A 72,089-nucleotide genomic window follows, 5' to 3' on the forward strand; every position below is an offset into this window, starting at 1 on the left:
GTTTTTTTAGGACGTATGAGTTGGAATATTGCAATGATAATCTGTATTCCCTTATCGGTGAAGCTTTTGCAGAGTGGACTGCAATTTTAATTTTTTGTCAAAACTGTGATTTTTTTTTTTACAGTAATCCCCAGTGGGTGCCAGTATTGCACTTGCATCATGTAACCAAGACAGTAGCAGCAGCTATTACAGCCCCAATTTGTTTCAGCCGCTGCACCGGCCTGATGCCCATCAGAAAGCACAGTAGCATCATATGAAAATCCAGGTTCAGTTGCATTTGCACTGTTAAAATTCTCCAGCAGATACCCTAAACCCCAATACCATGGACTTCTAGCTCAGCAGATTGGAACAGTGGCAAGAAGTGGCCCAGTTTGCTATGGATGTGCTGTCATGTTCAGCCTCCTGTGTACGGTAAGAAAAGGGGGTATTCAGTGCAGCTGGTGTCTGTGTCACACCAAAATGGACCAGATTATCCTCTTCAAGAGTGGAAAATTGTATTTTTGTCAAAATTGATCCAGCATGGATCCCTGCCGACTAGAGATGAGCATACCTGAGGTTTGATGTCCGGAGTTCAGGTTTGGAAACCGACTGCCAAAAAAACAAAGTTCGGGTTTGAAGTTCGGGTGAGTAATGAGTGCAGACCACTCAAGTGAATCCATGAATAAGGTGTCTTTTCGCCGAAATGCATAGGATTATCCTCCCCTGTCTGTATCATGGTGGTTTACATCTTGTTCCATACCTGTTTTTAATAATTCTTCAATAAAGACTTTTTTTAATTAACTCACCTGTACCTTCCGTGGATGTTGCAGTCAAATATTCTGGGGTCAGGTACCAGGAGATCACATCAAGATTAAGGGGATAGGCAGAGGTGCAATCAGGTTATGGTCTGGACTTATAAATTATCATAGTAACTGGGGGGTAGTGGATGAGAGCAAAGGGACAAGACAAAAGAATGGTCAAACAAAGTCAATGGTCAGGCAGCAAAAGATTAATTTTCACAACACAGATACATGAGGCCAACTGGCACAACTGAGAAGAAGACTTAAGGCCCCGTTACACGCAACGACGTATCTAACGATATATTGCCGGAGTCACGGATTCTGTGACGCACATCCGGCATCGTTAGCGACGTCGTTGCGTATGACGCCAACGAACGGCCGTTAACGATCAAAAATACTCACCTTATCGTTGATCGTTGACACGTCGTTTATTTTAAAAAAATCATTGATTGTTGAGGACGCAGGTTGTTTGTCGTTCCCGAGGCAGCACACATCGCTACGTGTGACACCTCAGGAACAACGAACTACAGCTTACCTGTGGCCGCCGGCAATGAGGAAGGAAGGAGGTGGGCGGGATGTTATGGCCGCTCATCTCCGCCCCTCCGCTTCTATTGGGTGGCCGCTTAGTGACGCCGCACGAACCGCCCCCTTAGAAAGGAGGCGGTTCGCCGGCAACAGCGACGTTGCTAGGCAGGTAAGTCCGTGTGACGGCTCCTAATGATTTTGTGCACCACGGGCAGCGATTTGCCCGTGACGCACAAACGATGGGGGCGGGTGCTTTCACCAGCGATATCGCTGTGTGTAAATCCCCCTTAAGACTGGGACTGACTGCTCAGCTAAATAGCTAGGCAATCAAACTGAACGAGGCCCACCTGGAAAACCCAGAACCTCCCAGTCTCAGACTAGATGCCTAAGCTGTCACTGGACATCAATATCTCAGCATACCCTACACTAGATTGGGCAACCGAGCTGTCAATCAGCATACCAACAGCTGCGCACAGCAGGAATCTATAGTGCAGCAGTCACCTACTACATCCAAAACGCACAGGAGGAATCGTTACAATAACACTTTCCATTGGATACATGGCTTTGCTTCCACTTTCTTACTGCTAAGAATGAAAAGTTTCTACCCCACCTTTTAAACAATGCACTTTTTTAGACTTGCTTTATTTATTAAACTTTCGCACGATTGTGTTTTCGTACTTTGTATTTTTATCTAACTATAGTTAGAGTCAGCTCTGCCGCTAATTATCATGTTGTCGTTTAGTTTAGTCAAAAGCGTTCCAAGACTCTCATTTATTTTTTCAAACATGTATCGGTGACCTTATTAACGAGAACAATATTTATTCCTAAACACAGTTCTGTTTGCAACAAAATAATGAGTTTTCTAAAACACAACACTGTTTTTTGTTCAGATAATGAATGTAAGTGAATTGTTTGAAGGCATTAAATAAAGCAGCACTGGAGCAATTAAATAATAAAGGAAGTGTAATGTCACAGTACCTACAGGTGCGGTGCAGCAGGGTATTACCCTTAGGGACTCCACGGGATGGGACGGTCTGGTCACAGGTAGGGAACCTTCGTTTTGGGATTCGTCGTGACGCCACTCTCAGAATTGCGGTCAGTGAGGACCGCCACTGCAGGTTAAGGGATGCCTGGGGCTGATGGTGGGTGCAGTCGGTTGTAATAGCCTCCTGAGAGTAAGGCAAGCCCCAGGTCCCTGTGTATGTGTGTGGGACCACAGGTCGCAGAATGACTCAAACACAGTCCAAGAAGTCTTTTAACGTGTTTACTCACTGTTTGGAGGTCACGGTGAGATGCCCGGGCGGCACTGTTATAACCAGGTGGAACCAGGAATTCCAGGAGGCCGTTCTGAGGGTAGCTGTCCACTCGCCCTCCTTGCACTCTTTCTTTGTTTGGGAGGATCCCTTGCTTGAAGCGTGGTAGGACTCCTCCAGGGAAGCTGTTACTACCCTGCTCCCCTCTCTCTGGCCCGTCTGCCGGCAGCGTGGCCTTGGTGGGATGGCTTCTGGCCCTGTCCCCTTATGGGCCTGGTGATTGTTGCTTGGCTCGAGCTCTGTGTAGTAGTGGTGAGGGCATGAAGTACCCCCACCTGTAGGTTAAGCAGCTCTGGATGATTTGCTGCCTGTACTGGGGATCTGTTTCCCCTTGCGTGCTCGGATACCAGGATCTCCGTACTCAGCCACCCCTCTCTCTGGATGTCTTTCAGGCCGACCCACGGTACCCTTTCTCCCCCGCTTCCAGCTACTGCACTCCTCAGGACCTGGCCGACACCAGAGCCCCCTCTCTGCTTCCTTCCACACCCTTCAACCTCCAGACTCCTTCTCTCCTTCCTCTCTCCTGCTTCCTAGCAACCAGCCTCTGAACACACCCCTAGCTGGGAATTGAAAGTTAACCCCCTACTGGCTACCCAAGGGTCCCTTCTTGTGGTGTGGGAGACCTGGTCACTATGTGTTTGTGTGTGCACCTCATCCTGGCCTTTGGAAATTACCTGGAAGCATTGTCCCCGCATGGGTGCAATACTCTGTGGTGCCTGACCAGGTCAGGGGCGCCACATTCCCCCTTAGTTATCATCAGCACGTCCTCGGGCTGCAAAGACAAGAGAAAAAGGTAAATACAAACTTTTCCCACACAGGGGCAATCATTTACATTTAAACATACCAGGTACCATTTCACCACCAACCACCCACATGTCCGAAACCCACCCAAAAACCTCCAGGAGGTAGGTCGCCGGTCCTTTTGGTGACCAGGTCTGGGCCATCACATTCCCCAGACCTTTCCTCCAATCTTCCTCTCCTGAGGAGAGTGGTGTAAGGTAGGCCCCATAAACAGGCGTACCCGCTTCCGAGTGTTGGAGGGCAGGCCCCATAAACAGGCGTGCCCCTGGTTGGTGCAGAGCCATGCCCCTCAACAGGCAGACCCTGTGGTTGGTACCAAGGAGGTAACTTTTTACAATGCAAGAGTTTGTGGTTAAAGCCAGTTCATAACCGATGGTCCATTTTTTAAAGTGCACGTAAACTAGTGCAAAGAAAACATTTTAAAGAGGTCTCACAATAGTCCTTGTGGGCACATTTCACTTAAACGTTACTTAACTGTAAACAGGTGAAACATTACACTTCATACCGTCACTTTGAACTAAACTGTACTTTCCCTATAGCGTAATGGGAGCTGACCAAAGTTGCTGCGGGTTGATCTACGCAGTACTATACTGTCATCTGTCTGAGGTTGTGTCCTCCCACCCGATGTATGTGTCTCAATGTGAATAATGGGTGTACTGGGTATTGATACCAATGCATGGTCTTCTGCTTCAGCTACATTTGGCTCTTCCAGGTTCTGAACAGGTTCTTCTGGTTCTCTTACTTCTCTAGATTGAGGGAATGTAATGACTGGAATAACTACTGCTCCATTGTATTGAGGCCAACTTGCTGGGAAATCTCCAAGTACAGTATGGATCATCTTTTCTTTTGGTTCTTGAACTGGCAAAGGGTTGGGAATTTCTTCAGGGGTTCTTAGTTGTTCAGGACATTTCTTTAGGCGATCTCTAGAAACGACAGCTGTTGTTTTTCCTCCATCTTTGCTGATAAGGCATGTCTTTTCACTGCTAAGCGTCGATGGTAACACAGTATAGGGTTCTTCTTCCCAGTGATTGTCAAGTTTATGATGTCTTCTCTTTCTCTTGAGAACTATATCTCCTGGCATCAAAGGAACAGCAGGTGCTTTTCGATTGTAGGCTTTTTCTTGTTTCTCACGCTGCTGAGTCAGGCTTCGCTCCACACACTCTTGTACTTTCTTGTATTGGGCTTGGCGGTTGGAATCCCAATCAGCACCTTGTAGATGGTCTTCAGGGGTCTCAACTCCCATTTCCAGATCTACTGGCAATCTCCCGGGTCTGGCCCTCATCAGGTATGCCGGTGTGCAGTTCGTGGAACTCACAGGGATGTTGTTATACATGTCCACTAGATCGGGCAGTTTTTCTGGCCACTGACTTCGTTCTTCTAGTGGGAGAGTCTTCAGAAGGTCGAGAATGATGTGGTTCATCTTCTCACACATGCCATTGGTCTGAGGATGGTAAGGCGTGGTACGGATCTTCCTGCAGCCGTAAAGGTTGCAAAACTCCTTAAACACTTCAGCTTCAAAGGCTGGTCCTTGGTCAGTGAGCACTTGATCTGGGTAGCCATGTGGTCGACAGAAATGTGTCTGGAAAGCTTTGGCTGCAGTCTGACCGGTCAAGTCCTTGACTGGTACTACCACCAGGAATCTGGAGTAGTGGTCAACCATAGTGAGAGCGTAGTTGTAGCCTTGTCTGCTGGGTGCCAACTTTACATGGTCCAGGGCCACGATCTCCAGGGGCCGTTTAGTTTGGATTGGCTGGAGTGGTGCTCTCTGGCTGTGCTGGTCTTTTCTTCTAAGATTGCAGGGCCCGCAGTTTCGACACCACTTCTCTAGGGCAGATCTCATGCCCACCCAGTAGAATCTTACTTTAAGTAGGGCCTCCAGTTTCTTCCAACCAAAGTGGCCTGCACCATTGTGATAGGCTTCTAGCACCATCTTCGTATCCTTCTGTGGTACAATCACTTGCCACACCTTCTCATGCGTCCTCGGGTCAATGATGCTCCTGTAAAGTTTGTCTTGATAGATGAATAATCGACCCCTCTCCTTCCATAGGTACTGTGCCTCAGATGGGGCTCCTTTGTCAAGGCTGGCGCCAGGCTGGTTGATCAGTTTCTTTACCAAGCCTACCGCTGGATCATTTTCCTGGGTCTCCTTCCAGTTGTAGTGAGGTAGTGGGTTCAGGGTCACCTCTTGGCGGTTGGCACGCAACTGCCGGCACTGTTTTGCTCCATGGCGATGGAACGCTGGCAGCTCAATCTCTTCAAGATCATCTACATCTTCACCCTCGTCTGCTAGGTGAGGCATCCTGGACAGAGCATCTGCGTTGCCGTTCTTGCGGCCAGCTCGATACTTGACAGTAAAGTCATAATTCGCCAGCCGGGCTACCCAACGCTGCTCCATGGCACCCAATTTAGCAGTATCTAAGTGGGTCAGGGGGTTGTTGTCCGTGAAGACAGTGAATTTGGTGGCTGCCAGGTAGTGCTTGAACCGCTCTGTGATAGCCCATACCATGGCCAGGAACTCTAGCTTAAATGAGCTATAATTTTCTGGGTTTCTTTCAGTAGGCCTGAGCTTCCTGCTGGCGTAAGCAATCACACGCTCTTTGCCTTCCTGCACCTGTGAAAGCACTGCTCCCAGTCCCACATTACTGGCATCTGTATACAGTACAAATGGTAGACTGTAGTCAGGGTAGGCTAGGATCTCTTCACCCGTCAAGGCCCCTTTCATTTGTCTGAAGGAGTGTTCTTCTGCTTCTCCCCAGTGAAATGGCGGGCCGGAGGTCTTTCCTTTCTTCTTTGGGTGGCCTACCAGGAGCTCTTGCAAAGGCGCTGCCATTTTCGTGTAGCCCTTGATGAACCTTCTGTAGTAGCCTACCAAGCCAAGGAACTGGCGTACCTCCCGGACGGTAGTAGGTGTGGGCCACTCCTGGATGACTGTGACCTTCTCTGGGTCCGGTGCTACTCCTTCTGCACTGACCACGTGACCTAGGTACTGGACCTTTGGCTTCAGTAAATGGCACTTGGATGGTTTCAGCTTCATTCCATATCGGGATAGCGCTTCAAAGACTTCAGCCAGGTGTTTCAGGTGGTCCTCGTAGGTCTTGGAGTACACGATGACATCATCCAGGTAGAGCAGGACGGTTTCAAAGTTGAGGTGCCCTAGGCAGCATTCCATAAGCCTCTGGAAGGTCCCGGGGGCATTGCAGAGTCCAAATGGCATGCTGTTGAACTCACAGAGGCCCATTGGGGTGGTGAAGGCCGTCTTCTCCCGATCTTCTTCTGCTACAGATACTTGCCAGTAGCCACTAGTAAGATCTAGGGTAGAAAAGTAGTTAGAGGTTTTCAAGGCAGCGAGGGATTCCTCTATCCTTGGCAAAGGGTAGGCATCCTTGTGTGTTATCTGATTTATCCGTCTGTAATCCACACACATCCTCATCGTGCCATCCTTCTTCCTCACCAGGACCAGGGGAGCTGCCCAGGGGCTGCAACTGTCCCTTATGACTCCTGCCTCCTTCATGTCCTTCAGCATGTCCTTTGTGCGCTGGTAATGGGCTGGTGGAATAGGCCTATGTCTTTCCTTAATGGGAGGATGACTGCCTGTGGGTATGTGATGTTGCACCCCTTTGATCCTACCAAAGTCTAGTGGGTTCTTACTAAAGACCTGCTCGTATTCCTGCACGACCCTGTAAACCCCATGTTTCTGGTAGACGGGTGTAGAGTCGGTCCCCACGTGGAGTTTCTGGCACCAGCCCTCTAACTGTTTTTGGGAGGTCTCGCCCTCTTTTGAGTCAGCTTGTGTCAGGGGACCTACAGGTGTTATAGCGTCATTTGAGCATGTAAACAGTTTGGCTATGGTAGCGTACCTTGGCAGTCTGGCTTCCTCCTCCCCACAGTTCAACACTCGTACAGGCACTCGTCCCTTGTGTACATCAACTACCCCCCTGGCTGTCAGAATCGTGGGCCAGTGGTCTGAATGAGTGGGCTCTAGTACAGCCTGGTAATCCTGTCCTCTGAGACCTACCGCTGCTCTACACCACATCATCATTTCACTCCGTGGGGGTATCACAATGGGGTTAGCATCCATCACCCGCACACTACCAATCTCACCGCCAGTCTGTTTTACCTGTTGCTTCCTCAGAATGATTCGGATCTCCTTTTGCAAGGCTCTTTGCGACCCGCCCTCAGCACCTTCAACAATCTGGTGAAGCAACAACAACACTTCCCCTAGGCAATTTTCTATGACATTAGTACCTAAAATCATTTGCGGGTTCCTTTCTCTAATATCAGTGTCCACAACAATCAGTCCTTGTCCCTTCATTTCCTACCTTCCCACCTTTATGGTTACCTCCTTGACCCCAATCTGGTCTATAGGTTGTCCGTTGGCAGCATAGATGGTGAGGGAGGGGTCCGGTGGTCGGAGATCGTCGTCCGACCAAAACCTACGATACAGGACATACGGGATCGTGGTTACCTGAGAGCCGGTGTCCAATAATGCCGGGGTAGGGATCCCATCCAGGACGATGGACAGGACAGGACGTCCACCCACGTACTGATCACGGCAGCGACCTGGGCCTGATCTTCTTAATCCTGAGGACTGGCCCTCGGCCCCAGGTTTGGCTCGTTTAAAGGGCAAGCCCTTGCATAGTGACCTGCCTCCTGGCAACGACGACAGATGGGTTGTCCAGATGAGTCATAGCGATCACTGCTCCTGCCTCGGGTTGTAGGACCTCTTCTCCTCCGCATCCACGGGACGTCCTCTGGGCTGTCAGCTAGCAGGATCCGATGAGGGACTTTGGTTTCTGAGGGCAACTGCATTGCTTTCAGGATTTGTGCGACATCCTTAGTGAGCTGTTGCACCTGGGAGGATAGTGTATTTATAGTCTCTGCTGACGCGTTGAGTCCTTTTGCAGTTACCAGGGACTGCGAGGAGGATTCCGCTCCTGCAGCCGTGGAACTGGCAGGCCATGCGGGTGCGACGGGGTCTGTGTCCACAGGAGGTTGGAGTGCTTTCACTGCCCTGTCTTTCAGAATGGCAAAGTCCACGTCAGGGTGTTCCAGGGACCACAGCTTCATCTGCTTCCCATCCTCAGGAGAGCGCAGGCCCCGCAAGAATTGTTCCTTCATCATCCGGTTTCCTTCCTGATCACTGACAGGGTCCACCAGCTTGAGAGCCCGTAGTGCAGCCTGCAGCCTGAGGGCATAGTCTCTTATGCTATCTTGGGGCTTCTGACGGCAGTTATAGAAGTCCGTCCTCAGCTCTCCCTCTGTGCGGTGTTCAAAAGCAGCTGCTAGTTTGGCAAAGATGGTCTCAACAGAGCCCCGGTCATCATTGGTCCAGGACTCAGCCTCCAACTCTGCTGCTTCAGTCAATTGTCCCAGCACCACAGCGGCCCTCTGCTTACCAGTCATCGCGTGCATGTCTAGCAGGGTGTTGATCTTCTTCTTAAATCCGGTCAGCGTGTCTATTTTACCGGCGTATTGGGGCAGCCATTGCGCTCCTGGGACATACAGTAAGGAAACTGGCATTATGGGGGAGACTTCGGCCGGCGCAGCTGCGACCGCGGCACCGGCACCAGGCGCTGCTGCGTCCAGCGCGACGGGGGCGGGCATCGCTTGGGCTGCGTCGCCCTGACCAGGGGCATTACCTCCTGCAGCGTCCATTTTTCTTCAAAAAAAAAACAAAAATCTGCGCGCTCCCTTTCCACTTCCTGGGTCAGAACGCTCTCCGAATTGTGGGGATTCTGGGGCGGCCACACCTCTTCGTGGGCGGTGCTCTTTTCCCTCGCGCGGGCTGCAGCGCGCGCTTTTGAAGATGGCAATATGGCGGCGGTTCAATTTTTGCGGTCGGACCTCTGAGGCGCACGGTCACCTGTCTGAACAGGTCTAGTCCAAATCCTGTTCGTGACGCCAGATATGTGAAGCCCTACAGGTGCGGTGCAGCAGGGTATTACCCTTAGGGACTCCACGGGATGGGACGGTCTGGTCACAGGTAGGGAACCTTCGTTTTGGGATTCGTCGTGACGCCACTCTCAGAATTGCGGTCAGTGAGGACCGCCACTGCAGGTTAAGGGATGCCTGGGGCTGATGGTGGGTGCAGTCGGTTGTAATAGCCTCCTGAGAGTAAGGCAAGCCCCAGGTCCCTGTGTATGTGTGTGGGACCACAGGTCGCAGAATGACTCAAACACAGTCCAAGAAGTCTTTTAACGTGTTTACTCACTGTTTGGAGGTCACGGTGAGATGCCCGGGCGGCACTGTGATAACCAGGTGGAACCAGGAATTCCAGGAGGCCGTTCTGAGGGTAGCTGTCCACTCGCCCTCCTTGCACTCTTTCTTTGTTTGGGAGGATCCCTTGCTTGAAGCGTGGTAGGACTCCTCCAGGGAAGCTGTTACTACCCTGCTCCCCTCTCTCTGGCCCGTCTGCCGGCAGCGTGGCCTTGGTGGGATGGCTTCTGGCCCTGTCCCCTTATGGGCCTGGTGATTGCTGCTTGGCTCGAGCTCTGTGTAGTAGTGGTGAGGGCATGAAGTACCCCCACCTGTAGGTTAAGCAGCTCTGGATGATTTGCTGCCTGTACTGGGGATCTGTTTCCCCTTGCGTGCTCGGATACCAGGATCTCCGTACTCAGCCACCCCTCTCTCTGGATGTCTTTCAGGCCGACCCACTGTACCCTTTCTCCCCCGCTTCCAGCTACTGCACTCCTCAGGACCTGGCCGACACCAGAGCCCCCTCTCTGCTTCCTTCCACACCCTTCAACCTCCAGACTCCTTCTCTCCTTCCTCTCTCCTGCTTCCTAGAAACCAGCCTCTGAACACACCCCTAGCTGGGAATTGAAAGTTAACCCCCTACTGGCTACCCAAGGGTCCCTTCTTGTGGTGTGGGAGACCTGGTCACTATGTGTTTGTGTGTGCACCTCATCCTGGCCTTTGGAAATTACCTGGAAGCATTGTCCCCGCATGGGTGCAATACTCTGTGGTGCCTGACCAGGTCAGGGGCGCCACACAGACAGAGACAGCAAGATAGACAGAGAGAGAGAGAATGGATTGAGAGAGTCAGACAGATAGACACAGACATAAAGAGACAGAGAGAGACAGAGACAGACAGAGAGATAGACAGAGACAGAGAGACAGAGAGAGATGGATAGAAAGAGAGACAGACAGACAAAGAGAGAAACAGAGGGACAGATAGAGAGAGACAGACACAGAGATAGACAGAGAGAGAAACAGATAGAGATATAGAGAGAGAGGTAGACAGGGAGAGAGACAGACAAAGACAGAGAGAGACAGACAAAGACAGAGAGAGAGACAGACAGAAAGAGTGACAGAGAGAGGCAGACAGGTATACAGACAGAGAGAGACAGAGAGAAAGATGGATAGAGAGAGACAGAGACAGAGGGAGTCAGAGAAAAGCAGAGAGAGAAACAGAAAGGAAGACATGTTTCAGCATTTGTGGAAGTAACTTATTAAACTGAGAATATCCTTTATTTTAACCCCTTTTTTTCTCATTACCCCGTTTACCAGTCAGATTAATTGATTTTATATTTTGATAGATCTGTCTTTTCTGAACGCGACAATACCAAATATGTGTATTTTATTATTATTATTATTATTATTTTATTTTCAATGAGACAAAAGGGGGGGTGATTTGAACGTTTAGGGTTTTTTTCATATTTTTTAATTGTTCTTTTGTTTATATTTTTCATGATTTATGCTAGTCCCCCTAGGAGACTTTTTGCATGCACAGTCTGATCACTTCTCTTGATCAAAGCGATGCTTCAACTTGTCTCTGATCAGGATAAATGCTGTTCTCTTGTGAGTTGCAGCAATAACAGCAAGTGAGTCATAGCAATGACAGGGGTCATCTGCTGATCCCACGCTGTCATGGAAACCAATTGGCACTCTGTGATCGCGTCACGGGGACATCGATGGTGACAGGGAACAAGTGATCCCCACTGAACCGCGTTAGATTGCGCTGTCAGAGTTTAACAGTATGATCTAAGGGGTAAATAAGCGCGGGTAGGTCTGAGATCCACTAGAGCCTGTTAGCTGCACATGTCTGCTGATCATAGCAGCAGACATGTGTGGGGAATAATTCAGCCAGCACCCTCTACAAGTTCCGATAACTGCTATTAACCCCTTAAATGCTACTGGAAAATCATTGAAGGCAGCTTTTATGTAATGCATTCTTGGTGTATCATTGATTCAGGCCCCAATCAGCACTTAGTGATTATTGGGTGCTGATAGGTTGCCCTGGCAAATGGGAGTCTACTGAAGGCTTCTATCTTCTTCATCTTTGTGCTTAAATGAACTCAAACCTGTGGTTTGGTTAAATAAGAGATTGTCATGCCTTCTATGTACTTCAATGGTAGAGTATTACAGTATGTAGAACAAATAATTAATCATGAGCAAGCGTGCTACAAACTACTCGATATTCAATCGAGCATCGGGGTGCTCGGGTACGCTCGGTACTCAGCCGAGTATCACGGGTGCTCGGATGTGTCATTTGTGAATGATCCAACACAAAGAGTTGGCTCCCTTTGATGAATGATGGGAGAATGGCATCCCAGTCTTGCAGTCTCTGAATGGTTCTCACTGGGGGTAAAAAGAATGAGCTCGAATGCTGTGTATAAAAAAAAAAATCCCACTCACCCACCCCCAGAAATGCTCTGTATATGGCTGGCTGTATGTGGGCAGAGAGCCGAACTACCCAATAATTGACTTCCATTATTCTCATTACTTGAGTCGATGCCTTCAGAGGGTCCAACCGGCTCGAAAGGAGTAGAGCACCAGAGCACTTTTGTGCTCAGTCATTATTACAAATTATCAAATGATTGCAGGTTTAAGTTATGCGAGGGGACTGAAAAATAAACTAAACAAAAAAAAGCAAAAACATAAAAGGTTCAGTCACACACCTTTGTTCAGTAAAGAAATGATGAAAATAAGTTAAAAAGGTTTTTTTTAATATTGCCATGTATGCAAACGTTTAATCTATTAAAATGTTAAACTATTTAAATTATAGTATAAATCACCAAAATAAACAAAATAAATAACTATTCAAAAAGCCAAATTTACCATTTTTTTGTTTCAGCACTTAACCAAAAGTGCAATAAAAATGATAAAAAAAAACCATGTGTACCCAAAATATTATCAGTGAAAATTTCAGTTGCCAAACAAAAAAGCTTATAAGCAGCTCAATCAACAGAAATGAAAAATGAACAACAGTCGCAACATTACTTGTTCCAGAGTTGACCAAAGAACAAACACATTTTGCCCCAGATACTGTTTTAGCAACACATCTCCTATGTTGTCTATCACTGGAGTCAATATCCTCCTCCTCTAAAGATATTACCTCTTGTCTGGATCCCAGGTGTTGTCCAATCATCATCATTATCACTGATTTGGCTGACAGTTGGTTCTGTATGGGAAATATGCTGAGTTTCTTGCCTATATCCCTAATTCTCACCTTGAGATTTGCTGTGGCCCAGAGGTCTACAACTACTGCCAGTGTTCTTACCAGTAGCAGCACAGCTTCAGCAGAAATATCATGTTCTCCTTCTCTTGTGGCCTCATATCATCTGAGAACAAATGCAAACTATTAATCTCTTCCAATTAGTCAACTAGAAGAAGCAGTTCTGGTGTATTAGGTTCTTTAGCCCCTGGGTGCCATGGGTTAAAGGACTAACCTAAATGGGAGTCATTGATTGAATGGAGATTCTGCTCTGTACAATATTAAGTGGTCTGAGTAGAACACTGACTGCTGCTGATAGTGTCGCTGTCAGGGGCTACATCATCCTCCTGTAATTGAGATGAATGATGGGACATGTTCTCTATTAGCCCCCCTCTTCCTCCCCACTAATATGCTTTCCATAGGCAAAGAAGGCAAAATGTAACCAGTTTTTCGTACTATTACTTTTGGGACGTATGCTGCTAGTGGGTAACAAATTCTTATCCGTAATATTATGGGTTTTTTTCTATCATCATGGTAAATCCATCACCTTTGCCATCATTAGGTTTAGTATACATTTTGGAAACAAGGATAAGATTTAATTACTTTCTAAACTTAATTGATGACTTAGCCAATCACAGAAAAATATTACCTCAATCACAATTGCTAGACACTGATAGCAAGTGATATTGGTTTAAAATCATAATATCTTCTCTATTCAGAGCACCTACTACTAGAGTTGAGCGATGTTCAAGGTTTGAGGTTCGCCAATTTCATGTTCGAGTGATTTTGGGGGTGCTCGAGATCAAACTCGAACTTTTTGCTAAAAGCTCGACAGTTCGAGTTACGTTTGAGAACGGTTCGATCAGCAAAAGCAGGGCTTTTTACAGCTACAGTGTGCAGGGAGCCATCGCTGGCAGCCTGCGGTAAGCTGGTAACCAAGATAAATATCGGGTATCCAAGCAAAGCGCTTTGCTTGGTAACCCGATATTTACCCTAGTTACGTGTGCAGGAAGCCGACACTTCCCCGCTGGGCTACACCCCCTCCTGCACTCGGCATGTACACACACACACTCACAATCACCTGGCCCCAGCCATGCAGTCCCCGGCACTGACGTCCTCAGCGCCACATCCCCCCGCTAGGCTCCACCCACTTCACACTCCGCCGCCCGCACACATGGCCCCGCTAGGCTCCACCCACTTTGCACTTCGCCGCCGGACACATGGCCCCACTAGGCTCCACCCACTTCACACTCCACACACATTACCCCGCTTAGCTCCACCCACCTGGCACTCCGCACACATAACCCTGCTTGGCTCCACCCACCTGGCACTCTGAACACATTACCCCGCTTGGCTTCACCCACCTGGCACTCTGCACACATGGCCCCGCTTGGTTCCACCCACCTCGCACTCCGCACACATTACCCCACTTAGCTCCACCCACCTCACACTCTGCACACATTACCCCACTTGGCTCCACCCACCTCGCACTCCGCACACATTACCCCACTTGGCTCCACCCACCTGGCACTCTGCACACATTACCCCGCTTGGCTCCACCCACCTCGCAGTCCGCACACATTACCTCACTTGGCTCCACCCACCTGGCACTCTCCACACATGGCCCCAATTGGCTCCACCCACCTCGCACTCCGCACACATTACACCGCTTGGCTCCACCCACCTCGCACTCCACACACATTACCCCACTTAGCTCCACCCACCTGGCACTCTGCACACATTACCCCACTTGGCTACACTCACCTGGCACTCTGCACACATGGCCCCGCTTGGCTCCACCCACCTCACACTCCGCACACATTACCCCGCTTAGCTCCACCCACCTTGCACTCCGCACACATTACCCCACTTGGCTCCACCCACCTCGCACTCCGCACACATGGCCTCGCATAGCTCCACTCACCTTGCACTCCGCACAAATTATCCTGCTTGGCTCCATTCACCTCACACTCCGCACACATGGCCCCGCTTAGCTCCACCCACCTCGCACTCCACACACATGGCCCCGCTCGGCTTACCTGCGGTGATGAATAGAGTTGAGCGCGGTTCGTGGTTCGTGGTTCTCCAGTTCTAGGCTCGAGTGATTTTGGGGCATGTTCTAGATCGAACTAGAACTCGAGCTTTTTGCAAAAGCTCGATAGTTCTAGAAACGTTCGAGAACGGTTCTAGCAGCCAAAAAACAGCTAAATCCTAGCTTGGTTTCTGCTGTAATAGTGTAAGTCACTCTGTGAATCACACTATTATGACATTTCAGTGTATAGTGTGCGTGAACAGCGCCTTCAGATCACTGCTGTTTCTATAATGGCGATCGCCATTTTTTTTTTTTTTTTTCCTTGTCTTCCTTCCCTAAGCGCGCGCGTGTCTTGTGGGGCGGGCCAGCATGTCAGCCAATCACAGACACACACACAGCTAAGTGGACTTTGAGCCAGAGAAGCAACGGCATGTGTGATAGGATCTGCATGTCACATGTCCCTGCATTATAAAACCGGACATTTTCTTCACGGACGCCATTATCTGCCTTCTGCGTCTTTGGTGTCAGACATCACTGTCGCAGCTCCGTCATCCTGAGTCCTATCGCCGATACAGCTGTATGCGCTGCATACACAGCGTTAGACAGCTTAGGGAGAGCACATTCTAGCAGTCCTTTTAAGGGCTCAAAGCGGCAGGGTCAGAGAGCCATAAGTGACAGGTCCTGCAAACAGCAACAGCGTCTGTGTAGCCCAGGTCAGGGATTTCCTCCCTGCATTTCACCATTAGGAGGGAATAGAAAGGCAGGCTTCCATTCCTCTACCCAGAGCACCACAATCCTGCCACTGTACCCTCTTGTCCTCTGCACACTCCAACTCATAACTAAGCCATTATACTAGCAAACACTCAGTGTACCTAGTGGCATCCTATCTGTGGCTATTGGACCTTGCTATAGTCCCACTAGTGCAAAGACATTTGCAGAGCACGTCTGCCTGCATTGCACACTACAACTAATTATAACTAAGCCATTATACTAGCAAACACTCAGTGTACCTAGTGGCATCCTATACGTGGCTATTGGACTTTGCTATAGTCCCACTAGTGCCAAGACATTTGCAGAGCGCATCTGCCTGCGTTGCACACTCCAACTAATTATAACTAAGCCATTATACTAGCACACACTCAGTGTACCTAGTGGCATCCTATACGTGGCTATTGGACTTTGCTATAGTCCCACTAGTGCCAAGACATTTGCAGAGCGCATCTGCCTGCGTTGCACACTCCAACTAATTATAACTAAGCCATTATACTAGCACACACTCAGTGTACCTAGTGGCATCCTATACGTGGCTATTTGTCACGCTCCCCGGGTCCTCACCCCCGTTCCCCGGCTCACCTGCCACGCTCTCCGCTCCCCAGTCACCGGATTCCGTCCGTCCCAGGGCTCCGGGCCCCCGATCCCGGCGCCCGACAGCTTCCCTGGACCTGGCCGGCTCCCCTGCGTCCTCCTCGCAGCCTCCTTCCCTGGCTTCTGGCACCCGGGCGGCGCGCATGCGCATTAGGGCGCGCGCGCGGTCACTGACCCTTTCTTAAAGGGCCAGCGTCCATTAACAGGAAATGAGGTTGCACAGGTACAGGGTATATAAGGGGTCATTGTCCAAGGGGGCGGGGCCTGATCTTCGTGTTCCCTGAGCTAGGAGTCAGGTCTCCTGGTGTTACTGTGCTCGTACTCACCTATCTCTCTTTGTAGAGCCGTGCCTGCTTCGCCATCCAGTCTGCCGTATCCTGAAACCCGAACGCTGTCCATCTGCCATCCTGACAGTCCGCACCACCTCGGATCCCTGCGGTGACCCGTCTTCTTGCTCCCAAGGTTCCGGACCCCGCCTGACATCATCTCGGCTTCCGAACCTGAGCTGCGTCACCCGGACTACCACCCGTAACTCCGTAGTCCCAGGGACTTCTCCGCTATACCTGTGTGCAAGGACTGCTCTGCTGTTTCTAGTGCTCCAGCTGCCGGACTCTTTGCTACCATCTAGGAGTTCGGTCCAGTGGATCCACCTCCTGGGCCTGCCCGTACACCTGGCCGTGACAGTAAGATCAGGCCATGGATCCCGCTGCAGCACTATTGGCCCTGCAAGAGGAACTCCAACGCCAGCGTGAAGTCCAGACCCGCATGCTGCAATTTATGACCTCCGTGGACACCCGCCTGTACACGTTACAAGCATCCATGACGCCTGCGGCACCCAGGTCCTCCAATGGACAATCCACGGCTCCCGCACCAGTGGCAGCCTCGTCGGGTGCTTCCCAACTCCGGTTGGCTTCACCACCTCGTTATTCTGGAGATCCCAAGACCTGCAGGGGCTTCATCAACCAATGTTCCCTTCATTTCACGCAGCTGCCACATCTATTCGCCTCCGACCAAGCCAAGGTCGCCTTTATAATGTCCCACCTAGAGGGCGAGGCACTGGCGTGGATGAACCCCTTGTGGGAGAAGGAGGACCCCGTGACCAAGAACCTTCGAGAGTTCCTGCAGGCCTTTCGCAGTACCTTTGACGAGCCGGGACGCGCCTCTGCGTCTGCCTCATCACTTCTCCGCCTACGTCAAGGAACACTGACGGTGGGCCAATACGCCATCCGTTTCCGCACTTTGGCTTCTGAACTCGGGTGGAATAATGAGGCCCTGACAGCCGCCTTCTGGGAGGGACTCTCGAGTCGCATCAAAGATGAGTTGGCGGGTCGTGACTTGCCCTCCACCCTAGATGCCCTGAGTGCCCTGGCTACTCGAGTGGACATTCGTTTTCAGGAGCGCTCTAAAGAGCTGTCTCGTGAGAGACGACCGGTACGGCATTCCTCACCTCCCCAGAAGCCCTCCGCACCTCAGTCATCAACAGCTGGGATTCCCGTCCACGAGCCCATGCAGATTGACCGAGTACGACAGTCTGAACAGCGTCGAGCAGAGCGGCTCGCCAAGGGCCTCTGCTTTTACTGCGGAGAGGGCACACACCTGCTACGCGCCTGTCCAGAGAGGCCGGGAAACTCCAAAGCCTAGGGTTGGTAGGAGAGGCCACCCTAGGTGCTGGGACTCTCTCAGACCCGGTTATGTGGACTGTGCAAGTGTCAACGGGAGAGACACGGTTCACGGCTGAGGCATACCTCGATTCCGGGGCAGCAGGCAATTTCATTCAGCAGGCCACGGTGGACAAGTACCAGCTGCCTGTTACTCCACTTGACAAACCCCTCGTGATAGCCTCTGTGGATGGGAGACCCCTCTCTGATACCATCTCCTGGGTCACCAGACCGGTCGAACTACGTATCGGTGCCCTGCACACCGAGAACATCTCTCTCTACGTCCTTCCACACATGTCCCATCAAATCCTGCTGGGACTTCCCTGGTTGCGGACACACGAACCCTCAGTCAGCTGGGGTACTGGCGAAATCACCCGATGGGGTCCTTCTTGTCATGAGAAGTGTCTGAAGTCCATACCACACATCCGACGACCTCCGGTTCCAGAGAACCTACCGGAACTGCCCTCGGCCTATTGGTCCTTCGCAGACGTTTTCGACAAGAAGGAGTCTGAGGTACTTCCGCCACACCGTCCCTACGATTGTGCCATCGACCTGCTCCCAGGAACAACACCACCTCGAGGACGGATATATCCGTTGTCCCCAGCCGAAACCAGGGCCATGTCTACCTACATCACAGAGAGCCTGGCTAAGGGATTCATCCGGAGATCCTCCTCTCCTGCGGGAGCGGGCTTCTTCTTCGTTAAGAAGAAAGAGGGTGACCTACGCCCCTGCATCGACTACCGGGGTCTGAATCAGATCACCGTAAAGAACAAGTACCCTCTGCCGCTCATCCCCGAATTGTTCGACCGGCTCAGAGGAGCCCGTGTGTTCACCAAACTGGATCTTCGGGGTGCTTACAACCTAGTTCGTATCCGCTCTGGGGACGAATGGAAGACCGCGTTTAATACTCGCGATGGGCACTATGAATACTGCGTGATGCCCTTCGGCCTATGTAATGCACCAGCAGTCTTCCAAGAATTGGTGAACGACATCTTCCGGGACCTCCTCTACGTCTGTGTAGTAGTGTATCTGGATGACATCCTTATCTACTCTCCGGACCTCCAGACCCACAGAGAGAACGTCCAGCTGGTCCTACAACGACTGAGAGAGAATCGTCTATACGCCAAATATGAGAAGTGTGTCTTTGAGCAGTCTTCTCTCCCTTTCCTGGGATACATCATCTCGGGTACTGGACTGCAAATGGATCCTAAGAAGGTGTCCTCCATACTCAACTGGCCTCCCCCTTCTGGACTAAAGGCAATCCAACGGTTCCTGGGATTTGCCAACTACTACCGCCAGTTCATCCCTCACTTCTCTGCCCTGACTGCTCCTCTCTCCGCTTTGACCAAAAAGGAGGCTAATCCAAAGGACTGGTCACCTGCGGCCGACGCCGCGTTTTGCTCACTGAAGCGAGCATTTGCCTCCGCTCCTGTACTCCACCGTCCGGAGTTAAACCGCCAGTTCACCTTGGAGGTGGATGCCTCCTCCTCGGGAGCCGGAGCAGTGCTCATGCAAAAGTCCTCCTCCGGGAAGATGGTTACATGCGGTTTCTTCTCCAAGAGCTTCTCTGCACCTGAACGTAATTACACCATCGGTGACCGAGAACTATTGGCGGTCAAACTGGCTCTGGAGGAATGGCGCTACCTCCTGGAAGGAGCAGTGTACCCCGTGATTATCTACACGGACCACAAGAACCTGGAATACCTACGGTCCGCTCAGCGACTGAACCCACGGCAAGCCAGGTGGTCCTTATTCTTTGCCAGGTTCGACTTCCAGCTCCATTTCCGACCCGCAGACAAGAATGTACGTGCGGATGCCTTGTCTAGGTCTTTCATGCCCATGGAGCAGGAGGAAGAGACTACCCAGCCTATCATCCCTCCTAGCAAGATTATTCCGGTGGCCCCTGTCACCCTGGCCCAGATACCGCCCGGAAAGACCTATGTCTCTGAGACTGACAGGCAAAAGGTGTTACACTGGGGTCATGCCTCGAAAACAGCCGGTCATGCAGGCCAGAAGAGAACATGGGGTGCGATTGTACGCCATTATTGGTGGCCATCCCTTCGCACGGACGTCGCTGCTTTTGTCTCTGCCTGCTCCTCTTGTGCCAGGAACAAGACGCCCAAACACCTGCCCTATGGCCGTCTTCTGCCTCTGCCGATACCCACAATTCCGTGGCAACACATAGCGATGGATTTTATTACGGACTTGCCATTATCCTCTGGACACACAGTCATATGGGTCGTGGTGGACCGGTTCTCCAAAATGGCTCACTTCGTCCCTATGGCTGGACTGCCCTCTGCTCAGGAACTCGCGGAAGCCTATATACATCACATCTTCCGCTTGCATGGTTTCCCATCCCACATCGTGTCCGACCGAGGAACTCAGTTTACCTCCCGCTTCTGGAGGGCGCTCTGCAAACATCTGGGTGTGACTCTGGACTTTTCTTCTGCTTACCATCCTCAGTCTAATGGCCAAGTGGAGAGGGTCAATCAAATCTTGACCTCCTTCTTACGTCACTACGTCAACGCCCATCACGACGACTGGTCCACGCTTCTACCTTGGGCTGAATTCTCACATAACCACCACATCAGTGAGTCGTCCTCCAAATCTCCCTTCCATGTAGTTTACGGACTTCAACCCTCCGTCCCGTTGCCTATATCCCCTTCATCGGATGTTCCGGCTGCTGATACTGCAGTTCGTGACTTTGCTACCATTTGGGACTCTGTCAAAGCGTCCCTTGGGCGCGCTTCCCAGCGGATGAAGAAACACGCTGACAAGAGACGTCTGGATCCTCCGTGTTTCTCTCCTGGTGACCTGGTCTGGCTTGCTTCCCAGTACATCCGATTGAAGATACCTTCCTACAAGCTGGGTCCTCGCTACATCGGGCCGTTTAAGGTCCTCAGCAAGATCAATGAGGTATCCTACAAGCTACAGCTCCCGGCCACGATGAGGATACCCAACTCCTTCCACGTCTCTCTGCTCAAGCCGGTTGTCCTTGGTCCCTTCTCCGCTGCTGCCAGTCCGGCCCCTCCTCCTATTGCCGATGATGACATCTATGCGGTAAGGGATATCGTGGCCATGAAGACCGTACGAGGTCGGCAGTTCTTCCTGGTGGACTGGGAAGGGTATGGTCCTGAGGATAGGTCTTGGGAGCCCAGGGAGAACGTGGGCACTCCTCTTATCCGTGCCTTCATGTCCCGGTTGCGGGGAGGGGGGCGTGGGGGGGGGGTACTGTCACGCTCCCCGGGTCCTCACCCCCGTTCCCCGGCTCACCTGCCACGCTCTCCGCTCCCCAGTCACCGGATTCCGTCCGTCCCAGGGCTCCGGGCCCCCGATCCCGGCGCCCGACAGCTTCCCTGGACCTGGCCGGCTCCCCTGCGTCCTCCTCGCAGCCTCCTTCCCTGGCTTCTGGCACCCGGGCGGCGCGCATGCGCATTAGGGCGCGCGCGCGGTCACTGACCCTTTCTTAAAGGGCCAGCGTCCATTAACAGGAAATGAGGTTGCACAGGTACAGGGTATATAAGGGGTCATTGTCCAAGGGGGCGGGGCCTGATCTTCGTGTTCCCTGAGCTAGGAGTCAGGTCTCCTGGTGTTACTGTGCTCGTACTCACCTATCTCTCTTTGTAGAGCCGTGCCTGCTTCGCCATCCAGTCTGCCGTATCCTGAAACCCGAACGCTGTCCATCTGCCATCCTGACAGTCCGCACCACCTCGGATCCCTGCGGTGACCCGTCTTCTTGCTCCCAAGGTTCCGGACCCCGCCTGACATCATCTCGGCTTCCGAACCTGAGCTGCGTCACCCGGACTACCACCCGTAACTCCGTAGTCCCAGGGACTTCTCCGCTATACCTGTGTGCAAGGACTGCTCTGCTGTTTCTAGTGCTCCAGCTGCCGGACTCTTTGCTACCATCTAGGAGTTCGGTCCAGTGGATCCACCTCCTGGGCCTGCCCGTACACCTGGCCGTGACACTATTGGACTTTGCTATAGTCCCACTAGTGCCAAGACATTTGCAGAGCGCATCTGCCTGCGTTGCACACTCCAACTAATTATAACTAAGCCATTATACTAGCACACACTCAGTGTACCTAGTGGCATCCTATACGTGGCTATTGGACTTTGCTATAGTCCCACTAGTGCCAAGACATTTGCAGAGCGCATCTGCCTGCGTTGCACACTCCAACTAATTATAACTAAGCCATTATACTAGCAAACACTTAGTGTACCTAGTGGCATCCTATACGTGGCTATTGGACTTTGCTATAGTCCCACTAGTGCCAAGACATTTGCAGAGCGCATCTGCCTGCGTTGCACACTCCAACTAATTATAACTAAGCCATTATACTAGCACACACTCAGTGTACCTAGTGGCATCCTATACGTGGCTATTGGACTTTGCTATAGTCCCACTAGTGCCAAGACATTTGCAGAGCGCATCTGCCTGCGTTGCACACTCCAACTAATTATAACTAAGCCATTATACTAGCAAACACTTAGTGTACCTAGTGGCATCCTATACGTGGCTATTGGACTTTGCTATAGTCCCACTAGTGCCAAGACATTTGCAGAGCGCATCTGCCTGCGTTGCACACTCCAACTAATTATAACTAAGCCATTATACTAGCACACACTCAGTGTACCTAGTGGCATCCTATACGTGGCTATTGGACTTTGCTATAGTCCCACTAGTGCCAAGACATTTGCAGAGCGCATCTGCCTGCGTTGCACACTCCAACTAATTATAACTAAGCCATTATACTAGCACACACTCAGTGTACCTAGTGGCATCCTATACGTGGCTATTGGACTTTGCTATAGTCCCACTAGTGCCAAGACATTTGCAGAGCGCATCTGCCTGCATTGCACACTCCAACTAATTATAACTAAGCCATTATACTAGCACACACTCAGTGTACCTAGTGGCATCCTATACGTGGCTATTGGACTTTGCTATAGTCCCACTAGTGCCAAGACATTTGCAGAGCGCATCTGCCTGCGTTGCACACTCCAACTAATTATAACTAAGCCATTATACTAGCAAACACTCAGTGTACCTAGTGGCATCCTATACGTGGCTATTGGACTTTGCTATAGTCCCACTAGTGCCAAGACATTTGCAGAGCGCATCTGCCTGCGTTGCACACTCCAACTAATTATAACTAAGCCATTATACTAGCACACACTCAGTGTACCTAGTGGCATCCTATACGTGGCTATTGGACTTTGCTATAGTCCCACTAGTGCCAAGACATTTGCAGAGCGCATCTGCCTGCGTTGCACACTCCAACTAATTATAACTAAGCCATTATACTAGCAAACACTTAGTGTACCTAGTGGCATCCTATACGTGGCTATTGGACTTTGCTATAGTCCCACTAGTGCCAAGACATTTGCAGAGCGCATCTGCCTGCGTTGCACACTCCAACTAATTATAACTAAGCCATTATACTAGCAAACACTTAGTGTACCTAGTGGCATCCTATACGTGGCTATTGGACTTTGCTATAGTCCCACTAGTGCCAAGACATTTGCAGAGCGCATCTGCCTGCGTTGCACACTCCAACTAATTATAACTAAGCCATTATACTAGCACACACTCAGTGTACCTAGTGGCATCCTATACGTGGCTATTGGACTTTGCTATAGTCCCACTAGTGCCAAGACATTTGCAGAGCGCATCTGCCTGCGTTGCACACTCCAACTAATTATAACTAAGCCATTATACTAGCAAACACTTAGTGTACCTAGTGGCATCCTATACGTGGCTATTGGACTTTGCTATAGTCCCACTAGTGCCAAGACATTTGCAGAGCGCATCTGCCTGCGTTGCACACTCCAACTAATTATAACTAAGCCATTATACTAGCACACACTCAGTGTACCTAGTGGCATCCTATACGTGGCTATTGGACTTTGCTATAGTCCCACTAGTGCCAAGACATTTGCAGAGCGCATCTGCCTGCGTTGCACACTCCAACTAATTATAACTAAGCCATTATACTAGCAAACACTTAGTGTACCTAGTGGCATCCTATACGTGGCTATTGGACTTTGCTATAGTCCCACTAGTGCCAAGACATTTGCAGAGCGCATCTGCCTGCGTTGCACACTCCAACTAATTATAACTAAGCCATTATACTAGCACACACTCAGTGTACCTAGTGGCATCCTATACGTGGCTATTGGACTTTGCTATAGTCCCACTAGTGCCAAGACATTTGCAGAGCGCATCTGCCTGCGTTGCACACTCCAACTAATTATAACTAAGCCATTATACTAGCACACACTCAGTGTACCTAGTGGCATCCTATACGTGGCTATTGGACTTTGCTATAGTCCCACTAGTGCCAAGACATTTGCAGAGCGCATCTGCCTGCGTTGCACACTCCAACTAATTATAACTAAGCCATTATACTAGCAAACACTCAGTGTACCTAGTGGCATCCTATACGTGGCTATTGGACTTTGCTTTAGTCCCACTAGTGCCAAGACATTTGCAGCACGTCTGCCTGCGTTGCACACTCCAACTAATTATAACTAAGTTACATTGTCAGGGATATTTATTCTTTATTATTCTGCTGTTAATAAAGCTAGACCACCACTGCAATCTTCACCACCTCTCAATTTTTACTACCACATTTTCAGTCCACAATCTTGTCGCAATCAACATGAGTGGCAAAATGACAGATGCTGGTGGAAAGGGGAAGAGGCGTGGTGGAAAAGGCAAAAAAGGTTTTGTCAGTGGGGAAGGTGGCAAAGCTCCATTATCATCTGCTGCAGATAGACCATCTACTAGCAAAAGTAAGATGTCTACTACTTATGTGGACAATCCGATGTGCTCCCTTTTTTACGGACACGAACAAGAGGAACAAAGGTAGATGATGGGCAAAAAAGGAAAATGCTTGAATGGATCTCAAGTGGTCCAACAAGTGCCCTCTCAGCCACTTCAAGTACCGCATCCAAAAAACACCAGTCCTCTGAGTTGTCATCCCAATCACACTTGATTTCTCCCAGCTCTGAAGTCTCCATCAGCCCTGCACAGTATGGTGGAACTGAGATGGCTGAGTCTGCAGAGCTGTTCAGTCACACTATAGCCTGGGAATCAGAGGTCTGCTCCCAAGCTACAGTGAGTACAGAACAGGAAATGGTCTGCAGTGATGCCCAGAACCTTTGTGACTCTGATTCAGGCCGTGAGGACCAAGTTTCTTAGCATAATGTTGACCCTTTGTCACAAACTGTAACACCTGTGGTTATAGACAATGAGGAACATACTGATGAAGATGAGACGCAGATACCCGATTGGGATGACAACTTAAATATTCGGTCAGGGCAAGAAGAGGCTCGGTCTGAGGGGGAGGGGAGTGCAAACACAACAATTGATGATGACGTTCTAGATCCCACCTACTGTCAACCCCCAGTCAGGCACTCGAGGAGGTCAACAGAGGCGGTGGAGGAGGATGCAACCGACGACAAAGTTACCTTGCGCCTTCCTGGACAGAGTCGGAGCACTGGTAGCACGTCTACAACTGCATCCTCAGCCACCACTCTGCCTATGAGCATTATTCGGGGTGGATCAACAGGTCGCATGGCCTCTAAGCCTTGCCTAGCCTGGTCCTTTTTTCACATCGAAAAAGATCGCCCAACTCATGTGATATGTAACATTTGTCATGATTCTGTTAGTAGAGGTCAAAACCTCAGCAGTTTGACAACTTCTTCCATGAATCGTCACATGACTAAATATCATAAGTCCCGGTGGGAAGCTCACCGTGCTGCAATGCGGCCTAGCGGAGCGAACCATCCACCGCCCGCCCCTTCCAGTGCATCCGCGCGCTCTTCATCTTCTAGGACTGTGGGGACAGCTGTCACACCTGTTTTTCCACGCAAAACTTCCACCACTGTAACCGCAACAGGCAGTTTGCTTGTAAGGTCGTCAGTTGGTTTGGAAGGGGAAACAAGTGAGTGTGTACAGCTCTCTCAGACATCGATAGCACCAACGTTGGATGAAGGCAACATCATGTCTCCGCCTGCACTTTCCTCACAAACCTGCATTTTTCCAGGGACACCCTACTCAACACCGTCTACACACAGCAGCCAGATCTCTGTCCCTCAGATGTGGTCAAATAAAAGGCCACTTCCTCCGACCCATGACAAAGCTAAGAGGTTGACTCTATCCCTCTGTAAGCTGTTGGCTACCGAAATGCTGCCTTTCCGCCTAGTGGACACACAGGATTTTAGAGACCTTATGTCTGTCGCTGTGCCCCAGTACCAGATGCCTAGTCGCCACTACTTCTCTAAGAAAGGTGTGCCCGCGCTACACCAGCATGTCGCACACAACATCACCGCTTCCTTGAGAAACTCTGTGTGTGAACGGGTGCATTTCACCACCGATACTTGGACCAGTAAGCATGGACAGGGACGTTACATGTCGCTGACTGGGCACTGGGTAACTATGGTGATAGATGGTGAAGGGTCTGCTGCACAAGTCTTGCCGTCCCCACGACTTGTGTGTCAATCCTCTGTCTGTCCAAGTTCCGCCACTGCTTCTGCATCCTCCACCTCATCTGGGTCCTCCACCTCCGCCCCAAGCCTGCCTGGTCAGGCCACCAGCGTTCTCACTGCGCAGAAGGAATCACGCACCCCTCATTACTATGCTGGCAGCAGAGCGCAACGGCATCAGGCGGTCTTTAGCTTGACATGTCTTGGTAATAAGAGTCACACAGCTGAGGAGTTGTGGTCAGCTCTGCGGTCCGAGTTTAATAAATGGTTGTCTCCACTCAACCTGCAGCCTGGTAAGGCCGTGTGCGACAATGCTGCAAACCTGGGTGCGGCCCTTCGCCTGGGCAAGGTGACACACGTACCTTGTATGGCTCACGTGTTGAACCTTGTCGTGCAGCAATTTTTAACACACTATCCCGGCCTAGATGGCCTTCTGAACAGGGCACGAAAACGGTCTGCTCACTTCCGCCGTTCAAGCGCCGCAGCTGAGCGACTTGCATCGCTCCAGAAGTCTTTCGGCCTGCCGGTTCATCGCCTGAAATGCGATGTGGCGACACGCTGGAATTCAACTCTCCACATGTTACAGCGACTGTGGCAGCACCGCAGAGCCCTGGTGCAATACGTCATGACGTATAGCCTGGGCCAACGAGATGCAGAGGTGGGGCAGATCACCCTGATGGAGTGGTCTCAGATCAAGGACCTATGCACCCTTCTGCACAGTTTCGACATGGCGACGAATATGTTTAGCGCTGACAATGCCATTATCAGCATGACGATTCCAGTCATTTACATGCTGGAGCACACGCTAAACACTATTCGGAGTCAGGGGGTGGGACAACATGAAGGGGAGGAACTACAGGAGGATTCATATGCGCAAGGGACAACAACATCACCAAGGTCCAGACGTTCATTATCACCAACGCAGCAGGCATGGGACCAAGGGGGACAGGGATCGACAAGGGCGCATAGTAGCAGGCGAAATGTTGAGCAAGGTGCAGGAGAACATGAAGAAATGGAGGACGAACTGTCCATGGACATGGAAGACTCAGCGGATGAGGGAGACCTTGGTCAAATTTCAGTTGAAAGAGGTTGGGGTCAGATGTCAGAGGAAGAAAGAACGGGTAGCACCTCTATGCCACAAACACAGCGTGGACTTGGTCCGCATGGCTGCGCAAGACACATGAGTGCCTTTTTGTTGCACTACCTCCAACATGACAGTCGTATTGTCAAAATTAGAAGTGATGATGACTACTGGATTGCCACACTATTAGATCCCCGGTACAAGTCCAAATTTTGTGACATAATTCCAGCCATAGAAAGGGACGCACGTATGCAGGAGTATCAGCAGAAGCTGTTACTAGATCTTAGCTCGGCTTTTCCACCAAACAACCGTGCAGGTGCAGGGAGTGAATCTCCCAGTTGTAACTTGACAAACATGGGACGGTCTCGTCATCTTCAACAGTCTACCCGTACCAGTAGGACCGTATCTGGTGCCGGTAACAGCAATTTTATGGAATCTTTTCATAATTTTTTTAGACCCTCTTTTGCAAGGCCACCAGAGACAACAAGTCTGACACATAGTCAACGGCTGGAGAGGATGATACAGGAGTATCTCCAAATGAACATCGATGCCATGACTGTGCAACTGGAGCCTTGCTCCTTTTGGGCTTCAAACCTAGAAAAATGGCCAGAGCTCGCAACTTACGCCTTGGAGATTTTGTCGTGTCCAGCTGCCAGCGTTGTCTCTGAACGTGTATTCAGTGCTGCTGGGTGTGTGCTGACAGATAAGCGCACGCGTCTGTCCAGTGACAATGTGGACAGACTGACGTTCATCAAAATGAACAAGTCATGGATCCAGAAGGAATTTACTACCCCTGTGTCATCCTGGGGAGAGTAAATGCTTGTTGATTTGGAATGTGCTTGATGCAAATCAAAACATCCTGTTTGCAACTAGGGCACAAGTGCTGCCACTGAATGGGTGGGTGTGTGGGGCCCAATTTTTGGAAAAAAAGGGAGACTCCGCTTGGAGTAACCCTTGCTTGCTGTGTTTTTAAAAGAAGCCAAGATGAACAGAGCTGGGATCAGGAAAGACTTTGCTACCTACCCCGGTGTCATCCTGGGGACGGATAAGAATGGCGTATTTTTGAATGTGCTTGATGCAAATGTAGCTGTGAAGTGTACAACTAGGGCACAACTGCTGCCACTGAAGGGGTGGGTGTGTGTGGGGCCCAATTTTTGGAAAAAAGGGAGACTCCGCTTGGAGTAACCCTTGCTTACATTGTTTTTAAAAGAAGCCAAGATGAACAAGTCATGGGTCAGCAAAGACTTTGCTACCTACCCCGGTGTCATCCTGGGGACGGATAAGAATGGCGTATTTTTGAATTTGCTTGATGCAAATGTAGCTGTGAAGTGTACAACTAGGGCACAACTGCTGCCACTGAAGGGGTGGGTGTGTGTGGGGCCTAATTTTTGGAAAAAAGGGAGACTCCGCTTGGAGTAACCCTTGCTTACATTGTTTTTAAAAGAAGCCAAGATGAACAGAGCTGGGATCAGGAAAGACTTTGCTACCTACCCCGGTGTCATCCTGGGGACGGATAAGAATGGCGTATTTTTGAATGTGCTTGATGCAAATCTAGCTGTGAAGTGTACAACTAGGGCACAACTGCTGCCACTGAAGGGGTGGGTGTGTGTGGGGCCCAATTTTTGGAAAAAAGGGAGACTCCGCTTGGAGTAACCCTTGCTTGATGTGTTTTTAAAAGAAGCCAAGATGAACAGAGCTGGGATCAGGAAAGACTTTGCTACCTACCCCGGTGTCATCCTGGGGACGGATAAGAATGACGTATTTTTGAATGTGCTTGATGCAAATCTAGATGTGAAGTGTACAAATGGGGCACAACTGCTGCCACTGAATGGGTGGGTGTGTGGGGCCCAATTTTTGGAAAAAAAGGGAGACTCCGCTTGGAGTAACCCTTGCTTGCTGTGTTTTTAAAAGAAGCCAAGATGAACAGAGCTGGGATCAGGAAAGACTTTGCTACCTACCCCGGTGTCATCCTGGGGACGGATAAGAATGACGTATTTTTGAATGTGCTTGATGCAAATCTAGCTGTGAAGTGTACAACTGGGGCACAACTGCTGCCACTGAATGGGTGGGTGTGTGGGGCCCAATTTTTGGAAAAAAAGGGAGACTCCGCTTGGAGTAACCCTTGCTTACATTGTTTTTAAAAGAAGCCAAGATGAACAGAGCTGGGATCAGGAAAGACTTTGCTACTTACCCCGGTGTCATCCTGGGGACGGATAAGAATGGCGTATTTTTGAATGTGCTTGATGCAAATCTAGCTGTGAAGTGTACAACTGGGGCACAACTGCTGCCACTGAATGGGTGGGTGTGTGGGGCCCAATTTTTGGAAAAAAAGGGAGACTCCGCTTGGAGTAACCCTTGCTTGCTGTGTTTTTAAAAGAAGCCAAGATGAACAGAGCTGGGATCAGGAAAGACTTTGCTACCTACCCCGGTGTCATCCTGGGGACGGATAAGAATGACGTATTTTTGAATGTGCTTGATGCAAATCTAGCTGTGAAGTGTACAACTGGGGCACAACTGCTGCCACTGAATGGGTGGGTGTGTGGGGCCCAATTTTTGGAAAAAAAGGGAGACTCCGCTTGGAGTAACCCTTGCTTGATGTGTTTTTAAAAGAAGCCAAGATGAACAGAGCTGGGATCAGGAAAGACTTTGCTACCTACCCCGGTGTCATCCTGGGGACGGATAAGAATGGCGTATTTTTGAATGTGCTTGATGCAAATGTAGCTGTGAAGTGTACAACTAGGGCACAACTGCTGCCACTGAAGGGGTGGGTGTGTGTGGGGCCCAATTTTTGGAAAAAAGGGAGACTCCGCTTGGAGTAACCCTTGCTTACATTGTTTTTAAAAGAAGCCAAGATGAACAAGTCATGGGTCAGCAAAGACTTTGCTACCTACCCCGGTGTCATCCTGGGGATGGATAAGAATGGCGTATTTTTGAATGTGCTTGATGCAAATGTAGCTGTGAAGTGTACAACTAGAGCACAACTGCTGCCACTGAAGGGGTGGGTGTGTGTGGGGCCCAATTTTTGGAAAAAAGGGAGACTCCGCTTGGAGTAACCCTTGCTTGATGTGTTTTTAAAAGAAGCCAAGATGAACAGAGCTGGGATCAGGAAAGACTTTGCTACCTACCCCGGTGTCATCCTGGGGACGGATAAGAATGACGTATTTTTGAATGTGCTTGATGCAAATCTAGCTGTGAAGTGTACAACTGGGGCACAACTGCTGCCACTGAATGGGTGGGTGTGTGGGGCCCAATTTTTGGAAAAAAAGGGAGACTCCGCTTGGAGTAACCCTTGCTTGCTGTGTTTTTAAAAGAAGCCAAGATGAACAGAGCTGGGATCAGGAAAGACTTTGCTACCTACCCCGGTGTCATCCTGGGGACGGATAAGAATGACGTATTTTTGAATGTGCTTGATGCAAATCTAGCTGTGAAGTGTACAACTGGGGCACAACTGCTGCCACTGAATGGGTGGGTGTGTGGGGCCCAATTTTTGGAAAAAAAGGGAGACTCCGCTTGGAGTAACCCTTGCTTGATGTGTTTTTAAAAGAAGCCAAGATGAACAGAGCTGGGATCAGGAAAGACTTTGCTACCTACCCCGGTGTCATCCTGGGGACGGATAAGAATGACGTATTTTTGAATGTGCTTGATGCAAATCTAGCTGTGAAGTGTACAACTGGGGCACAACTGCTGCCACTGAATGGGTGGGTGTGTGGGGCCCAATTTTTGGAAAAAAAGGGAGACTCCGCTTGGAGTAACCCTTGCTTGATGTGTTTTTAAAAGAAGCCAAGATGAACAGAGCTGGGATCAGGAAAGACTTTGCTACCTACCCGGTGTCATCCTGGGGACGGATAAGAATGGCGTATTTTTGAATGTGCTTGATGCAAATGTAGCTGTGAAGTGTACAACTAGGGCACAACTGCTGCCACTGAAGGGGTGGGTGTGTGTGGGGCCCAATTTTTGGAAAAAAGGGAGACTCCGCTTGGAGTAACCCTTGCTTACATTGTTTTTAAAAGAAGCCAAGATGAACAAGTCATGGGTCAGCAAAGACTTTGCTACCTACCCCGGTGTCATCCTGGGGATGGATAAGAATGGCGTATTTTTGAATGTGCTTGATGCAAATGTAGCTGTGAAGTGTACAACTAGGGCACAACTGCTGCCACTGAAGGGGTGGGTGTGTGTGGGGCCCAATTTTTGGAAAAAAGGGAGACTCCGCTTGGAGTAACCCTTGCTTGATGTGTTTTTAAAAGAAGCTAAGATGAACAGAGCTGGGATCAGGAAAGACTTTGCTACCTACCCCGGTGTCATCCTGGGGACGGATAAGAATGACGTATTTTTGAATGTGCTTGATGCAAATCTAGCTGTGAAGTGTACAACTGGGGCACAACTGCTGCCACTGAATGGGTGGGTGTGTGGGGCCCAATTTTTGGAAAAAAAGGGAGACTCCGCTTGGAGTAACCCTTGCTTGCTGTGTTTTTAAAAGAAGCCAAGATGAACAGAGCTGGGATCAGGAAAGACTTTGCTACCTACCCCGGTGTCATCCTGGGGACGGATAAGAATGGCGTATTTTTGAATGTGCTTGATGCAAATGTAGCTGTGAAGTGTACAACTAGGGCACAACTGCTGCCACTGAAGGGGTGGGTGTGTGTGGGGCCCAATTTTTGGAAAAAAGGGAGACTCCGCTTGGAGTAACCCTTGCTTGATGTGTTTTTAAAAGAAGCCAAGATGAACAGAGCTGGGATCAGGAAAGACTTTGCTACCTACCCCGGTGTCATCCTGGGGACGGATAAGAATGACGTATTTTTGAATGTGCTTGATGCAAATCTAGCTGTGAAGTGTACAACTGGGGCACAACTGCTGCCACTGAATGGGTGGGTGTGTGGGGCCCAATTTTTGGAAAAAAAGGGAGACTCCGCTTGGAGTAACCCTTGCTTGATGTGTTTTTAAAAGAAGCCAAGATGAACAGAGCTGGGATCAGGAAAGACTTTGCTACCTACCCCGGTGTCATCCTGGGGACGGATAAGAATGGCGTATTTTTGAATGTGCTTGATGCAAATCTAGCTGTGAAGTGTACAACTAGGGCACAACTGCTGCCACTGTAGGGGTGGGTGTGTGTGGGGCCCAATTTTTGGAAAAAAGGGAGACTCCGCTTGGAGTAACCCTTGCTTACATTGTTTTTAAAAGAAGCCAAGATGAACAGAGCTGGGATCAGGAAAGACTTTGCTACCTACCCCGGTGTCATCCTGGGGACGGATAAGAATGACGTATTTTTGAATGTGCTTGATGCAAATCTAGCTGTGAAGTGTACAACTGGGGCACAACTGCTGCCACTGAATGGGTGGGTGTGTGGGGCCCAATTTTTGGAAAAAAAGGGAGACTCCGCTTGGAGTAACCCTTGCTTGCTGTGTTTTTAAAAGAAGCCAAGATGAACAGAGCTGGGATCAGGAAAGACTTTGCTACCTACCCCGGTGTCATCCTGGGGACGTATAAGAATGACGTATTTTTGAATGTGCTTGATGCAAATCTAGCTGTGAAGTGTACAACTGGGGCACAACTGCTGCCACTGAATAGGTGGGTGTGTGGGGCCCAATTTTTGGAAAAAAAGGGAGACTCCGCTTGGAGTAACCCTTGCTTGATGTGTTTTTAAAAGAAGCCAATATGAACAGAGCTGGGATCAGGAAAGACTTTGCTACCTACCCCGGTGTCATCCTGGGGACGGATAAGAATGGCGTATTTTTGAATGTGCTTGATGCAAATGTAGCTGTGAAGTGTACAACTAGGGCACAACTGCTGCCACTGAAGGGGTGGGTGTGTGTGGGGCCCAATTTTTGGAAAAAAGGGAGACTCCGCTTGGAGTAACCCTTGCTTACATTGTTTTTAAAAGAAGCCAAGATGAACAAGTCATGGGTCAGCAAAGACTTTGCTACCTACCCCGGTGTCATCCTGGGGATGGATAAGAATGGCGTATTTTTGAATGTGCTTGATGCAAATGTAGCTGTGAAGTGTACAACTAGGGCACAACTGCTGCCACTGAAGGGGTGGGTGTGTGTGGGGCCCAATTTTTGGAAAAAAGGGAGACTCCGCTTGGAGTAACCCTTGCTTGATGTGTTTTTAAAAGAAGCCAAGATGAACAGAGCTGGGATCAGGAAAGACTTTGCTACCTACCCCGGTGTCATCCTGGGGACGGATAAGAATGCCGTATTTTTGAATGTGCTTGATGCAAATCTAGCTGTGAAGTGTACAACTGGGGCACAACTGCTGCCACTGAATGGGTGGGTGTGTGGGGCCCAATTTTTGGAAAAAAAGGGAGACTCCGCTTGGAGTAACCCTTGCTTGCTGTGTTTTTAAAAGAAGCCAAGATGAACAGAGCTGGGATCAGGAAAGACTTTGCTACCTACCCCGGTGTCATCCTGGGGACGGATAAGAATGGCGTATTTTTGAATGTGCTTGATGCAAATGTAGCTGTGAAGTGTACAACTAGGGCACAACTGCTGCCACTGAAGGGGTGGGTGTGTGTGGGGCCCAATTTTTGGAAAAAAGGGAGACTCCGCTTGGAGTAACCCTTGCTTGATGTGTTTTTAAAAGAAGCCAAGATGAACAGAGCTGGGATCAGGAAAGACTTTGCTACCTACCCCGGTGTCATCCTGGGGACGGATAAGAATGACGTATTTTTGAATGTGCTTGATGCAAATCTAGCTGTGAAGTGTACAACTGGGGCACAACTGCTGCCACTGAATGGGTGGGTGTGTGGGGCCCAATTTTTGGAAAAAAAGGGAGACTCCGCTTGGAGTAACCCTTGCTTGATGTGTTTTTAAAAGAAGCCAAGATGAACAGAGCTGGGATCAGGAAAGACTTTGCTACCTACCCCGGTGTCATCCTGGGGACGGATAAGAATGGCGTATTTTTGAATGTGCTTGATGCAAATCTAGCTGTGAAGTGTACAACTAGGGCACAACTGCTGCCACTGTAGGGGTGGGTGTGTGTGGGGCCCAATTTTTGGAAAAAAGGGAGACTCCGCTTGGAGTAACCCTTGCTTACATTGTTTTTAAAAGAAGCCAAGATGAACAGAGCTGGGATCAGGAAAGACTTTGCTACCTACCCCGGTGTCATCCTGGGGACGGATAAGAATGACGTATTTTTGAATGTGCTTGATGCAAATCTAGCTGTGAAGTGTACAACTGGGGCACAACTGCTGCCACTGAATGGGTGGGTGTGTGGGGCCCAATTTTTGGAAAAAAAGGGAGACTCCGCTTGGAGTAACCCTTGCTTGCTGTGTTTTTAAAAGAAGCCAAGATGAACAGAGCTGGGATCAGGAAAGACTTTGCTACCTACCCCGGTGTCATCCTGGGGACGGATAAGAATGGCGTATTTTTGAATGTGCTTGATGCAAATGTAGCTGTGAAGTGTACAACTAGGGCACAACTGCTGCCACTGAAGGGGTGGGTGTGTGTGGGGCCCAATTTTTGGAAAAAAGGGAGACTCCGCTTGGAGTAACCCTTGCTTACATTGTTTTTAAAAGAAGCCAAGATGAACAAGTCATGGGTCAGCAAAGACTTTGCTACCTACCCCGGTGTCATCCTGGGGATGGATAAGAATGGCGTATTTTTGAATGTGCTTGATGCAAATGTAGCTGTGAAGTGTACAACTAGGGCACAACTGCTGCCACTGAAGGGGTGGGTGTGTGTGGGGCCCAATTTTTGGAAAAAAGGGAGACTCCGCTTGGAGTAACCCTTGCTTGATGTGTTTTTAAAAGAAGCCAAGATGAACAGAGCTGGGATCAGGAAAGACTTTGCTACCTACCCCGGTGTCATCCTGGGGATGGATAAGAATGACGTATTTTTGAATGTGCTTGATGCAAATCTAGCTGTGAAGTGTACAACTGGGGCACAACTGCTGCCACTGAATGGGTGGGTGTGTGGGGCCCAATTTTTGGAAAAAAAGGGAGACTCCGCTTGGAGTAACCCTTGCTTGCTGTGTTTTTAAAAGAAGCCAAGATGAACAGAGCTGGGATCAGGAAAGACTTTGCTACCTACCCCGGTGTCATCCTGGGGACGGATAAGAATGGCGTATTTTTGAATGTGCTTGATGCAAATGTAGCTGTGAAGTGTACAACTAGGGCACAACTGCTGCCACTGAAGGGGTGGGTGTGTGTGGGGCCCAATTTTTGGAAAAAAGGGAGACTCCGCTTGGAGTAACCCTTGCTTGATGTGTTTTTAAAAGAAGCCAAGATGAACAGAGCTGGGATCAGGAAAGACTTTGCTACCTACCCCGGTGTCATCCTGGGGACGGATAAGAATGACGTATTTTTGAATGTGCTTGATGCAAATCTAGCTGTGAAGTGTACAACTGGGGCACAACTGCTGCCACTGAATGGGTGGGTGTGTGGGGCCCAATTTTTGGAAAAAAAGGGAGACTCCGCTTGGAGTAACCCTTGCTTGATGTGTTTTTAAAAGAAGCCAAGATGAACAGAGCTGGGATCAGGAAAGACTTTGCTACCTACCCCGGTGTCATCCTGGGGACGGATAAGAATGGCGTATTTTTGAATGTGCTTGATGCAAATGTAGCTGTGAAGTGTACAACTAGGGCACAACTGCTGCCACTGAAGGGGTGGGTGTGTGTGGGGCCCAATTTTTGGAAAAAAGGGAGACTGCGCTTGGAGTAACCCTTGCTTACATTGTTTTTAAAAGAAGCCAAGATGAACAAGTCATCAAGATGAACAAGTCATGGGTCAGCAAAGACTTTGCTACCTACCCCGGTGTCATCCTGGGGATGGATAAGAATGGCATATTTTTGAATGTGCTTGATGCAAATGTAGCTGTGAAGTGTACAACTAGGGCACAACTGCTGCCACTGAAGGGGTGGGTGTGTGTGGGGCCCAATTTTTGGAAAAAAGGGAGACTCCGCTTGGAGTAACCCTTGCTTGATGTGTTTTTAAAAGAAGCCAAGATGAACAGAGCTGGGATCAGGAAAGACTTTGCTACCTACCCCGGTGTCATCCTGGGGACGGATAAGAATGACGTATTTTTGAATGTGCTTGATGCAAATCTAGCTGTGAAGTGTACAACTAGGGCACAACTGCTGCCACTGAAGGGGTGGGTGTGTGTGGGGCCCAATTTTTGGAAAAAAGGGAGACTCCGCTTGGAGTAACCCTTGCTTACATTGTTTTTAAAAGAAGCCAAGATGAACAGAGCTGGGATCAGGAAAGACTTTGCTACCTACCCCGGTGTCATCCTGGGGACGGATAAGAATGGCGTATTTTTGAATGTGCTTGATGCAAATGTAGCTGTGAAGTGTACAACTAGGGCACAACTGCTGCCACTGAAGGGGTGGGTGTGTGTGGGGCCCAATTTTTGGAAAAAGGGAGACTCCGCTTGGAGTAACCCTTGATTGCTGTGTTTTTTATAAATGATCCAAGCTGCACAGAGCTGGGATCAGGAAAGACTTAGCTACCTACCCTGGTGTCATCCTGGGGACGGTTAATTATGGCGTATTTTTGAATGTGCTTGATGCAAATCTAGCTGTGAAGTGTGCAACTGGGGCACAAGTGCTACCACTGAAGGGGTGGGTGTGTGTGTGGCCCAATTTTTGGAAAAAAGGGAGACTCCGCTTGGAGTCACCTTGCGGTGTTTTACATGATTTTAGAAGGGCATGCCATGCCTATATCTGTGTGTCCTCCTCTTTTTCCTTGTCCAGCTGTTTTGTTTTCGCATGAGTATATGTCCTTGTCACTTTCCAATGTGTTTGAGTTGTTTGTCACCTTTAGGACACCTTTGAGGGTGTTTTCTAGGTGTTTTTCTGTGTTTGTGATTGCCTGCCATTGTTTCCTATGCAGTTCGAGTTCGGTTCGTCGAACGTTCGACGAACCGAACTCGAACGGGAGGTCCGTTCGGCGAACCAACCTCGAGCCGAACCGCGACCGGTTCGCTCATCTCTAGTGATGAAGTCCCGCCCTCCCGACCTCAGCGCTGTCACTGTCTTCCATGGCCGCCTTTTCACATTTTCTCTCGCTGTCGACCCGAGACTGTGACTCAGCAGTGCAGGAGATCATCACCGCAGGTAATGTACCTCGCTAAGCTCCTGACAGCAGCACTTGTCTTGCCATGCAGTGACCTGGGCTATTGATGTTAGCTCAGGTCATTGCATTGCTTTCCCAGCCAATGGGGAACATTCTGTTCTTCATTGACTGGGACATTGACTATGGTATGGATCGTCATGGGAACCCCTTGGTTTTCAGCAGACCTGGATTTGTTTTTCTTTCTAATAAATTGGTGAAAGAGGGAATGTGTTGGGCAGTGTTTTTTCAAATAAAAATGTGTTTGTCGTCTATTTTTTTTTATTACTGACTGGGTTGGTGATGTCGGGTATCTGATGGACGCCTGACCTCACCAACCCTAGGGCTTGATGCCAGGTGACATTACACATTTGGTATTAACTCCATATATTACCCCGTTTGCCACCGCACCAGGGCACGGGATGAGCTGGGGCGAAGCACCAGGATTGGCGTATCTAATGGATGCGCCACCTCTGGGGCGGCTGCGGCCTACTATTTTTAGGCTGGGGAGAGTCCAATAACCATGGACCTCCCTAGTCTGAGAATATTAGACCCCAGCTGTCCGCTTTACCTTGGCTGGTGATCCAATTTTGGGGGGACCCTCACGTGGTTTTTTTTTAATTATTTATTTAATTTAAAATAACAGCGTGGGGTGCCCTCAGTTTTAGATTACCAGCCAAGGTGAAGCTGCCAGCCGTGGTCTGCAGGTTGCAGCCGTCTGCTTTACCCTAGCTGGATAAAAAATAGGGGGAACCCCATGTCATTTTTTTTTTAAATTTATTTATTTTTTTGGCTAAATACAAAGCTAAGCACCCCTTAGTGCCACATGAAAGGCACCAAAGGGTGCAAAATTACAAAATGCAGGAGAGTGTGACATTATGTGTCTTTCTGCCATTATAATGACAGAAAAGACTGATATCAAGTGTACACGCACAGGAAAATCCCCAGAGCGCTCTACGCTGTGAAAAGCAGTAGAAAATGGCACTGGAGTGAACATGTGACCGCCTCATGTAGGTTGAAGCTATGGATCCTGGGTAAATTTATGTATTTTCCCTCCTTCAGTTTTTTTGCAGTACGCAAAAAAACTGGAAGGCACACGGATGATAAACGGATGACATACGGACCGTATATGGAACAGAAACGGATGCCACATGGATGCACCCGTGAAAAAAAGGATCTTTTTTGCGGACCGCAAAAACGGATTGCTCGTGTGAATGAAGCCTTATTCTGATCTGCCATTTATAAACAGCAGGCAGAAATAAGTGAATAGCACCCCCCAGCGTCAGAAAATCTCCGGGGTTTCAGGGGGTAGCTGAGACCCTGGAGATCATGATTCAGCCGCATTCACCCTACTCCTCTGATTTCTGTCGCATGTGTCATGGCACAACTCCTCCCAGGCCCTGCCAGGTCACCCCCTATAACCCCACCGGTGTTCCCCGGTGTCCCACGGTACCTGTGCAGCGTTGATCCCCTGCGGCCCCCTCCTTCACAATAGACGCTGCCGCATGCACAGAGCGGCTGTCAGCTCAGCTTCCTGTGTTCAGACACAGTGAGTGGTGGTAACCATGCATCTGTAAGCTACCACAATGTCCTGCTCATGAGGTAAGGAACATAGTTGCTCAGGAGAGCTATACTACATTTCGAAATGGAGGTATTTGATTTTATAGTTGCCCTGCTGAACAACTACCAAACATGAGAGTCCATTATACGCCACAAGAAAACATGTCTAAATATCAAGCTCTGTTGTTTAGTATTCATTCAGCTGGATAACTGGACTTAAAGGGGTATTCCATCTCCAAGATCCTATCCCCAATATATAGTAGGTGGAAAAGTAATAATATCAGCAAATACCAATATTTGGAAATGTAGAATAGTTCTCCTGATTAGGCATGCCCTTACCTCATGAGCAGGGCATTGCAGCTTTGGTAGCAACACTTACGACATGGACTCTGCTGCTGTGGACCCGGGGAGAGTGGGTGCAGATTCATTGCACCCACATTCCTCACATGGAGGGTCTGCACTCCTAGAAAATGGGGGATACGTTCCCTGAGCGTGTCCCTCCATATTCTAGACGGTCCAGAGTCATCGTGGGACCCCCTTATTTTTTTCCTTACAATAATTTGGTGAAAGAGGGGATGTTTTGGGGAGTGTTTTTTCAAATACATTTTTTTTGTCTATTTTTTTTGTTACTACTGACAGTTTGTGATGTAGGGTATCTGATAGATGCCATGACATCACAAACTGCTGGGCTTGATGTCAGGTGACCTTACAGCTAGTATCAACCCCATTTATTACCCCATTTTGCCACTACACCAGGGCACGGGATGAGCTGGGGTGAAGAGCCAGGATTGGCGCATCTAGTGGATGCGCCACTTCTGGGGCACCTGCGGCCTGCTATTTTTAGGCTGTGAAGTGCCAATAACTATGGACCTTCCCACCCTGAGAATACCAGACAACAACTGTCCGCTTTATCTTGGCTGGTGATCCAATTTGGGGGTGACCCTACTTTTTTTGTAATTATTATTTTTTTTAAAATAGTTATAAAAAAGAGCCTGGGGTGACCTCCACATTGGATCCCCAACCACAGTAAAGCTGCCAGCTGTGGTTTTCAGGCTACAGCCGTCTGCTTTACCCTAGCTGGCTATCAAAAATGGAGGGACCCCACGTCATTTTTTTTTTTAACTATTTTTTTAAATAAAGTGGCAACCCAGCTGTCTGCTTTATCTGCGCTGAGAATCAAAAATACCGCGGGGCGCTACGTCATTTTTTTTAATGATTTATTTTTACAGTACTGTCATGTCAGGCAATCAAAATACAGGAAAACCCATTTTTTTTTTAGTTATTTACATAAATAATAAAAAAAAATATGTGGGCTCCCGCTGCATTTTTTGTATTGCTAGCTAAGGGTAATCCAAGCAGCTACTGGCTGCTAACCCCACTGCTTGGTGTTACCTTCATTGTCAATGGAAAATCCAGGGAAGCATTTTTTATTTTTTTCCCAAAAAACTAAAAAAAAAAATGACATGAGCTTTGCCATATTTTTGTATGCTAGCCAGGTACAGCAGGCAGGTACGGGTTGCCCTTAATCCCCAGCTGCCTATTTGTACCCGGCTGGGAATTAAAAATATAGGGAAGCCCTTTTTTTAATTATTTCATGAATTTCATGAAATGCTTAAAAAAAAAAAAAAAAACACGTGGGCTTCGCCCCATTTTTGTGTCCAGCCGGATACAACTAGGCAGCTGGGGATTGGAATCCGCAGCACAGGTTAGCCCGAGGTTTCTGGGCCCCTCTGCTGCGAATTGCAGTCCGCAGCCGCCCCAGAAAATGGCGCTCTCATAGAAGCGCCATCATCTGGCGCTGTATCTAACTCTTCCAGCTGCCCTGGTGACAGTGGCTTGCTGGGTAATAATGAGTTAATTCTAGATTTGTTTTACTAGCTAGTATTAGGCCAGAGATTCTTAATGTCAGGCAAGTTTGACCCGGCCATTAAGAATCTCCAATAAAGGGTTAAAAAAAGACACTACACAGAGATAAAATACTTTAATAGAAATAAATACACAGACACACTTAGAGACTCCATGTTTATTACTCCCTCTTACCCCTCCACGATCCATGGTCTTCTGTCTTCTTTCTCCTTCAGCCCATGCAGCTCTGCTCTATCAGCAGCACTGCATGGGAGAAAGATGCTGCTCCCCATGCAGGCTTTTCACTCCATGAGTGATCAGTGCTGCTGGTTGTTAGTGGTACTGTCACCACTGACAGACGGATTGCCATAGCAACGGTGCTCCGATCACGTGATTCCCGGTGCCGCCGCGGCTGTTAGCGGTGACGTCACCGCTAACAGGCGCGTTGCTATGGCAATGGTGATCTCTGTTATTTACCGGCTGTGTCAGCCGGTCAATAATGGAATGAGGAAGCACAACGGGGAGTCGACCATGTGCCAGACCATGTCGCCGGTACACGGTGATACACCGTGTACCAGAGAGTGCAATGACAGGACCTAGGACAGGACATGACGTCAAAGGCATGTGACCAGTCTGTAGCCAATGAGATAATAGACACGTGACTGGTTACATGGTTATTTTGACGTCACGATAGGTCCTGCATCACTGCTGGTTACCGGGAGGATGCAGCGATTACCGATGGAAAAGCGGCGTGAGACAGAGTGCAGGACGCATCACAGGTACCGGTAAGTGTTATGGCAATGTTTATTAACTGTATGTGTACATTTATAATGTGTTTTTATGTGTTTGTGATTGCCTCCCATTGTTTTCAATGGGGTTCGAGAGGTTCATCGAACGTCTCGTCAAACGGGGAACCGTTCGACGAATTGAACCGAACTCGAACTCCAGGGGGGTGGCTCATCTCTACCTACTATGGGATACATATGATGGGCCTGACAACAAAGCTAGTCTCCACTTCCAACCTCGGAACCTGCACTGATAATGCAATACTGGTATGCATTATCAATGTCATTTCTGGCTACTAAAGGCCATGGTCCCTTTTGGGCATAGGACCCAGTTTGATCCCAACTGTGGCCTAATTGGCATATATTGAGAGAGGACCTGTCGTAAAGTCAAGAATTGCCAATTTTTATTCTTATTACATATCGGTTGTTACCTGAGTAATATGTATTTTTTCTATATTTTGTTTTTTGTTTGTTTTTTAAATTCACACTATGGTTACAGAGATATTGGTATTTTATTTTGGGGCTATTATTATGTATTTTACGATTGTGATAATTTAACGGAGGCATATCTTTAAAGGGACTGTATCAGCACAGGATGACTGTTCCCACCAAGTACAGGCACTTGTGCATCATGGCGTTAGTAATCATTTATATACACCTTCCCACCTGCTGGTTTTCTATCTCCTCCCTTCTTTGACTCTGAAGCCAAAGCTGTCAATCACAGTACAAGGGAGGGTGGAGATAAAGGGAAAACAAGCAGGTTGGAAGGTGCATTTAAATGTTTGGCCCCACCATGATGTACGAACACCTGTACTTGGTGTGAACAGTCATCCTGTGCTGATAGAGTCCCTTTAGGCTGCTCTTTAAAGTTACCATGTGAACCCTCTTGTTAAAGATCATAAAAATATGCTCTAGGAAAAAATTCCCATAACTCTGGAATCGTAAGGCAAATTAAAAAGAACAACACTAAACAAAAACAAACTGAATAATCAGAGGAGTAGCGGGAATACAAGGAAACAAAATAACCAAACGTTTTCCACTATTGATCTGGTGACAGGTCCTACAAGCAAAACTTCAGTTGCCAGGTGGTTTCAGGAATAAAGAAAAGGGGATGTAATAACAAGAAGGTGGAAGGGGATGGGGGGGGGGAATTAAGAGGAAGAATATAGGGGTATAATACGTGAGAGAGTAAGGCAAGAAAGGGGGAGCAACAGGAGCAAAGACAAAGAAGGAAAAATAAAACCTGCTATGTTTTCTGAGTTTTTTTTTTATCGAAATGAGACTTCTCATTGCATGCTGATCAGACGCAACTTTTCAACTAACTTCTTAGTATGATAACGATGCATTTAGCCAAACCTCCCAGTCATTTAAATCTTTTCCATGTTTGATTTTTGACAGTCTGATTTTTTTCAAGTGTACCTGTCTGGACTGTCTCTCTGATCCATTCTTTAAATGAAGGTGGCTCTTCACTCTTCCAATGTCTTGTTATGACTATTTTAGCAGCATTAATGTTAAATAAAGAATTAAAAAAAAAAACCAAAACTTCAGTTGTCTCTTTACTTTTTATATTTGCAACAAAGTGAAAATAAGACCCAACTTTCTCCGACGGTCAGAGTCAGAGTGCATTCATTCTAACATTACAGTAATTGTGAATTGACTCACTTCTAAGTGGGAAACTTTTACAGGACATTTTCTTCAGAATTACTTGATGGCTTTATTTTCCAGTTTTCCCTTTCAGACAGTTTACCACTCTCTAATCGAATGAATATGTTCCCTTCCATAAGTAAAATACAATAAAATGCAGTTCAAAAAAGAAAAAAACAAAATTGTAGAAAGTGAATTATCTTGAATGATGTGTGACTATATAAGAATCCACAGGCCTGAATAGTTTATGCTGATTTATAGGTACTTCTTTTTCACGACAAATCAAAAACTGGATGTGGCCATTATTTTTTTTTATAAAGATTCTGAATTTTATATACACGTATACTATCCTATATCTACTATATATATGTATATACTATATATATATATACACGATACTGACCAAAAGTTTGGGCATACCTTCTCATCTCTAGAACAACTGTTAAGAGGAGACTTTGAGCAGCAGGCCTTCATGGTAAAATAGCTGCTAGGAAACCACTGCTAAGGACAGGCAACAAGCAGAAGAGACTTGTTTGGGCTAAAGAACACAAAGAGTGGACATTAGACCAGTGGAAATCTGTGCTTTGGTCTGATGACTCCAAATTTGAGATCTTTGGATCCAACCACAGTGTCTTTGTAGAAAAGGTGAAAGGATGGACTCTACATGGCTGATTCCACCGTGAAGCATGGAGGAGGAGGTGTGATGGTGTGGGGGTGCTTTGCTGGTGACACTGTTGGGGATTTATTCAAAATTGAAGGAATACAGAACCAGCATGGCTACCACAGCATCATGCTATTCCATCCGGTTTGCGTTTAGTTGGACCATCATTTATTTTTCAACAGGACAATGACCCCAAACACACCTCCAGGCTGTGTAAGGGCTATTTGACTAAGAAGGAGAGTGATGGTTTGCTACACCAGATGACCTGGCCTCCACAGTCACCAGACCTGAACCCAATCAAGATGGTTTGGGGTGAGCTGGACCGCAGAGTGAAGGCAAAAGGGCCAAGAAGTGCTAAACATCTCTGGGAACTCCTTTAAGACGGTTGGAAGACCATTTCCGGTGACTACCTCTTGAAGCTCATCAAGAGAATGCCAAGAGTGTGCAAAGCAGTAATCAGAGCAAAAGGTGGCTACTTTGAAGAACCTTGAATATAAGACATATTTTCAGTTGTTTCACACTTTTTTAAGTATTTCATTCGACATGTGTTATTCACAGTTTTGATGCCTTCAATGTGAATCTACAATTTTCAGAGTCCTGAAAATAAAGAAAACTCTTTGAATGAGAAGGTGTGTCCAAACCTTTGGTCTGTACTATATATATATATATATATATATATATATATATATATATATATATACACACCGGTATACATGTGTATCTCAATAACTTAGAATATCATCAAAAAGTTAATTTATTTCAGTAATTCAATCCAAAAAGGGAAACACATATATTATAAAGAGTCATTACACACAGAGTGATCTATTTCAAGTGTTTATTTCTATGAATGTTGATGATTATGGCTTACAGCCAATGAAAACCCAAAAGTCATTATCTCAGAAAATTAGATTATATAAGACCAACTGAAAAAATGATTTTAAACTCAGAAATGTTGGCGCCTACTGAAAAGTCTGTACAGTAAATGCCTCAATACTTGGTTGAGGCTCCTTTTACATGAATTACTGCATCAATGCGGCGTGGCATGGAGGCGATCAGCCTGTGGCACTGCTGAGGTGTTATGGAAGCCCAAGTTTTCCCTTTTTGTATTGAATTGCCAAAATAAAGATGATATTCTAATTTATTGAGATGCAGTTGTACATATACAGTGCATACAAGTAGTATTCAACCCCCTGCAGATTTAGCAGGTTTACACATTCGGAATTAACTTGGCATTGTGACATTTGGACTGTAGATCAGCCTGGAAGTGTGAAATGCACTGCAGCAAAAAAGAATGTTATTTATTTTTTTATTTTTTTTTAAAAATTGTGAAAAGTTTATTCAGAGGGTCATTTATTATTCAACCCCTCAATCCACCAGAATTCTGTTTGGTTCCCCTAAAGTATTAAGAAGTATTTCAGGCACAAAGAACAATGAGCTTCACATGTTTGGATTAATTATCTCTTTTTCCAGCCTTTTCTGACTAATTAAGACCCTCCCCAAACTTGTGAACAGCACTCATACTTGGTCAACATGGGAAAGACAAAGGAGCATTCCATGGCCATCAGAGACAAGATCGTAGAGGGTCACAAGGTTGGCAAGGGGTACAAACCCTTTCCAAGGAGTTGGGCCTACCTGTCTCCACTGTTGGGAGCATCATCCGGAAGTGGAAGGCTTATGGAACTACTGTTAGCCTTCCACGGCCTGGACAGCCTTTGAAAGTTTCCACCCGTGCCGAGGCCAGGCTTGTCCGAAGAGTCAAGGCTAACCCAAGGACAACAAGGAAGGAGCTCCAGGAAGATCTCATGGCAGTGGGGACATTGGTTTCAGTCAATACCATAAGTAACGTACTCCACCGCAATGGTCTCCGTTCCAGACGAGCCCGTAAGGTACCTTTACTTTCAAAGCGTCATGTCAAGGCTCGTCTACAGTTTGCTCATGATCACTTGGAGGACTCTGAGACAGACTGGTTCAAGGTTCTCTGGTCTGATGAGACCAAGATCGAGATCTTTGGTGCCAACCACACACGTGACGTTTGGAGACTGGATGGCACTGCATACGACCCCAAGAATACCATCCCTACAGTCAAGCATGGTGGTGGCAGCATCATGCTGTGGGGCTGTTTCTCAGCCAAGGGGCCTGGCCATCTGGTCCGCATCCATGGGAAGATGGATAGCACGGCCTACCTGGAGATTTTGGCCAAGAACCTCCGCTCCTCCATCAAGGATCTTAAGATGGGTCGTCATTTCATCTTCCAACAAGAGAACGACCCAAAGTACACAGCCAAGAAAACCAAGGCCTGGTTCAAGAGGGAAAAAATCAAGGTGTTGCAGTGGCCTAGTCAGTCTCCTGACCTTAACCCAATTGAAAATTTGTGGAAGGAGCTCAAGATTAAAGTCCACATGAGACACCCAAAGAACCTAGATAACTTGGAGAAGATCTGCATGGAGGAGTGGGCCAAGATAACTCCAGAGACCTGTGCCGGCCTGATCAGGTCTTATAAAAGACGATTATTAGCTGTAATTGCAAACAAGGGTTATTCCACAAAATATTAAACCTAGGGGTTGAATAATAATTGACCCAAACTTTTATGTTGAAAATTTATTAAAATTTAACTGAGCAACATAACTTGTTGGTTTGTAAGATTTATGCATCTGTTAATAAATCCTGCTCTTGTTTGAAGTTTGCAGGCTCTAACTTACTTGCATCTTATCAAACCTGCTAAATCTGCAGGGGGTTGAATACTACTTGTAGGCACTGTATTACTTTATATATAATATATTCACATATATTCGGTTTTGATGCATTATTTTGTGGTTTTGCTGGATTGTCATCTGACAATTTGAAGAGACCATTGATTAAGCTTATTACAGTATATTTATTCATGCATATTCTTATATATGTGTTTTTTTTTTATCTATTACACCAATGTTTCTTTAGTATTATTTTTCTTTTTATTATGCCTCTCAGATGTATGAGGAGCCTTCATCAATGGTGTATTTTTAGCCTTCCATTACCTCCTCATTGCAATGAGTAAAGGCTGCTTTACATGCAGTGACATTGCTAACAATCGTACCCGCCCCCATCGTTTGTGTGTCACAGGCAAATCGCTGCCCATGGCGCACAATATCGTTAGTACCCGTCACACATACTTCCTAGCAACGTCGCTGTGGCCGGCGAACAGCCTCTTTTCTAAGGGGGAGGTTCGTGCAGCGTCACAGCGATGTCACACGGCAGCCGTCCAATAGAAGCGTAGGGGCGGAGAGCAGCCGGATGAAAGTCACGCCCACCTCGTTGCTGGTGGATGCAGGTATGGTGTTGTTCGTCGTTCCTGCGGTGTCACACATAGCGATGTGTGCTGCCTCAGGAACGACGAACATCCTGTGTCCAAAAGCAGCAATGATATTTTGGAAATAAACGATGTGTCATCAATCAACGATTTGGTAAGTATTTTTGCATCGTTAGTGGTCGCTCATACGTGTCACACGCAATGACGTTCCTAACGACGCCAGATGTGCGGCACGAATTCCGTGACGCCATCGACATCTCGTTAGCAATGTTGTTGCGTGTTAAGCCCCCTTAAGTCCCAACTCTAAGTTGGTATCACTCGTGTTCACTTGCTCTGTGTTTAAATGTTTATTCTGGTTTATTTTAATACGGATTTGCTTGTTATTATTGGTAATATATTTTCACCATATTTCACTAAGGGGTGTACTCACTTTTGTTGCCAGCAGTTTAACATTAATGGCTGTATACAAAAAATGTATATGAAGTTTTTCATGTTTAGAAAAATAAATACACTTTATTACAGACACTAGAAAAAAAAGTTCCAAACAAATTGTCGAGGAATGTTTATATGGTTGGCAAGCCTGAATGCATTTAGAGCACTATGTAAGTCTACGAGGCTCTCTCCCCTCTCAGTGTCATATGGATGACTGGACATAAATATTAGATCATTATCCACATTTCCCACTGATGTCAACATGGGTTAAGGGCAATGTAATGTGAATGAAGGTAACTTTGCCCTTCCCTGGGGTTGGGATTGGGATGGTCACATTAGCTTATTGGATTTTAATTGATCTCCTGTTCATCCAGTAGATATATGCTGCCAACAATATCCAGCATCCCCTTACTTCCTACTTTCTATGGCAATAGAAAAACCCTCTTGACAATCGTATTTCTTCTAGTTAGTAGAACATTTAGGAAAATGAATCTTAGCCTCTGAGTTATTAGCCTTTTAGTTATATGTTGTATGTATATTACTAAAAGTGACTTAATTGTCTTTTATGTAATGTCATGACTCATGAGTAAATCTTACGTATCATTTGTCCCTTAATGTAATACATGAGATTAATATCTTTTATTAATTTTTTTGGTTACACTCAAGACAGTCAAATTCTTATGCCTATTTAAGTTTTGATGCAAATAGGACTCTTCTCTACAAAATAAAATCACTGAATTTCCAACAAGGTGGGTGGGTGGTTTGCTTGCCAATTTTGGTTAAGGCTAGAGATGAGCGATCCTGCCAAGGATCGGATTGGTTCCGGATCGCCCAGCCCGCCTAAAATCGCTAATCACATCGTCATTTACTTCAATGGGATGTAAAAGTGATATGTTGTAAAATAGTGTAGGGTGGCTATAAAAGAAAGAAAATTAAAAAAGGGTTAAAGCAGTACTATACATACTTTCCAAGTCTCCCCGTGGCTGCAGCACTACATCTGGTTCCACTAATTATCCTTTATACATATTCACTGCTTTCCCCTTCCACCAGCGTCTTTGATTGGCTGCTGTTGGACCACGCTTCCACCCTCTGAGACAGCGTCTGCGATTGATTGGAATTAAAAATGCTGTCTGTGTACTTCTATTGGTGATCAATAAAAAAAATTGGCGTTGGCTCCCCCCTGTATTGATACTAGCACAGATAAAGGCATGGCCCCAGCCATTCACTTATCTTGGTTCTGTATCAAAATAGGAGGAAACGCATGTGGCATTTTTATGTTTAACTATTTCAATAAAGAATTTTTAGAAAACGGCATGGTTTCCCCCCCAATTATGATACCCAGCCCTAATAAAGCCAGACAGCTGGAGGCTGGCATTCTTAGGCGGGCGGGACCCATGCTTATTGGCTTCCCCCAACCTAAAAAATGCAGACTGCAGCAACCCAGAATTGTTGCATCCATTAGATGCAACAATCCCAGCACTTTACCTGGCTGTTCGAATTGCCCTTGTGCGGTGGCAATCAGGGTAATAAAGGGTTAATGGCATCTCATAGCTGTCACTAAGCCCTAGATTAGTAATGGGGAGGGTCTATGAAACTTCCCACATTACTAATCTGCAAGTGAAATAAATATACACAAACACTGAAAAAATCCTTTTTTTGGAGTCGTTGTGGGACATCGTGTGGATTACATCGGCCCCGGGTCTTTCGGGCTTAATAAAGTGGTGACAGAGGGGGTTTTTTTGTATTTTATTTCAAATAAAGGATTTTTTCAGTGTTTGTGTTTATTTATTTTCACTTTCAGGTTAGGCAAGAGGGGGGTCTCATTGCTGTGAGCTGCTATTAACTCCTTATTTCCCTGATTGCCACCGCACCAGTGCAATCAGGAAGAGTTGGGTAAAGTGCTGGGATTGTCACATCTCATGAATACAACAATCCTGGGCAGCTGCTGGCTGCTATTTTTAGTCTGGGGGACCCCCATTATGCATGGGACTCCCCTGCCTGAGAATACCAGCCCCCAGTTGTCGGGCTTTATCATGGCTAAGTATAAAAATTGGGGGAGAGAACTGCATGACGTTTTTTTAATTATTTATTTAAATCATTAAAAAAAGTATGCAGTTTTTCCTATATTGATACACAGCCAAGATAAGAACACGGCCGGGGCTGCAGCTGGTAACTGTGGCTTTATTTATGCTGGTATCAATACAAAGTGAACCGTACGCTAATTTTTTCTTTGTTTATTTATCTATCACCAGTCTAAGGACACAGACAGCGTGTGTGATTCAAACCAATCACAGATGCTTCTTAGAGGGTGGGGGCATGGTCCAACGGCAGCCAATCAGAGATGCCGGTGGGCGGAGAAAGCAGTGAATATGGATGAGAGATAATTATTTGACCCAAAAGTAGCACTGCAGCGGCAGGGAGACTCGATATGTATTGCTTTAACAATTTTTGCTTCCTTTTTTTTTTACAGTGGCCAGTCAAAGTCACTCCAACACATGACATGGCTGTGATGAGCAGAGAGAGGATGGTTTTTGCCATCCAAACATTTACTGATTCTTGGCAAGATCGCTGACTTTTGCGGTAAATGTTCAGATGTTCAATCCCGATCCAATCGGACCAAAGATCGTGCGATTTTAACATTTTACGATCTTTGCTAATCAGGATGATTGCTCATCTCTAGTTAAGGCCACTCAAATCGTAAACGTAGTGAAGGCCCAGGTCACATTTCTCATATGTCTTCTTTATATTCTGTCTCTGAACCTAGTCAGGTTTAGTTGGTCTCATTGCATTTGTTACTGTTTGACAAGAACATAAATAGGACTTCCTTCACTAATTAGTTTAGACCTAATTAGTTTACCACCATCAATATTTCTTTGGACATTATACTGGTTAATTGATTAAAAATTTGTTAGATGAATGTGTTCATTTGAAGGTAAACTAGATAATTTGGTGAATGTGTGCAATGATTCTTAGTAACAACCAATAAATATTGACTATTTTTGTAATTTATTTCTTGTAATAAACTGACGTTCATATGTTTCTGCATTAATATTATAGGAGGCATGTTGTGTTTCTTAGTCTTAACATTCACCATCTTTATTGCATTTTAGAACAAAATTCTATACAGTATATATATATATGTACATATATATATACTGCATAATGTATATATATATATATATATATATATATATATATCTTTTTATTGTGAGACAAACAAGAAATAAGGCAAAATAAAATATCGGTTTGCATAACTATCAACTTCCCTATAGTCAGTACTTTGTAGACCCTCCTCTTCCATCAATTTGGATAAGTCTCTATGAGGTTTCCATATGTTGATGGGATTTTTGCCCATTCCTCATGACAAAACTGCTCCAACTACTTCAAGTTAGATGGTTTTCTCTGATCAACAGCAATTTTAAAGTCTGACCACAAATTCTCAATTGGATTAAGGTCTGGGCCACTCCAGTACATTTACATATTTACCTGTTTCTTTAGCAGTATGCTTTGGTTCATTGTCTTGTTGGAAGGTGAACCTCCATCCCAGTCTGAAATCACTGAAAGACTGAAACAGGTTTTGCTCAAGAATATATCATCCAACTTCCACTGAATTAATATCACTTTTGGCAAAATCAAAATGAGCCTTTCAATTATTTGTTGTAAGAAAAGGCTTTTTTTGTCTCAACACTTTTCCATAAAGACCAGCTCTATGAAGTACATGGCTTATAGTTGTCATATGGACACATACTCCAGTCTCTGCTTGGGAACTCTGCACCTCTTTCAGGGTTTTCTTTGGTCTCTGTTAGAGTTGAGCGATGTTCGAGGTTCGAGGTTCGCCAATTTCATGTTCGAGTGATTTTGGGGGTGCTCGAAATCGAACTCGAACTCGAGCTTTTTGCTAAAAGCTCGACAGTTCGAGTTACGTTCGAGAACGGTTCGATTACCAAAAGCAGGGCTTTTTACAGCTACAGTGTGCAGGGAGCCATCGCTGGCAGCCTGTGGTATGCTGGTAACCAAGATAAATATTGGGTATCCAAGCAAAGCGCTTTGCTTGGTAACCCGATATTTACCCTAGTTACGTGTGCAGGGAGCCGACACTTCCCCGCTCGGCTCCGCCCCCTCCTGCACTCGGCATGTACACACACACACACACACACTCACACTCACCTGTCTCCAGCCATGCAGTCCTCGGCACTGACGTCCTCAGCGCCACATGGCTCTGCTAGGCTCCACCCACTTCGCACTCCGTACACATTACCCCTCTTAGCTTCACCCACCTCGCACTCCGCACACATTACCCCGCTTGGCTGCACCCACCTGGCACTCTGTACACATAACCCTGCTTGGCTCCACCCACCTCGCACTCCGCACACATTACCCCACTTAGCTCCACCCACCTAGAACTCTGCAAACATTACCCCGCTTGGCTCCACCCACCTGGAACTATGCACACATTACCCTGCTAGGCTCCAGCCACCTCGCACTCCGCACACATTACCCCTCTCGGCTTACGTGCGGTGATGAAGTCACACCCTCCCGACCTCAGCGCTGTCACTGTCTTCCATGGCTGCCGCTTGTCACATCTCCTCCTCTCTCTGCTGACCTGAGACTTTGACTAGCGGTGATGTCACAGGCTCCCGTGATACTTGGCTGTGAAGGCGGCGGTCATTGAAGTCAGTGACAGCTCTGCTATCAGCAGTGCAGGAGATCGTCACCACAGGTAATGTACCTCTCTCCTGACAGCAGCACTTGTCATGCCCTGCAGTGACCTGGGCTGACCTATTGATGTTAGCTCAGGTCACTGCATTGCTCTCCCAGCCAATGGGGAACATTCTGTTCTTCATTGACTGGGACAGTGACTATGGTATGGATCGTCATGGGAACCCCTTGGATTACAGCAGACCTGGATTTGTTTTTCTTTCTAATAAATTGGTGAAAGAGGGAATGTTTTGGGCAGTGTTTTTTCAAATAAAAATGTGTTTGTCTAATTTTTTTTATTACTGACTGGGTTGGTGATGTCGGGTATCTGATAGACGCCTGACCTCATGAACCCAAGGGCTTGATGCCAGGTGACATTACACATCTGGTATTAACCCCATATATTACCCCGTTTGCCACCGCACAAGGGCACGGGATGAGCTGGGGCGAAGCACCAGGATTGGCACGTCTAATGGATGCGCCACTTCTGGGGCGGCTGCGGCCTGCTATTTTTAGGCTAGGGAGAGTCTAATAACCATGGACCTCCCTAGTCTGAGAATATCAGACCCCAGCTGTCTGCTTTACCTTGGCTGCTGATACAATTTTGGAGGGACCCCCAAGTGTTGTTTTTTTTTAAAATTATTTATTTAATTTAAAATAACAGCGTGGGGTGCCCTCAGTTTTGGATTACCAGCCAAGGTGAAGCTGCCAGCTGTGGTCTGCAGGCTGCAGCTGTCTGCTTTACCCTAGCTGGCTACAAAAATAGGGGGAACCCCATATCATTTTTTTTTTAAATTTATTTGTTTTTTTTTGGTAAATACAAGGCTAAGCACCCCTTAGTGCCACATGAAAGCCACCAAAGGATGCAAAATTACAAAATGCAGGAGAGTGGGACATTATGTGTCTTTCTGCCATTACAATGACAGAAAAGACTGATCTGAAGTGTACAAGCACAAGAAAATTACCACAGCGCTCTACGCTTGAAAAGCAGTAGAAAATGGCACTGAAGTGAACATGTGACCGCCTCATGTAGGTTGAAGCTATGGATCCTGGGTAAATTTATGTATTTTCCCTCCTTCAGTTTTTTTGCAGTACGCAAAAAAAACTGAAGGCACACGGATGACAAACAGATGACATACGGACCGCATACCGAACGGAAATGGATGCCACACGGATGCACCCGTGAAAAAAAGGACCATTTTTTGCGGACCAGAAAAACGGATCGGTCGTGTGAATGTAGCCTTATACTGATCTGGCGTTTATAAACAGCAGGCAGAAATAAGTGAATAGCGACCCCCAGCGTCAGAAAATCTCCGGGGTTTCAGGGGTAGCTGAGACCCTGGAGATCATGATTCAGACCGTTTTTTCCGGTCCCCGCTCACGTGATCACAGGTATACACCGTATACCGGTAAACAGGTTACAGTAAATGACAGCGCCGGTAAAAAATTATCTCCCATCTGGCATGAACAAACATGTCAGATGGGAGATAAATCTCCTCCCCGGTCCTCTCCGGTCCCCCGCTGTCGCCAAACTGACTCCCCCGACCTCCTCCCGGAAATCCAAGATGGCCACGCGCACAGCAGCGCGCCGGCCGCATTCACCCTACTCCTCTGATTTCTGTTGCATGTGCCATGACACATGCGACAGAAAACTTCTCGCCAGGCCCTGCCAGGTCACCCTCTATAACCCGACCAGTGTTCCCCGGTGACCCCGTACCTGTGCAGCGTTGATCCCCCGTGGCCCCTCCTTCACAATAGATGCTGCCGCATGCACAGAGCAGCTGTCAGCTTAGCTTCCTGTGTTCAGACACAGTGAGTGGCGGTAACCATGCATCTGTAAACAACTGCAATGCCCTGCTCATGAGGTAAGGAACATAGTTGATCAGGAGAGCTATACTACATTTCCAAATGGAGGTATTTGATTTTATAGTTGCCCTGCTGAACGACTACCAAACATGACAGTCCGTTATACGCCACAAGAAAACATGTCTAAATAGCAAGCACTGTTGTTTAGTATTCATTCAGCTGGATAACTGGACTTAAAGGGGTATTCCATCTCCAAGATCCTAGCCCCAATATATAGTAGGTGGAATAGCAATAATATCAGCAAATACCAATATCTAGAAATGTAGAATAGTTCTCCTGATTAGGCATGCCCTTACCTCATGAGCAAGGTATTGCAGCTTTGGTAGGAACACTTACGACATGGACTCTGCTGCTGTGGACCTGGGGAGAGTGGGTGCAGATTCATTGCACCCACACTCCTCACATGGAGGGTCTGCACTCCTAGAAAATGGGGGATACGTTCCCTGAGTGTGTCCCCCCATATTCTAGACAGTCCAGAGTCATCGTGGGACCCCCTTATTTTTTTTCTTTACAATAAATGGGTGAAAGAGGGAATGTTTTGGGGAGTGTTTTTTTCAAATACATTTTTTTTGTCTATTTTTTTTGTTAGTACTGACAGTTTGTGATGTCGGGTATCTGATAGACGCCATGACATCACAAACTGCTGGGCTTGATGTCAGGTGACCTTACAGCTAGTATCAACCACATTTATTACCCCGTTTGCCACTACACCAGGGCACGGGATGAGCTGGGGTGAAGAGCCCGGATTGGCGCATCTAGTGGATGCGCCACTTCTGGGGCACCTGCGGCCTGCTATTTTTAAGCTGTGAAGTGCCAATAACTATGGACCTTCCCACGGTGAGAATACCAGACCACAGCTGTCCGCTTTACCTTGGCTGGTGATTCAATTTGGGGGTGACCCTACTTTTTTTTGTAATTATTATTATTTATAAAATAATTATAAAAAAGAACCTGGGGTGACCTCCACATTGGATCCCCAACCACGGTAAAGCTGCCAGCTGTGGTTTTCAGGCTACAGCCGTCTGCTTTACCCTAGCTGGCTATCAAAAATGGGAGGAGCCCTCGTCATTTTTTTTTAAACTATTTTTTTAAATAAAAAAAATTAATGGGCTTCCCTGTCTTTTGATTGCCAGCCAAGGTAACGCCAGGCAGATGTGGATGGCAACCCGTAGCTGTCTGCTTTAACTGCGCTGAGAATCAAAAATACCGTGGGGTGCTACAGCATTTTTTTTAATGATTTATTTTTACAGCACTGTCATGTCAGGCAATCAAAATACAGGGAAGCCCATTTTTTTAGTTATTTAAATAAATAATAAAAAAAAAATATATGGGCTCCCGTCGCATTTTTGTATTGCTAGATAAGGGTAATTCAAGCAGCTACTGGCTGCTAACCCCCACTGCTTAGTGTTACCTTCATTGTCAATGGAAAATCCAGGGAAGCATTTTGTATTTTTTTTTCCCACAAAACTAAAAAAAAAAAAAATGACGTGAGCTTCGCCATATTTTTGTATGCTAGCCAGGTACAGCAGGCAGGTATGGGCTGACCCCAACCACCAGCTGCCTATTTGTACCCGGCTGGGAACTAAAAATATAGGGAAGCCCTTTTTTTTAATTATTTCATGAATTTCATGAAATGAGTAAAAAAAAAACCACGTGTGCTTCGCCCCATTTTTGTGTCCAGCCGGGTACATCTAGGCAGCTGGGGATTGGAATCTGCAGCACAGGTTAGCCCGAGGTTTCTGGACCCCTCTGCTGCGAATTGCAGTCCGCAGCCGCCCCAGAAAATGGCGCTCTATCCAACTCTTCCAGCTGCCCTGGTGATGGTGGCTTGCTGGGTAATAATGAGTTAATACTAGCTTTGTTTTACTAGCTAGTATTAAGCTAGAGATTCTTAATGTCAGGCAAGTTTGACCCGGCCATTAAGAATCTCCAATAAAGGGTTAAAGAAAAGACACCACACAGAGAAAAAATACTTTAATAGAAATAAATACACAGACACACTTAGAGACTCCATGTTTATTACTCCCTCTTATGCCTCCACAATCCTGCTCTTCGGTCTTCTTTCTCCTTCAACACATGCAGCTCTGCTCCATCAGCAGCACTGCATGTGAGGAAGGATGCTGCTTCCCATGCAGGCTTTTCACTTCGTGAGTGATCAGTACTGCTGGCTGCTAGCGGTACCGTCACCACTGACAGACTGGTTTCCATAGCAACGGTGCTCCGATCACGTGATTCCCGGTGCCACTGCTAGCGGTGACGTCACCGCTAACAGGCGCGTTGCTATGGCAACGGTGATCTCCGTTATTTACCAGCTATGTCAGCCGGTCAATAATGGAATGGGAAAGCAGAACGGGAAATCGACCGTGTGCCAGAGCATGTCGCCGGTACACGGCGATACACAAACGTGCACCGTGTACCAATGACAGGAGCTAGCATGACGTCAAAGCCATGTGACCAGTCTGTAGCCAATGAGATAATAGACACGTGACTGGTCACATGGCTATTTTGACGTCACGATAGGTCCTGCATCACTGCTGGTTACCGGGAGGACGCAGCAATTACCGATGGAAAAGCGGCGGGAGACAGAGTGCAGGTCGGATCGCGGGCACCGGTAAGTGTTATGGCAATGTTTATTAACTGTATGTGTACATTTATAATGTGTTTTCATGTGTTTGTGATTGCCTCCCATTGTTTTCAATGGGGTTCGAGAGGTTCGTCGAACAGCTCGTCGAACGGGGCACCGTTCCACAAACCGAACTCGAACTCCAGGGGGGTGGCTCATCTCTAGTCTCTGTGCTGCCTAATGTCCTTCTTGCCCAGCCTCACTTGGTAGATTTCTTGTGGTACCATGTTCTTTCCATTTGATGATAATGGATGTGCTGGTGCTCTATGGATCATCAGGGATTTGGATAATTTTTTAGAACCCAACCCTGACTTCTACTTCTCAAGAACTTCTGTGACTTGTTTGGAGATCTCCTTGGTCTTCATGGGGTTGTTTGGTTAGTGGTGCCTCTTGCTTAATGGTGTTGCAGCCTCTGTGGCCTTTAGGAATAGTTGTATATATACGGGACAGACCCCGGAGCACTTAGATTGCACACAGGTGGACTTTCTTTTAACTAATCATGTGTATGAAGGTAAGTGCATGCACCAAAAATTTTTAAGGGTGTAATAACAAAAGGGGTGAATACATATGCCCATGGCAATTTTTATTTATTTTCTCTCAAATTTAATTTTTTCCTATAATTTTCTCACTTCATTTCCCCAATTTAGACAATATAGTGATGATTCATCACAGACAAATTGGATTACAAATGTATTTAAACACAGGTTGTAATGTAATAAAATAGGTAAAGAGCCAAGAAGGTGAATACTTTCACAAGGTACTGTGTTTATATCAATATATACTGTGTATGTATATATATATATATATATATATATATATATATATATATATATATATATATATATATGTAAATAAACACATAGTGGCATGCAAAGGTTTGTGCACCCACCCCTGGTCAAAATTACTGTTTTTGTGAACCGTTAAGCAAGTTGAAAATGAAATGATCTCTAAAAGGTGAAAAATTAAAGATTATACATTTCCTTTGTATTTTAGACAAAAGAAGACCTTTGTATTCATCTTTTGCATTTTTAAAATTAACAAAAAAGGAAAATAGGCAGATGAAAAAGTTTAGACACCCTGTATGGTTAGGACCTAGTAATTCCCCCTTTGCCAAGTATCACAGCTTGCAAATGCTTTTGTAGTCAGCCGAGAGTCTCAATTCTTGTTTGAGTGATTTTTATCCATTCTTCCTTGAAGATGTTGTTACGGGGCTGCCTGGTATTATAACTAATTACGAGAAACAGCAGTCAGGGCCCACCGTGCAACTGCTGCTAGTGACAGCAGAAAAGGGTGTCTGTACCACAGAAGTAGTACTTGTTCCTGTTACTTCACAGCAACATTAGGACTACTACGACACACCCTGTTTAACTCACAGCGAGTATCGTATTAGCATAAACTAATATATGGTAGCAAATAAATAAGTTAGGGCGACTGCCCCATACGAATAGGAAATACCTCTGTTACTTCACAGAAGTAAGCTAGTAAATTAACAAAGCATACACTATGCTCCTAGGTAAGGAGAAAATGTACAGGTCTCCTGTTAATGGTCACAGTCAAACCTAAGAACTAACCTCTATTATGCTCCTAGAGGAAGTGTAATATGACAGCTGATAACAGAGAGCAATAGCTTTCTCTGAAATGGCTCAAGTGCAAGTCCCTGTCCAAGCCCCGTGTGCTAACCGCACTATAAGGAGCCAGGGAACTCTCTATGCTATCCGCAGAGAGTAAACAGGAGTGAAGAGGGAGAGGTTCCTACCTAGGACGATTCCCCTAAAGCATGGGAAGCGGGTTTAATATGCAGACTCGCATGGAGCGTCTACTCCCACACAAGCACATGTAACGACTGAGCACCGAGAGGCGGGCTCCAGGGCCCTTTATAAACTTGGCTCCGTCCACAAGATGGAGGATAATTACCAGGAACGACCCTGGGCCAATAGTAACGAGCAACGACAGAAGTGACGTCACCCTCGGCCAATCATGTAATGCCACGTCACATACCGAGGACCATGTGATCTCCGCATCATCTGTGACATCTCACACAGCCAATCATGTAATGCCACGTCACATGCCGAGGCCCATGTGATCCCCGCATCATCTGTGACATCACCCACGGCCAATCATGTAATGCCCCATCGCAGACATGCTCAGAACAGAGTACACACTTAGCATCAGAAATGGCTAAGTCGGTGAGCATGCTCAGTAGCTCAAAATTGGGACTTAGACTCAGGAAGCTAAGCAGTTCCCAAACGACTGGAACGACGCAAACGAGAAGCAGAAGGGGAAGAAGGGGAACGTGGAGCAACAGACCCAGGGGCCGTAACAGATGTCTTCCAGTTCTGTGAAATTCCTGGGTCATCTTGCATACACTGCATTTTTAAAGTCTGGCCACAGATTTTCAATGAAGTTCAGATCAGGAGACTGTGTGGTTCATTGTAAAATCATCAGCTTCAGAGGTCGTCTATTGTAGATTTTGACAATGTGTTTAGGAATATTATCCAATTGTAGAAGTCATCCTCTTGTCAATATCAGCTTTTTTTTTTATAGATGATATTAAGCTTGCAATAAGCATTTGTTGAAATTTCATTGTATCCATTATTCCATCTATCTGTGAAATATTCTCTGTGCTATTGGCTGCATCATCTCAAACCGAAAGCATGATCCACCACAATGCCTAATGGTTGGCGGGATGTTCTTTTCCTAAAATTCTGTCTTTTTTTATCCACACATACCTTTGAATATTGTGGTTAAAGAGCTTTATTTTAACCTCATCAGTCCACAGGACTTGCTTCCAAAATGTATCTGCCTTGTTTAGATGTTCTTTTTCATAGTTCAGACGCTGAATTTTATGGTGATGACACAGGAGAGGATTTCTTCTGATGACTCTTCCATGAAGGTCATATTTGTGCAGGTGTCTCTGAACAGTAGAACAGTGTATCACAACTTCGGAGTCTGTTTAATCTTCCTGAAGGTCTTTTGCAGTCAAGTGGGGGTTCTGATTTTCCTGTCTAGCAATCCTATGAGCAGCTCTCACAGAAATGTGCTTGATCTTCCAGACCTTATGTTGACCTCCACTGTTCCTGTTAATTGCCATTTCTTAATTACATTTCAAACTGAGGAAAGGACAACTTGAAAACACTTTGCTATCTTCTTATAGCCTTCAGGTGCTCTGTGAGTCTCCACCGTTTTCATTTTCAGAGTGCTAGGCAGCTGCTTAGAAGAACCCATGATTGCTGGTTTTTGGCACAACGTTAGAGGAGGCTGGGTTTTTATAAATCTGTAAAATTTGCATCACCCAGCCTTTCCTAATGATGATAGTGAACAAGCCATAACCCTGAAAGGCTACGTAAGGTCTGAAACCTAGGTCAAAGTTATCTGCGCACACAAATCTCCAAGGGGGTTCAAACTTTTGCATCTGTCTATTTTCCTTTTTGTAATTTTTAAAATGTAAAAGATGAAAATTATTTTAGGGGACCCAAAATATAAAGGAAATGTGACATATTTTAACTTTATGCCTTTTAGGGAGGAATGATTTCATCTTCAACTTGCTTAACTGTTCACAATAACAGTCATTTTTACCAGGGGTGTCCAAACTTTTACATGCCACTGTAAGTGCTCTACTTTTAAAGGCACCATGTTCTGCCCCAATCAATATTATGCTGTGTTGCAAATCCAGGACACATCACTGGTTATGTTATGAGAGGATGGAAGGATGAATGGCATCCCCGGATATGTTATAATTATGTTAATATTTCTTTGTTGCTGCACTGTTTTATAAAGTTTACTGTGAAAACTAATGTTAGCTGAAAGGGTTTTTGTGAGGAAAGTGTTAGCAATAAGTGGGACGCTTAGAGAGGGGCTACAGCAATATAAGAAGCTACAGAGACCTAGTACACCACAGTGCCTGTAGTTACGGCATGGTAAGCATCAGTCAGTCATACAAGAAGCCATATAGGACCAGGAATCCAGGGACGTGGGTACAGCTTAGTGGAAAGCTGGAAACATAACAGGGAGCAACGATGGAGCCATGAGACTTGCGGAGACTGGACAGTGCTGCCCGGTAATGGTGGTGGACTACATGGTGTTAGTCTAATGCAGAGGATTTAAAGATGAAAATGTGGGCTGAAAGACAACATGAGCACAAATAGGGTCTTATCTGGGGGGAGGTATAGGGTCTTGGAGGAAGATGAGAGGCTCACCTGTGGTAGATGTGTGAGCAACAGATACTTTAACAGCATAGACATGGCTGTGTAGCAGCACCCCTGGAGTCTATGTGGAAACTGAAGGAAGAAATGGGTCAACTGCTGCTCCACCATGAGGAACTAATCCAGTCCCAGTATTCAAATAGTGATTTTTATTTGTCAACGCGTTTCTGCAAATACTTTCATTTTCTTCAGGACAAAAAAAAATCACATGTAATTGTCCCATCTCCCCATCTCTTCCTTCAGCTTACACAGAGGATTTAGAGAAGAAGACTATGTCTTGCCTCAGGGGAGCTTCTGAGAAGGTAGTTGCTGTGGTCAGTTTGCGGAAATAAGAAAAGAAGGTTTCTGGAATTATGGATCCATGCTATTGTGAGATCACATTTAAGGCTAAGGCCACATGAGCATTTAGCATCTGATGCAAGAACTTCGGAGTCATTATGCTAAGGACCCCAGCTCCCACTCTGCTGTGAGCGTGCTCCTAGTGTCATGTCACTGTGATCCGATCCTGCAATCAGATCACAGCTGCGGAGGATAGGGAGTCCCCACCTCCTCCATTATCAGCTGATGCGATTATCGCACTGCACTCTGGTGTCAGTGCGATGTTTCACTCACACCCATAGACTTGTATGGGTGCAAGTGAAAACAGATCGGATTGTACCCACAGCATGCTGCAATTGTTTTCTTGGTCCGATTAGGGCTGAGAAAAAAATCACATATGGGACCTGCCCCATAGAGTAACATTGGTCCGATTGGAATGCGATTTTTTTTTATTGCATTCCATTTGGACTGTTTAACTCACCGTCTATCCTAGGCCTAAAAAGAAATGTAAAATGCTGCCATATTTAACCATTTGCGTGAAAACTCCATCAATGCCATTTGTGAATGCCTTCTAGTGTGATGCTGGTTATCTGTTATTTCTTTTCACGTTAAACCACATCCATAAAAGACTTTCTGTTGTTAATTATAATGACCTTCCCTGCTTCCTTGCTCATCTCTGTCACTGCACTACATCACAGTCCACTACCAGCCTCCAAAGGAGCAGTACAGATAGTGGGAGGGTGCTAATATACAAATAAAAGAATACAGCAGCCGTCTGTAAGCGCCATGATATATGCGAACATTAAACATATGAAATTTCAATGGAATTACTGCTATATGAAATAAACTAATAAAATTAAAGGTTGTTTGGGCATGAATTTGTCAATTAATGAGAGCCCATCAGCCACGGGCAGGACTCAGTCCTTAGCGGCACCATAACCTAATATCGTGCCTCTCTCAGGCTAAAAGCCTACTAACTTATGAGTTGATAGGATTCTAGAGAAGCAGGTATGGGATAGTAACATGTGTGTCGGTGTGCTTTAACAATCACGGATGGTTCATTTTAGCTCCAATCCAGTCCTGAGGGTAGGACTCTGTCAATTATTCAGATTTTGTATACAGTGGATGAAATAAGAATTGATCATGTCACCAATTCTCAAAGTAAAGATATTTCTAAACATTCTATGGACATCTAAAGTTTGATTTCTTTGCCTGTGTGGATTGGATGGGTTGTTACCGCAATCTGGTGAAAAATTCATGTAAATAGCACCTTAAGGCTATGTGCACATGTGGCCTTTTTTTTTTGCATTTTTTTAAAACATTTGCTTATTTTAATCAATAAAATCAAGGAAAAAGCATCCCAGCAAAGTCTATGAGAATCCTGACTCGCTGTGCACACGCAACTTCTTTTTTCCTTGCATATTTTGCTGCTGAATAAAGAAGCAGCATGTCAATTGTTTCTGTATTTTTTGTCTACGTTTCTATAATCCCCTACAATGCTTTATCACTACAGTGGGTTACAGCACAGCACTTCATCTCACACACCGTGCATACAGTATGGTGTGTCAGGCTCTCCATAGCTCAGTAACCTGGGGACAACCCAGGGTTACTATGGCAGCGATCAGGTCCCTGTGATTGCATTATAGAAACCTGATCGCCAGGGAGAGGTAAGCGATTCCTCTACTTGCCTGTCAAGCTTCTATAAGGGGTGCAGAGACTTAGTGGAGATTGAACTCCAAAGTGCAGTAATACAAAAGCCCACCAGAGGTCGCTAGCACAAGAGTAAGAGTAGTCAGACAAGCCAAAGTCAAACCAGGATGTCACGTCAATACAGGGGAGTGAACAAGCCGAAGGCAGTTGGAAGCAAAGGGGTCAGAAGCTGAGAAGTCAGTTAAAGAGCCGAGGAGAAGCAGAGCTGTAGTCAGGAGACGTTACCGAGGTCAGAGGCCGGGAGAGCACGTAAGTACAAAGGTGGGGTGGAGACAGAAACCCGGGACAGGACCAGGGTCAGGTAGACAGGGCGGACAGAACGTATGGGGGGAACAGAGGTCAGGGTGAGGAAAGCTGGGTGTCGGGATAGCTCAGAGCAAACAAAAGAGCCAGTGTGCATGCTGCAGAGCAAGGAACTATTACTGGTGGCGTCCCGGAGGAGTCCACACCATAATAAAGTGGTGAGAGTCCTGGAATGAGACACAACCGAACAGACCCCTCTCACCTGACTTAACCGCATTAGAGACAAACAATAGTCATGACACTGCCTTCTGAATGCTGTGGTCGCATTGATCGCAGCATTCAGGGGTTTAAACTGCCAGGAGCGCTCCAGGCAGTGAGAGCCGAGTCTCGGCTGCAACATCAGCTAGAGACCCGGTGTCGATCACCGGGGTACAGCGCCTGAACCCCTGTGATTACCATGACTTAAAAAGCACCAAAAAAGCAGGAAAAAACGCAAGTGAAAAAAGGCGCAAACACAATAAAAAATGCACGTTTTTTTCAGCTGCTTTTTACCTATCAAAATATGTTTTTTTGTGCGCGTAAAAGAAGCACATAAAAAAGTAATATATTCACTTGGAAAATTGGTGACGTGTTTAATACTTATTTCACCCGCTGTATAAATCAATACACAAGATTCACAAACGATGAAATAGATAATAAATAGAAACAGGCAATAGATGTGTATAATCAGTGAAGAATACAGAAATGTAGCAGAATAGAGAGATACTGTATAAACAATTCTTCGCATTCTCTATTGTTACATTAACGCCTCCTGTACTTTAAATCCGATTGATTATCTGTTTACTCTGCAGCCGGTAGATAATAATGATTTCTTTCACATAAGACAGTAGAAAAATTATTCTTTGTGGATCCGTCCTTTTCAATTGTGGAAGCCAATTTGGTGACTTAAACACAAACAACTCTTTTCATGCCTGTAATTCTAAAGCAATTAAATATAAGTTTAGGAAAGCATTGCCGTCTGACCCATTCAAGTCTAGAAGGGGTTTAGATTGATTTATAAAATGGATGCACAGCTTGCATCTCTCCAGTTGTTTGCCTTCCATTCTACTTTGACCTGGAATTCATTGATAATGGGAACAGTCTTCCAAACAGAAATGCGATCCATAATGTGAATGCAGTTAATTAAAGCTGGCAATAGACAATAAATAATTGTCAAATTCTCAGCTGATAATTACATTGGCTGATTCCCCAATTATCATGCACATATCCATATAGGAGGGGAGAACGATTGACAGCCAGATATATGTAACACCACTTATCTAAAGGATAAAGTATATAATCAGATAAAAAAAAATCCAATTTGTTCAGTCTGTGTTTCCATTGACAGTAGACGAGAGTCTGTCAGCTCAAATAGATATAGATTGTCAGCAGCACGTCTCGCCAAAGACATTGCTGTCTGCTTTTCTTCACTATTTTCTACGTGACTACATCATTAATGTAGTGGCATTAATGTTAATACTCTACTACCACAAGTTGACATAATGCATTAAAGGGAATCTGTCAGCAGGTTTTTGCTACCTCATCTCAGAGCAGCATGATGTAGGCAAAGACCCTGAATCCAATGGTGTATCACTTAGATTACTGTGAATCCAATGATGTATCATTTAGATTACTGTGAATCCAATGATGTATCATTTAGATTACTGTGAATCCAATGATGTATTGCTTAGATTACTGTGAATCCAATGATCTATCACTTAGATTACTGCGAATCCAATGGTGTATCACTTAGATCACTGTGAATCCAATGATGTATCATTTAGATTACTGTGAATCCAATGATGTATCACTTAGATTACTGTGAATCCAATGATGTATCACTTAGATCACTGTGAATCCAATGATGTATCATTTAGATTACTGTGAATCCAATGATGTATCATTTAGATTACTGTGAATCCAATGATGTATTGCTTAGATTACTGTGAATCCAATGATCTATCACTTAGATTACTGCGAATCCAATGGTGTATCACTTAGATCACTGTGAATCCAATGATGTATCATTTAGATTACTGTGAATCCAATGATGTATCATTTAGATTACTGTGAACCCAATGATGTATTGCTTAGATTACTGTGAATCCAATGATCTATCACTTAGATTACTGCGAATCCAATGATGTATCATATCATTTAGATTACTGTGAATCCAATGATCTATCACTTAGATTACTGTGAATCCAATGATGTATCATATCATTTAGATTACTGTGAATCCAATGATCTATCACTTAGATTACTGCGAATCCAATGATGTATCACTTAGATTTCTGTGAATCCAATGATGTATCACTTAGATTACTGGGTGCAGCCGTTCTGTCATAATCAGAATTTTTAGTTTTAGCTATCTATCAGCACCACACCAGGCTTTTAAAAGATGACAGTGAGGTGTCAATCAGAGAGAGGATGTGCCTTACTGCCGTGTATATGGCATTGTAGCAAAAGCAATAAGAAGTCCTACTGGTTAATCAAACATAGTAAATAAAAAACAGATTGGACCGTGACAAGACAGGCATCCCTAAATTCTATGCTTTAACCCTTGCACCATGCTGTCTTCAGGTTACATAGCAAAAACCTGCTGACAGATCCCTTTAAATGCATTGTCTATCTTCAATCCTACGGGCACAACATGTTAGACAAATGTTCATCAAAGTCTGGTCATTGCTGCCCACCATTGGAATGCTAGCAGTTGGCTTTTTTAAGGAGGACAGTTCACTGGATTTTTAAAGTCAACCCCTTCCTGACATTGGACATATATACGTCCTAGGTTGTGCCCCCCCTGTAACCGTGGCCTTCACGACATTGGATGTATATATACGTCCTAGGTCGTGTCCCCCCGATAACCGTGCCCTTCATGACATTGGATGTACATATATGTCCTAGGTCGTGTCCCCCGGTAACCGTGCCCTTCACAACATTGGATGTATATATACGTCCTAGGTCGTGTAGCCCCAGTAATTGTGGGCTCCGGCAACGAGCCCAAAGTAATCCCCATACATGTCTCCTAATTCGATCAGCAGAGAGGTGCGACTAGCAGGCACAGGTGGATCAGAGATCTCACAGGAATGCTGCATTTCTGCTGATCAGAGCGATGCTGCTCTGATCAGCAGAAATAAACAGGTGATCAGACTGTGGAGGGATAAACTCCCCCAGGGAGACTTGTAAATTCAATATAAAAAAGTGAAGAAAAAACTTTTAACAAAATATGAAAAAAATAAAAAAACCCTAAAAGTTCAAATCCCCCCCTCTCTCCACATTGAAAATAAAACAATAAAAAATACACATATTTAGTATTGCCACATTCACAAATGCCTGATCTATCAAAATATAAAATCAATTAATCTGATTAGTACATGGCGCGGCGAGAAAAAAAATTCCAAAGACTAACATTACATTTTACGTTTAGTGCTCAATAGTAAAACATTTAGTAAAGGGAATATGTCACCAGGTTTTTGCTTTGTAATCTGAGAGCAGCATAATGTAGGAGCGGAAACCCGTATTCCAGCGTTGTGTCACTTACTAGGCTGCTTAGTGTAGTTTTGATAAAATCGCTATTTTATCATCAGGAGATTATCAATCAAGGACTAGTAAACCTGCTGTTTAACTCTTCCCTCACCACGGATTGACAGCTTTCTGTGTACACTCTATATGAGTAAAAAGCTGAAAATTGAGCTCTATATAACCCCGTCCACATCACTGATTTTCAGCTTTTTACTCATATACAGTGCACACAGAAAGCTGTCAATCCGTGGGCGGGGAGCGGTTATACAGCAGGTTTACTATTCCTCTACTGATAATTTCTTGCTGATAAAACAGTGATTTTATCAAAACTACACTAAGCAATGACACATTACTGGAATTCGGGTCTCTTTAAACTTTAAAGAACTTTTTGCTATATCTGCAACAGAGAAAAGAGGGATTTTAAAAAACAAGCAGGTTAGTAAGTGACACATCACTGGAATCAAGGTCTTTGCAGCTCTCAGATAGAATAGCAAAAACCTGGTGACATATTTCCTTAAAAGAATAAATATATCCTGTTTTTTTTTAATTATAAGACGCACTTTTCCTTTAGAAAATTTGGTTGGAAAATGAGGGGTGCATATTATAAGCCAAATATAGCTTACCGGGAGGTGGAGAATTGGTGTGGGGGGCCATCTGTGCATGCGGCCGACTGCCTCTCTGTGCAGGCGGCTCTCTGTGCGGGTGGCCTGCTGCCTCTCTGTGTGGGCGGTCGTCTGTCTCTTTGTGCTGGTGACCGGCTGCCTCTGTGCTGGTGGCCGGCTGCCTTTCTGTGCTGATGGCCTTCTGCCTCTCTGTGATGGTGGCCGGCTGCTTCTCTGTGCTGGTGGTCGGCTGCCTTTCTGTGCTGATAGCCTTCTGCCTCTCTGTGCTGATGGCCTTCTGCCTCTCTGTGCTGATGGCCTTCTGCCTCTCTGTGCTGGTGGCCGGCTGCCTCTCTGTGCTGGTGGCCAGCTGCCTCTCTGTGCTGGCGGTTGGCTGCCTCTCTGTGCTGGCGGCTGGCTGCTTCTCTGTGCGGGTGGCCGGCTGCTTCTCTGTGCGGGTGGCCGGCTGCCTCTCTGTGCGGGTGACCGGCTGCCTCTCTGTGCAGGCGGTCGGCTGCCTCTCTGTGTGGGTGGCCGGCTGCCTCTCTGTGCTGGTGGCCAACTGCCTCTCGGTGCGGGCGGCCTGCTGCCTCTCTGTGCGAGCGGCCGGCTGCCTCTCTGTGCGAGCGGCTGGCTGCCTCTCTGTGCGGGTGGCCGGCTGCCTCTCTGTGCGGGTGGCCGGCTGCCTCTCTGTGCGGGCGGTCGGCTGCTTCTCTATGCCGGCGGCCGGCTGGCTGCCTCTCTCTGTGGACGGCCTGCTATCTCTTAGTGTGGGTGGCTCTCTGTGCAGGCAGCTCTTTGTGCTGGCGACCGGCTGCCTCTCTGTGTGGGCGGCCGGGTGGCTGCCTTTCTGTGCGGGTGGCCTGCTACCTCTCTGTGCGGGCGGACAGCTGCTTCTCTGTGCGGGTGGCACTCTGTGCAGGCGGCTCTCTGTGCGGGTGGATGGCTGACTCTCAGTGAGGGCGGCCAGCTGCCTCTCTGTGTGGGCGGCCCGCTGCTGTGCGGGCTGAAGTGGCTGTGCTGGCAGTGGAAGCTGCGGTGGCTGTGCGGCGAGTGTTCCAGATGCTATGGCTTCAAATGATGGTACCAGGAGTCAGCGCGTGCGCAGATGGAGCTCTGGCTCAGAGTTCCGTCTGCATACACGCCGCTCCGGGCACCATATATTTAAAGTCCGGACCACCGACAGAGAATCTGGGGCACCCATCGCACCGGTCTGCTCCACCACACAACCACTGTAGCTTCCGCTGCACCCATTGCTGCCAACACAGTCCCCACCGCTGCCAGCACAGACCCCACCAGCACTGCCCCTGCCTCCTATGACTCCACTCCGTCACTGCTGCCAACATCGGAGTATAAGATGAACCCCATTTTTTTTTTTTACTTTTTTTATCTCTAAATTTGGGGTGCGTCTTATAATACGGCGCGTCTTATAAAACAAAAAATACGGTACTATATATGCGACATAAGACGTTTTAAAAGCCAGAAATTAATTCTTTATCAGAAATCCCAATACAAACTATTTCTTCTTTGGATTTGATTTTCTTTTACATATTCTGTACTAATATATACTGTTGTTTGCGGAACGTTACAAAACTTCTTTCGCTTGGTGCTGAAGTGGCAATAATTACTCTGTACATTATTTAGTAATTACTTTTCTGTGTTTTCAATTGAATTCTTTTTACGATTACATACATCTTATCTTAAACTAATTTGTTACAATGCATCAACATGTAATCAAACGTTCTGCAGCCAGAAAACGCCGGCTATGACAGCTTCAGAAAGGAGGCACAGAGAGAACAACCTTTTAGACCTGTGGATATTTTATAACATTTTCTGTCTGAAGGCGTTGTTATGTAAGTACAAACATCAAAACCTGCACTCCTACTGATTTTGCAGTGTATTATTCATTGACAGGTTAGAAAAACTCATGCAGTCCCTACTGGGTCTGTGTTCCACAAAGGTCAGGAACAGCTCAGACAAAGTCTGCCACTTGGCTTTTAAAGTCAGTTGGAATCAGATCCTATTAGTAATGGAGACCAACCGAGAGCCAGAGCTGTTTTTCCTAAATAATTGATTGTAGTATAAATTGGTAGAGACACTGTGCTGTAGAATCGACAGTGTGAAGAGAAGGCAGAGCAGATTATGGAATAATTGGTTTAGTTGTTAAATATAAAGGACTTTTTTAGTACATCCCTATATCACTGTATAGCTATATATAGGTTATGACTGGTGATAACCGGGACCGGCGGAAAAACATTATTGTTCTGGCTTGATTGAAGTCAAATGTGCCCCCTCCCTCACTGGCAGCATGTTTGACGTTTCCAATCACAGACCTGGTCTGCGGGTCTATATCGAACAGTAAAAATAAATAAATTAAAAAAAATTGGCGTCAGGTGAGCTCAGTAAAGTCAGTGACCTCACCTCAGGTGGGGTCACTGAGTTTAATGAAGTACCCTGAGGTCAGGTTAGGCTGCTTTCACACATCCGGCTTGAGCTCTGCGGCTCAATCTGGCTGTGCAAGCTAGGCAACGGATGCAGTGAAAACACCACATCCTTTGCATAAGTTTTTCCCATGCAGCCCGTCCGGTTTTTGCCGCTTGCGGCATGCTACTGAGCATGCGCAGTGGCAAAAACCGCATGCGGCGGCCGGATGCGGTTTTTGCCGCATCGCGCCGCATCTGGCCACCATAGGCATGCATTGAAAAAGGCGCCGCATCGGCCGAATTCGGCGCGATGCGTTTTTTTTTGCCGCACGAAAAAACGTGCCAGGCAATGTTCCATCCGGCCGCCGCATCGGTTAAATCTCCTGCATGCGGCAAAAACCGGACCGAACGGGAGCCCATGCGGCACAATGCGGCACTAATTAAAGTCTATGCAGAAAAAACGCAACCGGCAGCAAAAAAAAACGGTTGCGATTTTCCTGCAAAGTGCCGGATTGTGCCGCATTGCAGAAACCGGAGGTGTGAAAGCAGCCTTAGCTGCAGTCAAAGATGGAGGGCCGTGGGAACCTCCAGCTTTGACCGCAAATCATCTGAATGATGTCACTGATAAGTACAGCCCACTTGCTATATTATTTTTTTTCCTCATTTTTGCTTTTTTTTTTTTGTATTTTCCAAGTGCTGAATCATTAGCTGGAATTGCCCAAGGATTCTGGGTCCGGGCTCAGCACTCGGGTACATTTGAAACCACATGGATCCGGACTTTTACAGTTCTGGTCCACCCATCAGTAGTTATGGCTAGTGCTAAGCAAGTGTGCTCGGCTCTGCTCATTAGTTGAGCAAAGCTGAGTATGCTTGCTTATTGGTACTCTTGGTGCTCAGCTGAGTATCATGGGTCCTCTTGCAGCACGCTTGACCAGCACACACACCAGTACTTAGAGGCAATACAAGCAACCTGCCTATGTGTGGAGTGCAGCATGCTTAACCAATGCACACACTGGTACTAAGATGCAATTCAACCGGCCTGCCTGACACCCTCACACCATGAGGCTTGTTAACAACTGAGCGCCGTCTGCTATCCATATACAGTATTATCTAAGCACCTCCCCAAACAAGCTCATGCCCAGTCAGCGTGATTGTCGTCCATAGGTCAATCCAGGCCTGTTGCGTCATCAGGACAGCTGACATCTAACGGCTGATCCTGGGATGCCATGTCATCAGAACAGCTGACATCCAACATACAATCAGAAGATGCCAGGTCATATGCATGCTCGTGGCATGTTTTCTGGACTTAAGGGCACTTTACACGCTGCGATCTCGCTAGGGAGATCACTAGTGAGCGTACCCACCTCCGTCAGTTGTGCGTCATGGGCAAATCGCTGCCCTGGCGCACAACAACTCTTACACCCGCCACATGGACTTACCTTCTCTGCGACGTCGCTGTGGCCGGCGAACCGCCTCCTTTCTAAGGGGGCGGTTCATGCGGCGTCACAGCGACGTCACACGGCAGCCATACAATAGAAGCAGAGGGGCGGAGATGAGCAGGACGAACATCCTGCCCACCTCCTTCCTTCCTCATTGCGGGCGGCCACAGGTACGAGGTTGTTCCTCGTTCCTGCTGTGTCACACATAGTGATGTGTGCTGCCGCAGGAACAACGAACAACCTGCGCCCTGCAACAGCAACAATATTTGGGAATGGAACGACGCGTCAACGATCAATGATAAGGTAAGTAATTTTGATTGTTAACGGTCGTTCGTGCATTTCACAAGCAACGACGTCGCTAATGAGGCCGGATGTGCGTCACGAATTCCATGACCCCCACGACATCTCCTTAGCCATGTCGTTGTGTGTAAAGCGGCCTTTAGACTTTGGCAGAGGACATTCAACCTGCACATGCTCAGTGGCCCAATTTCTGGACTTAGACTCTGGCAGAGCAGCAAGCAGAATGTCACGAGATTGAGCCAGATGTTGAAACCGGTGCCTCGGCGGAGCAGTAGCCACAGGGGAAATCTCGGGTGAGGAAGTAGAGGCACCCGAGGGTACCCAGAGTCTGACCCGAGAAGGAGGCTGACGCCGGCGCAT

The sequence above is a fragment of the Anomaloglossus baeobatrachus genome, chromosome 7, assembly GCF_048569485.1.
Source record: "Anomaloglossus baeobatrachus isolate aAnoBae1 chromosome 7, aAnoBae1.hap1, whole genome shotgun sequence".
Classification (NCBI taxonomy): Eukaryota; Metazoa; Chordata; class Amphibia; order Anura; family Aromobatidae; genus Anomaloglossus; species Anomaloglossus baeobatrachus.